The 72,089-nt window shown below is 41.0% G+C and overlaps 1 protein-coding gene across 2 annotated transcripts; it reads left to right on the top strand.

Moving 5' to 3' along the window:
• Nucleotides 1-36,264: 36,264 nt before the first annotated feature.
• Nucleotides 36,265-54,394, top strand: LOC121576873 (short stature homeobox protein-like). Of its 2 annotated transcripts, none has more exons than XM_041890421.2 (6): nt 36,265-36,674; nt 39,326-39,534; nt 48,006-48,063; nt 48,359-48,447; nt 53,088-53,300; nt 53,685-54,394. In XM_041890421.2, the coding sequence occupies exons 1-6, from the start codon at nt 36,425-36,427 to the stop codon at nt 53,772-53,774; spliced, it is 909 nt and encodes a 302-aa protein (XP_041746355.2). In that variant the 5' UTR covers nt 36,265-36,424; the 3' UTR covers nt 53,775-54,394. The 2 variants fall into 2 exon arrangements, with proteins under 2 accessions (XP_041746355.2, XP_041746354.2); XM_041890420.2 differs by having other exon boundaries at nt 48,338-48,447.
• The last annotated feature ends 17,695 nt before the right edge of the window (nt 54,395-72,089 follow it).

Here is a 72,089-nt window from a genome sequence, read left to right as displayed (position 1 = left end):
AGATATACTGTACATGCATGCAAACACACACCACACACACGCACGCACACACAGGGTTCAGTATCCACTCTATCACTGTGCACCTGTAGACTCAGATCCAGGTGTCCAATGTAGCTCTCACAGTCTCATGTCAGAACTAGATGTTCATCCATGTTTCTCAAAAGTCACATTTCGAAGTTTGACTGAGGGTGAGTGGTGACGCTTTCTCCTTCCATCCCTCTCTATATGAAAGGATAGAAATCTTCTCCTCCCTTCTCTCCCTCGTATAAAAGGGTAGCAGTGTTTGGCACAGTGAAGGCGATATAACCCTTTTGTTTTGTATGTTCTAATTTTGTGTTCCCTGTGTGTACCCTGTGTGTACAACCCATGTGGAATTCATGGTCTCCGGCAGAGTTTGGAAGTACCGATCTGCGGTCAAGAATGCTGAGTTCATATCAGCCTAAGCTGCCCATCAGCCCCATGTTTTTGGCACTGACGGATACATTGATCACCCCAGAGAACACTGCTACTCCAGCTGCTCTGTCTTCATCTGATTGTGTTCTCTCATAGTCCGAGAGCATCTGGTTGTCATGGTGGTGGCACAGGGCTACACGTTTTTCAAAGTGGATATTTTCTCTTTTCCCCCTCTCAACTGTCCATCTCCTCATTTGAATTCCATGCTGTCACTGTCACTTGTCAAATCAAGCATAACATTGTTGACATGTATCGCACACAAGGTGCCCTTAGAGAGTCTTCAATGAGCTTGACACCTTCATAAATTAACTTCCTGATGATGGTTTACCACTCATCGTTCTGGGTGACTTCAACCTCCAGACGTCTGCCTTCTATTAATTTCTTTCCACCTCTTTCTTTGCACCCCTTTCCTCCTTTCCTTTCTCAGACCCCTCTCACTCACAAGGCAGGCAATGCGCTTCACCTGATCTTTGCTGTTCGCCTACCTATCTCACTATAACCCCCCCCCCCACGGGTCTCTGATCACTACTTTGTTTCCTTTTCTGTCTCCCTCTCCTCCATCCCTACCCACTCAGCCCCTACCCAGATGGTCATGCGCTGTTGCAAGCTTCGCTCTCTCTCTCCCACTCTTCTATCCTATCATCTCTCCCTTCTGCTAAATCATTCTCTCTTCTGTCTCCTGATTCTGCCTCTCCTCCACATACACTGGATAGGTGCAGTGAAATGTGTTGTTCTACAGGGTCAGCCATAGTAGTACAGCACCCCTGGAGCAATTTATGGTTAAGTGCCTTGCTCAAGGGCACATCAACAGATTTTTCACTTTGTTGGCTCGGGTATTCAAACTAGTGACCTTTTGGTTACTGGCTCAATGCGCTAACCGCTAGGTTACCTGCAGCCCTACGACCCTACTCTCCTCCCATTCTGCATCCTACGACTCTCACTTGTCCCATTTCCTCCTGGCCGGCTCAGCCCTCCCCTCCTGCTCTGTGGCACATTGCGAGCTCACAGAACAGGACTGCGGGCAGCTGAGTAAAAATTGAGGAAAACTAAACTTCCAGAGGACCTATCTAAGGTTGCAAAGGGAGGGTATATTACTGGAAACCTTCGAACCAGTAAACTACCAGAATTCTGGTATCTTTCAAGGATTTTATGTAATCTATCACAAGACATTTAGTGGCCCTTTTGGGTACTTCAGATGATCACAGGTGTCTGTAATTAACTATGGCCCTCTGTGTGGCCTTATCATTACATTACAATACATTACATATTTAAATAGCTGTGAAATATCCTAAATACAATCCATCAATTTAGTGAATATCATTGGTGATGTCCGGCCACCCGACATCCTGCCCGCTTGACCCCATCCCCTCCTCCCTTCTCCAGACCATCTCTGGAGACCTTCTCCCATTCCTCACTTCCCTCATCAACTCATCCTTGACCACTGGCTCAAAATGAATTTTAAATGGCCAGAGTCGCTCCCCTCCTCAAGAAACCAACACTCAACCCCTCTGACGTAAAAAAATTAAAAACTGCAGACCGGTATCCCTTCTATCTTTTCTTTCCAAAACACTTGAGCATGCTGTCTCTGACCAACTCTCTCGTTATCTCTTTCAGAACAATCTTCTTGTCCCTAACCAGTCAGGCTTCAAAATGGGTCACTCAACCGAAACTTCTCTCCTCTGTGTCATGGAGGCTCTCCACACTGCCAAAGCTGACTCTCTATCCTCTGTTCTCATCATCCTAGATCTATCCGCTGCCTTTGACACCGTGAACCATCAGATCCTCCTCTCCACCCTCTCAGGGCTGGGTGTCTCAGGCTCTGCACACTCTTGGATTGCATCCTGCCTGGCAGGCCGCTACCAGGTGATGTAGAGAGGATCTGTGTCTGCACCACATGCTCTCACTACTGGTGTCCCCCCAGGGCTCGATTCTAGGCCTTCTCCTCTTCTCTCTTTACACCAAGTCACTCGGCTCTGTCACATCCTCACATGGTCTCTCCTATCATTGCTATGCGGGTGACTCTCAAAAAAAGTATCCTTCCCCCTTCTGACACTCAGGTGGCGACACACATCTCTGCGTGCCTGGCAGATATCTCATCTTAGATGTCGGCCAACCACCTCAAGCTCAACAAGACGGAGCTGCTCTACCTGCCTGCCCTCTCCAAGACCTCTCCATCACGGTTGACAACTCTACAGTGTCCCCTTTCCGAGTACAAAGAAACTTGGCATGACCTTGGACAATTCCCTGTCGTTCTCTAAAACATCCGTATAGTACGACCCTACCTCACACAGGAAGTGCTGCATGTCCTAATCCAGGCACTTGTCATCTTCCGTCAGGAGTACTGCAACTTGCTGTTGGCTGGGCTCCCCACTTGTGCCATCAAACCCCTGCAACTTATCCAGAACACCGCAGCCCGCCTGGTGTTCAACCTTCCCAAGTTCCTTTGCACAATCCACTGGCTTCCAGTCGAAGCTATCTACTACAAGACCATGGTACTTGCCTACAGAGCAGCAAGAGGAACTGCCCCTCCCTACGTTCAGGCTATGCTCAAACCCTACACCCCAACCCGAGTACTCTGTTCTGCCACCCCTGGTCTCTTAGCCCTACCACCCCTACGGGAGGGCAGCTCGCGCTCAGCCCAGTCAAAGCTCTTCTCTGTCCTGGCACCCCAATGGTGGAACCAGCTCCCCCCTGAAGCTGGGACAGCAGAGTCCCTGCAAGTCTGAAACCCTACCTCTTCAAAGAGTATCTTAAATAATCCCACAGCACCCCCCTTGTCAGGCACAACAGTCACACAGACAGTTCCCTGATAGGCCCTCTTAATCTGAAAGCTTCATACATCACAAAGCAGGGAACAGCCATTACTTCAAAGTGGCGTGTGAGGAGATGCAGCGGTGGTGTGTGTGTTTGTGGCGCTACTTCTCTGCTCTGCCATCCCTGTTCTGTTAGTATCTTTATACCACCTCTGACATGCAGCACGCCAAGAACCTTTGATCGCTGGATCCAGGTGGCTAGGGGGAAACCCGCTGGGGGGACTCCCCCCCTGGACTGACGTTAATGTGTGTAACCTCTGTTAAAAGCAGAGTTTGAGTTACGTGTTGAGAGTACATGACAGAGTGTTTAAGTAAGTTTGTGTTTATGTTTTTGTGTTGTTGAAGGGATGGTGTTGGGGGTGGAGAGAGGAGGAGAGATTAGACATGGCAGCTGATCTCCTCTCTGTGTGTGTCTGAGATTAAAACACTGGTTCATATCAGAGCAGCTGTCTGTTAATGGCCTGCCTGTCAAATATTATTGATCATTGATATAATATTGATATGTTAAATGTCTATGCATCAGGTTGGAGAGAGAGAGTAAGAAAGAGATAAAGAGGCTTGTGGAGTTATTATTCAATTTTGTTCTGAAGGCAACTCTGCCTCGAGGGCATAACCAATATGATTGGTTGTATGAAAAATCATTTAAAAAACAATGATTTTCAAAGTGTGTATGTAATTGCACTCTCCATGCAAATAAAGCCTTTTGATTTTAAAAATGTAACTGAGACGGACGGACGGATGGATGGACATACGGACGGACGGACGAATGGACAGACAGAGGTAAGTACACTGTCTGACAGACCAACAAACCAACATCCAACAAACCATCAGACAGACCGATAGATACAGGGTTTGTTCAGACCGTCAGAGAGCCAGGGTAGATATTAGTTATGTCGTTCACATGTGACCTGCATATTCCAGATGTTTTGCCAGATGCAGCCCTTCCAGTCATCTCAAAGAACAGATACAGAGGCTGAATACAAACTATGTAACGATCACAGTGAGGCAGATATGTAGTGCCTGGCAAGAAAATATGAAATTAAATCACCTTGTGGTAGGTTTCAAACAAATACAATTCTGTCCATGCCATGATTAGAAAGGGGAGAAAGCACAAGTTCTTGAAACAATAAAAGCTAAATTACCAAAATTCTAAATAGATTTGGGATGAAACTTAATACATAAAACCATGGTGTGTGGGGTAGACAAAGGGGCGATGCACTCTTTGCACACTATTTAGCTGAAGCACCATAGGTGGACTAGTCTAGTAAGATAATACAACAGGAATCTGAGGGACCTGCTTATCCCCATATGTTAATCAATAAAGTCTTTACCTCCAGTGCTTACTGAGGGAAACCCTAATGTCTACCTAGCTCCTCTGTCAAGGGGATAGAGACCGAAAGAGAGAGAGAGAGAGAGAGAGCGTGAGTGAGAGAGAGAGAGCTAGATGGGTAATGAGAGGCACAGGAACAAGGGGAGAGAGAGGTTGATTATAAGAGCTTGACGAAAGTTGGAAGAGAGGCATCGGGACAAAATTCAAATTTCATAATATGAACACAGTGGCGACCCGTCACGTTTTGAGCCCCACCTGTTTAGCTAAAAACAAAAACACACACTTTTTTTTCTTCTTTTTTTGTGTGCCTGTTTTGCATGTTATTTTGGCATTAATACATGTCACATAGCAGTTTGCAAACAATGTAAAACATGTTTTTATTTAGTTAATAAAGCCACATACAAACATGGTCTCTTTTTTGCTTTCTTGAGTAAGGCAGCTCCAAAATGCAGGTGTTTCAGCCTAGCTGTACTTTCTGTGGTGGAGGGGCATCCAGCGGAAGATACAGAGTTTAGGGGTTGGTAATCTTCTCTAGTTGTGCAATGATTGGCTCAGTGTTCTGTCACTCATGGGAACACTACGTCGCTGCAAAATCTACAGGGAGAGCTAGAAAGTTCAAGCCCCCTTGGCTGCTGCCATAGATTTACATTAGAAGTGCTCATCCAAGAAGGTTCAAGGTTATTGGCCACAGATAAAATGATGTCAAATCACGTTATATCTACTGTAGCTTTGGTTGGACTGATCATGTCAACATCATACTTTCAAAATCTTAGCTAGCAAGCTAGACAAGCAGTCATCATCATGAATCACGTCGACAATCTACTGGCAAATCCTTTTCAATCCTTGTCATATGAAGAGAAATTATAGATAAAACGTATCGGTGGTCATCGGCCATTGGACATAAACATTACACAACAAATTCAACAATGAGTGGTTTGGTAGGAATCAGTAGCTAACTGCAAGCGTTGCAAATCAATCACTATTTTGCTTCCCCTGCCTGCTATTCGGTGGGTGGGTGGTCTGTCTGGGTTTAAGGGTCTCTTTTCCAAGCTTAAAAGGATAAAAATTCACACGCAACACCATGGGCCAGAAAACGTTGAATACATTGGCCATGCTGTCAATCAAGCTTGACTCTTGCAGTGTTCAAAACAACTCAGAACTGGGAAATCACCACTGTATGTACAGAAACTTTTCAATTTACATTAGCAATGGAATGTCCCCAAATGTAAATGTCACAGTAGTCACTAGCTAGGCATGCAAACTATTCAACTAGCTATGTGGGCAACTTTTCATGCATCTCCCATGCATCTCCCATGCATCTCCAACTTTTCATGCAACAAAACCATATCACACTCTTGAATAATTCAACAATTCACAAGCATGTGCAGACATTTAAATGGTTTATTTTCTCGTCCATACACTCATTGCTCTATAATGCAAGGAAAACAGGTTGATTCAAGAGGGTGCTACTAAATTAAAGCCACATGTCATTATAAATCACATTAGATTAGACACATTCATTAGATTATTCTCTACAGTATTATAACCTTGATATGATTGTATTTCACAGTGTTGATGGAATAAGAACGTTAGTTTGTTGTGACTGTTGCTAGTTTAGACCGCACTGCTCTTGGTTGTATCTCTTCCATTTTCTAACCTGCAGCCACTAGCTAGCTTGTCAGTTGAAGTTTGAAATTAGCGCCATTCTGCCTGCGGAGCATTGACAGAGTTCTATTGAGCAGCAACTACTTTTTGACCATGGCCGTTATTTCATTCTCATTTTATGGGTGAACACCCTATATACACTCACTAACTTAGCTGACAGCCAAAGTGGAACAGTTGCTAGCTAGCTAGCTAGCTAATGTTAGCTAACAACATTTGCTTCATCAAGTAACTTCAGCAGAGAAAAAATTAACATTTACCCCGCTCACACGAATATAAAAGTACAGTCACATTATCATACAGTGTCATTCATATTATACAGAGCTAAACAAAATATCTGCATCTCCTCACATACTACATTTTTGTCATTTAGCAGACACTCTTATCCAGAGCGACTTACAGTTAGTGAGTGCATACAGTTTATTTTTATAAATTTTTTCATACCCCCCGTGGGAATCAAACCCACAACTCTGGCGTTGCAAACGCCATGCTCTACCAACTGAACCATATCTAGATTGCTTTTCGGCCTACCTTAGAACAAACCATGCTTCATTTCATGAATATCATGCAAATCATTACATGAAAAAAAGCAAATTGCTACAATTGCCTTCCTGCTCACTTTTGCAATGAAATAAATGATGGTGTTCTGAGATTCCCTTAAAGCTAGGGCGTCAATTTCAGAGTAACCGGCTTTTACTGCAATTTCTGATAAAAACTATATCAAACAAGTCTCTAATATAAGGAAAATGCCTATACATTTCAACTGTGACAAAAACATTGCTCTGCTATTACAATTTTTACTGTAGGAGTGTTGGGCTCAACGAGACAATTCTGTTTACACCGCCCTGCTTGGAGGGGGGCTACTGTCGGGCGAGTGTCGTGGACGACCTCAGGAGGTAACGGTCGAGACGTGACAAGTTCGCAAGTTTCCATTACAGTAATAAGTCTATTCTCTGGATTTATTTTGATACCTCTCGAAATGTCCTTCAACTTCCGTCAATGTCAAAAAGGGGCCTAAGAGAGAGAGACAGAGGGAGAGTGAGAGAGAGAGAGGGTGGGGTGGTGGGGGGGTAAAAGAGAGACAGAGGAACAAGAGGGAGAGGTTGATTATAATTACAGATTTTAGCAGCCTGTGCCTTAACATAACCTGCTCATTACCATGCGTGTGTGTGTGCGTATACACGCGTGCGGTGTGCGTGCATTCATTTGTGTTTGTGCGTGTGTGTGAGTGTGTGTGTGAATACACTCCCGCCCGTCTGCCCACCAAGATCCTGGCCTCCCTCATATGCACAGAGCCCAACACACAAGCTCTCCATTTCCAATTTAAGTACACCAAAACCTGTTATTTCAATTTACCTTAGTTACATCAAGCTGTCAATGATCTCAGCCCTGCACTCTGAGTTCTCTCTCACTGGGGCAGGCTCTTTGGTGATAGCCATTTGTTTTAGAATATGGCCTTTAGGTAAAAGCGAAGCAGAGAGAGAGAAGAGAGACGGATAAACGCAAATGACAAGCACCAGCGTGTTTGGAGGTCCAGGCTTGCTTGAGAGACTGCCAGCAGCATTTATGGAAATGGTCAGAGGCTGAAGACCCAAGTTTAGCCATGCTGAGTTTTCTCTTAAAACTGTGAATATTATAGCTAAATGAAAGACATACACATTCAAACCTACTTTTGACTTGTACTGTGTCCATTATCAAATGAGCAAGACAATTTGTATTTTTATAACTAAACAAGGTTTTCAGAGGTAAACTACTGCAAAATCCTCTGTTACTCGTCGTTAAGGAATACAAAATGAACAATGAAGCCTGCTAAATCATACTGTGAAAATAACAAAAAATGCTGAGGGTTGGAATGAAAGGCACAATCTATGTTGTGTTATATTTCCCAAAACCCATCCTTCAGTTTACCAAACAAAGAGGCAGGATCAGGCTGTTGAAATGATTGTGCCTTTAAGGAAAATACGCTGAGAGTACAAAACAGTTGGGAACACCTGCTCTTTTCATGACATGGACTGACTAGGTGAATCCAGGAGAAAGCTCCTTATTGATGTCACATGTTAAATCCACTTCAACCAGTGTAGATGAAGGGGAGGAGACAGGTTAAACATGATTTTTAATCCTTGAGACAATTGAGACATGGAGTTTGTATGTGTGCCATTCAGAAGGTGAATGGGCAAGACAAAATATTTAAGTGCCTTTGAGTGCATAGTAGGTGCCAGGCACACCGGTTTGAGTGTGTCAAGAACTGCAATGCTGCTGGGTTTTTCACGTTCAACAGTTTTCCTGTATTAAGAATGGTCCTCCACCCAAAGGACATCCAACTGTGGGAAGCATCGGTGTCAACATGGGCCAGCATCCCTGTGGAACGCTTTCGAAACCTTGTAGTCCATGCCCTGAAGAATTGAGGCTGTTCTGAGGGCAAAAGGGGTTGCAACTCAATATTAGGTGTTCCTAATGTTTTGTACGCTTAGTGTACATTGTAAGTATAATGTCTCCAGACATGTATATTGAAGCCTTCCAGAATGTCAGTGGTGGTTGCTAAGTCTATGATTATTCTTAGGGGTGTTGTGTTGTGGTGTGTCTTCCAGCCATCCCTCTCCGCTTATGTGTTATTATGATTATGAGATGAGAGACGTTGATAATGGACTGAGTCATCCGCAGTCGCTGTGTGTGTATGTGTGTGTGTGTGTGTGTGTGTGTGTGTGTGTGTGTGTGTCACTCACATTACCATAACTCCCCCAACCATTATTCCTTATGGTGATGGAGCCCCTCTATGAGTTGGATTGAAAACATAATTATAAATACAAAATTATCCTCTCTCTGCCTCCTATCAAGAGCACATTTTTACTGCAAACCACATGACCTGCAACCTCCAACCTAATTTTGTGGTTGTTTGTGTAATGACGAGTCACTTGAACAAACACCTTCACTCCAAATGTGAAGGTGTTTAGCAGCTAGCAGCAACAATACAGTCAAAGGTACAGTGATTAGAAATGTAACGTCAGGATCATTTACGCTTGTAATATTCAATATTAAACTAACATCATGTTGGAAGCCAATACTTCATTTTGAAAGGGATCTGTTGTTTTTGTGTCGTAAGGATGTTTACTACTGTCAACGTTACAAAAAACGACACTGGAATTGGAGTAACTGGAAAGTGCATCTGCATATAGATTCACTTGGAACTTTTAATAGTCCTTTCACTTTCCATTCTAAAAGGATTAAAATTCAATTTAATGAGGCTAAACGCTATAAACTGTTGTCAGCGTGAGAAAGCAAACACGTTAACTTTTCCTTCAGTTTTGTGTATACTGTATATCCAGGATTTCAGAAGGGTGGGATACATTGAGAATGAGAGTTTGTGACAGCCATTGCCTGTAGGCTCTGGATTTGTATTGTTTACCACAGCCTCAGTCCCATCCCTATACACTATACCCTATACCCCAGCCCCAGCACTATACCCCAGCCCCAGCACTATACCCAGCCCCAATAGAAGTCCCAACCTAAGCCCCAGTCCCAGCTAAAACTAGCTCACTTATTGCCTATCCCCAGCCAAGCCCTGTACAACCTAAGCTGTTTTCTGGGGACTGGGATCCTATTATTAGTGCTTGTTAAATAGAGTGATAATACCCATCTGTATTTCAGCGGTCTGTTCTCTACTTCCTCTTGGTAAGAACATTATCACTTGCTAAGTGTATCTGTCTGTAGACACATAAACCATCAAACAGACCTCAACATGACAGTGAGGAAAGATTTAAAAGAGCGTGAACCAAGGAGTGACACATGCGCAAGCACACCATTTTTTGCATCTCTGATCAGATATTTTATATTGCCCTAAATTCTGTTGAAATCAAATCCCATAATTTTTTATTTGAACAGGATTTAGGACTATATAAAATATCTGATCACAGAAGCAAAAAACTGTGTGCTTGTGGGTAGAGTAATTCACAGTGCGGGGACATCTGTGCACAGCGAGGGGACCGTCCACACAGGCGAACTACATGGACTCCCATGCCAGAGAAGAGGCCCCCAGAACCGACCGGCAGTATTATGTAAATTGAATTTTGTTAATTCAGTGGCCCTATTTGAGGGAAATCTGCCACAAACACCTGCCACAGTTTCAGAAGGCAAGGACACAGATCCGCTGTGACACGGTCTTTATTAGATAAACCAGGCAGGTCCCCCATAACAGCATTTGGTGGAAGGCTCCATCAATTCTCGTGCATTTAGATCACAGAGATTGAAGATGACACTGAGATGCTCCAGCACACTAGACTCTAGCCTCATGGGGTGAAGGCAGGGTGTGTGTGTGTGTGTGTGTGTGTGTGTGTGTGTGTGTGTGTGTGTGTGTGTGTGTGTGTGTGTGTGTGTGTGTGTGTGTGTGTGTGTGTGTGTGTGTGTGTGTGTGTGTGTGTGTGTGCGTGCGGGTGCGTGTACGTGTGCGTGTGCGTGTGAGTCTATGAGTGTGTGTGTGTATGAGCATAAGTGTGTGTATGTCTGACTGCTCTTGTGTGTGTTTTCTTTCTGTCTCCCTGCCAAAAAAGATGGCGACTGATGTATTTTTCAGCTCCAGTTCCACAATCAAAGAGGCTCTTGTGGCTTTTCTGATGCATCATGTACATTTCATAAAGATGGGAGGAGAGGAGAGTCAGAGTATCAGAGAGTCAGAGTCAGCAGTAGAAAGCTTATTTGTCTGTTTGTCTTTAAGTCTGACACCCTGTCTTTGCTCTTGTCTATCTCACTTCTCCTCCACTTACTCTCTCCTCTTTGGACATGGTGCTAGTCAAAGAGTGTGTGTGTGTGTGTGTGTGTGTGTGTGTGTGTGTGTGTGTGTGTGTGTGTGTGTGTGTGTGCGTGCGTGCCTTCGTGTGTGCGTGCCTTCATGCATGCATTTGTGTGTGTGCACGTGTGAGCGTGCGTGCCTGTGGCATGGTAGTCAGAGAGAGATATCGCTCCCATCTCTCAGCACAAAGCCAGAGTGAGACGAAGAGAAATCAAGCCAGGACTGGGTTTATGACAGACAATCATATAATTTCATGTTCTATTTTAAGAGCAAGGCCTATAACATGTGGAGAAAATGTTAGGGAACATTGGCAGTCATGTACTGTACATATCACTTGCGATGAGTATAACAGTAGAGGAGGAGTACAGAGAAGTAGTGAGGAAATTAAGTGTGTGTGCATGTATATGTGTGTCTGTGTGCGGGTGTGTGTGTGTGCTTGGGTGCAGGCTTGGACAGGGCTGCGGGCCCACACATACAGTATTTTCCTCAGCTGCAGTGTTGGCAGGTTCTGAGCCTACTGTGTACTTTTGTAATGATTCGATTGGCCCATACAGCATATGCTCCCCTCAGCATCATAAAGTTCAATTAAACATTTTGTAATTTCATTTGTGTGTGTGTGTACGCACGAGTGTGTGACGGGTGTGTGTAATCTGATTTCTGCTTGTTTATTGAGTTCAAAATCAGCAAAATATCATATGAAACAGACTTTTAATTTGTGATCTTTCTGTAATGTTTGTTTGGTCTGGCCAATTTGGGAGGGTCATCTGTTCCAGGGGATGACTCCAGGGGTAGAGCTGAAGTATGAGTTTCTAATACAAAACAATGATACTCGTTTCAAGCCATGGATCTTTGTGTTAGTCCTTCACCTCCTTTCTCTTCAGATTCATTTTCACTGAGATACTTTGCCAATTCTCTTAATATTGCATGCAATCTAAATCTTGTATCTTACGCATGACAGATGTGCCAAATATCAATATTAACCACTTATTGAAGTGTCATAGTTCAAGGTCTTAGCCTCAGATATAAGGGTTTACATACAGTGGGGGAAAAAGTATTTAGTCAGCCACCAATTGTGCAAGTTCTACCACTTAAAAAGATGAGAGAGGCCTGTAATTTACATCATAGGTACAAGTCAACTATGACAGACAAATTGAGAAAACAAAATCCAGAAAATCACATTGTAGAATTTTTTATGAATTTATTTGCAAATTATGGTGAAAAATAAGTATTTGGTCACCTACAAACAAGCAAGATTTCTGGCTCTCACAGACCTGTAACTTCTTCTTTAAGAGGTGCCAGACATGTCCCCCTGCTTAAACCAGTACATGTCCAGGCCCGTCTGAAGTTTGCTGGAGTGCATTTGGATGATCCAGAAGAGGATTGGGAGAATGTCATATGGTCAGATGAAACCAAAATATAACTTTTTGGTAAAAACTCAACTCGTCGTGTTTGGAGGACAAAGAATGCTGAGTTGCATCCAAAGAACACCATACCTACTGTGAAGCATGGGGGTGGAAACATCATGCTTTGGGGCTGTTTTTCTGCAAAGGGACCAGGACGACTGATCTGTGTAAAGGAAAGAATGAATGTATCGTCAGATTTTGAGTGAAAACCTCCTTCCATCAGCAAGGGCATTGAAGATGAAACGTGGCTGGGTCTTTCAGCATGACAATGATCCCAAACACACCGCCCGGGCAACGAAGGAGTGGCTTCGTAAGAAGCATTTCAAGGTCCTGGAGTGGCCTAGCCAGTCTCCAGATCTCAACCCCATAGACAATCTTTGGAGGGAGTTGAAAGTCCGTGTTGCCCAGCGACAGCCCCAAAACATCACTGCTCTAGAGGAGATCTGCATGGAGGAATGGGCCAAAATACCAGCAACCGCGTGTGAAAACCTTGTGAAGACTTAAAGAAAACGTTTGACCTGTGTCATTGCCAACAAAGGGTATATAACAAACTATTGAGAAACTTTTGTTATTGACCAAATACTTATTTTTCACCATAATTTGCAAATAAATTCATTAAAAATCCTACAATGTGATTTTCTGGATTTTTTTTTCTCATTTTGTCTGTCATAGTTGACGTGTACCTATGATGAAAATTACACGCCTCTCTCATCTTTTTAAGTGGGAGAACTTGCACAATTGGTGGCTACTAAATACTTTTTTCCCCCACTGTATTCTATTGAGTCTGTCTACAATATTCTAACTAAAAGGTATACCATATTTAAACTTAAGGTTTAAGATACATGTACTGAAACCCCTATTGAATGAAAACTCAATTTATTCATAGCACGCTAGGTAGCCACACCTGCAGAGCACGTTACGCGACTGAATAAGGTAAGTCTGAATACCAAATACTGAGAAGTGCATAGGAAAGGCATACATTTCCTAAGTCTGAATCGACCTCTATTACAGTAAGATATGGATGAGCGTGTGTGCGCGCATGTGCTTGTGTGGGTGTGTGCTCAGCACTCACAGAATATCTTTCTTGACACATGTTTCCAATCGGACTCAGTGAAACTTAAACATTCACATAAGGAGGTATTGTGCTGAAAACAGAAGTGTTGAAAGTATGTCAATCCCATGGATGCATTTTTACAGTTTATCCTGAATTTACTTTTTCTACACAACATCCGACTTAAGTAATTATAATGTGATATTCAGACCACTTTCCCCCTCTCTGCCTATCTCAGATGATGACAATCTCAGTAGCGGTGGATTTAGGCTTCTAGAACAAATCTAGAAGTCAGTTTGGGAACACTTTCTCTGAAGTTAATAAGTAAAATGCTTTATAAAATGCTTTATAATATGTTATGGCACTGACTATAACCGTCCATAATATCTCATAAGCTGTTATAAAACGCTATATGATTTATACTATAGGTCATGAACTATAATGACATAAGACTATAGTGCATAATTATATCATACTAGTTTAAAACACAGTGATTATAATATAAGTATTACACACATTAGGCCCTATAATACACTATAACAAAAACTCATAATGTATTATAAAGCTTTATGAAGCGCTATTCATGTATTTTTGTTTGCTTAAAGTGATTGACTTACTGATAAAACATTATAATAGGTATTTGTAGGATTTCCCAGAGAGACAAATGCACAACAACACATTTAGCTACCCTGGTAATGCTTTATTTGACAGTGTGATGTGATTATTTTAAAGCAAAGCTTTTTATCACAGTCAACTGCATTGAATATGCCTGTTTGGCCACAAGTCTGCCAGTGCCTACTGCTGCTAGCTAACTATCTCCCAGCTCTATCAAACTTCTCCCTGTATTTAGGCAGTTTAACCGTACTATTCTTGTTTAGAGAGGCAGAGTATTGTCACTAGCTAGCTAGCCATTCACACCCAAGTAGAACATCAGCACGACCAACCCCACAAATGGCTAGCTATTTATCTAGGTAGAGATAGCGACGCTAGCTAACTTCACCAGCTAGCTAGCTAACTACAGGCAGAATGAAAAAGCTTACTCTACAGCACGTAGCACATTAACATCCTCTTTCACTTACACTAAATGCAAATTGTAACATTATAAAGCATGTTATGAAGCATTAAATGTATGTACACTACAGGTCAAAAGTTTTAGAACACCTACTCATTCAAGGGTTTTGGGGAGTCATCAAGCCCTATAATGAAACTGGCTCTCATGAGGACCCCACAGGAATGGAAGACCCAAAGTTACCTCTGCTGCTGAGGATAAGTTAATTAGAGTTACCAGCCTCAGAAATTGCTGACAGAGTTCAAGTAACAGACACAGCTCAATATCAACTGTTCAGAGGAGACTGTGTGAATCAGACCTTCATGGTCGAATTGTTGCAAAGAAACCACTACTAAAGGACACCAATAAGAAGTAGAGACTTGCTTGGGCCAAGAAACACGAGCAATGGACATTAGACCGGTGGAAATGTGTCCTTTGGTCTGGAGTCCAAATTGGAGATTTTTGGTTCCAACCGCCGTGTCTTTGTGAGATACGGTGTGTGTGAACGGATGATCTCCGCATGTGTATTTCCCACCATAAAGCATGGAGGAGGAGGTGTTATGATGTGGGGTGACACTGTCTGTGGTTTATTTAGAATTCAAGGCACACTTAACCAGCATAGTTACCAGCATAGCTACCACAGCATTCTGCAGTGATACGCCATCCCATCTGGTTTGGGCTTAGTGGGTTTATCATTTGTTTTTCAACAGGACAATGACCCAACACACCTCCAGGCGGTGTAAGGGCTATTTTACCAAGAAGGAGAGTGATGGAGTGCGGCATCAGATGACTTGGCCTCCACAATCCCCCGATCTCAAACAAATTGAGATGGTTTGGGATGAGTCGGACCGCAGAGTGAAGGAAAAGCAGCCAACAAGTGCACAGCATATGTGGGAACTTTTTCAAGACTGTTGGAAAAACATTCCAGGTGAAGCTGGTTGAGAGAATGCCAAGAGTGTGCAAAGCTGTCATCAAGGCAAAGGGTGGCTATTTGAAGAATCTCAAATATAAAATATATTTTGATTTGTTTAACACATTTTTGGTTAATATATGATTCCATATGTGTTATTTCATACTTTTGATGTCTTCACTACTATTCTACAATATAGAAAATAGTAACAAATAAAGAAAAACCCTTGAATGTGTAGGTGTTCTAAAACTTTGGACCGGTAGTGTACTTCATAGAAAGTGTTACCGTAAGTTTGAATTCTTCCTCGAAAATGTACTCAGCCCTCCAAACAATTTCCTCTTCTTAAACAAACTGCTAAGGAACATAATAATTTAGCCTAAACTCAGACCAAACAAGGTAATTATTGTTCAGTTCCAGACCTATGCCTTCAACCCAACTCTCCACACCACCCTATAGACTCAGAATGTAAGCACATATTCTCCCTGTCCCAGTAATCCAGCTAATATGCTTTTGGTGTTGTGTGTGTTTGTGTGTGTGTGTGGTGACAGACAGTGGAAAGAGGGCTGGACCCACTTCACTGATGGCCCAGGTTTTGATAGTGGATGAATGCAGCACCAGATGTCTATCAATATTTAGCAATAAAACATCACAAACGTGTGCCGGTGTCGCAGCCGAGAACTTGTCAGAGTACTGGAAGTGATGAGAGGGAAAAACAGACTCTGGTTTTGCCTATCAAACAGAAAGTGCACTGTAAAACCAGAATAAGTTCTGGCTACTCAAACATTTTGAGGAAACCGATTACCTAAAAAAAATAAGTTAAGAAACTTAAATAGCTGAAGTGAGCACTACTACCTTCATATGAGTAATACAAATGCAGTTTTTTTTTGTAATGCATACTTAAAATCAGGGGCGCAACATTCACTGGGGACGGGGACATGTCCCCCCCACATTCTGAAATTGCATTTTTGTCCCCCCCAGATTTATCATTGGAATGTGATACAAAACGAGGCAACGGTGTGCTTTAGGACCATGCAGATGCCTCCGAGCGGTCAGGTAGGCTGTTTGGAGTGTTATCCGAATGGATAATTATTTTTATGTCCCCTCCACCCACTTCCAAAACCAAAATTGCGCCCCTGCTTAATGTTAACGCCCCCAGTAAGCCACGCCTCCAATAATTTCCCAGTGTGCCTCACTTTTTCATTTGAATTGTAGAGTTACCACCAATGACTGTATTTGTTAGTGACAGAGACATGGTTGTTGAAGTCGTACATTTTCAGTCCTGTGGCCTTCATCAAGTGAGTTCCTAGGCAAATATTATAATCATAATTGAACCATTACATATATCATAAGGCCTTATACGGTCGCCTGAAACTCATAGTTTACAGGCCACATCAGGCCTGCCATGAACTTTCCCAAACATTTTTCAAGTAATGTTTCAAACAGGATTTCTGGAAAACCTGGGAAATTTACCAGAATTGTGCAACCCCAACTGTAAATCATGTTATGCTGGCTTGCGTGGTCCTCTGTAGCTCAGCTGGTAGAGCACGGCGCTTGTAACGCCAAGGTAGTGGGTTCGATCCCCGGGACCACCCCATACACAAAAAAAAAAGTATGCATGCATGACTGTAAGTCGCTTTGGATAAAAGCGTCTGCTAAATGGCATATTATTATTATGTGTAATTCCTATTGGAATCTAGCCAGTGTTAGGCTATCCAACAGTTGAAATTTGTATTCACCCGCAACCTGCATTTATAATGACTGTCAGGGTTAAGAACAGTAGGAGGAAACTACCTAAGCCATTTAAACTGGAACAACCATTTCAGTAACAGGTGCAAAAATTAAATGATTGGATTAGGTTAATCAATCAATCACTCAATGTACATGCAAAAACACAGATATTAAAAACAATTCCAAAAATCAAGAACATGCTGGAAAAAAGTTAATTTGTTATCATATCTTTAAAAAATATAGTTGGTGTGACTTCACATTTAGTCTTGAGTCAGTTCCACATAAACATTTTAAGTAATAATTACTTTTCATTGACTTTGAGTACAATTTACTAGAAGTATTTGAGTTAAAAATGCCTTGGGGTTTACAGTGTGTTACAACCTGTCTGGAGTATAGTCCAGGTTTTTATGGGGACTCGGAGACTCTAGAAGTCCTATAATATGTTAGTGTAAATACACATTGTGATGACCTGCGCTCATATTATGATGATATAACTCCACACAAAGGCCGGGTTTAATCTCACTAGACTAAGGCTGGATTTAATCTCACTAGACTAAGGCTGGGTTTAATCTCAAGGCACATGTTGACATTTACAGGCTTTCTCTGATTGAGCCGACATTTGCAGCGTTTAACATGAATGCCATCTCCACAAACAATGCCTGAGGGAGGAACATTGACTTTAAAAGCCACATTATCGACAGCGCTCTAGAATGCCCTTCGGATTGAATGCAGGCCTAAAACATTGTTTGATTAGTCTTTTTATTTATCATATATAGATACTTTAACCTCTTGGCGATTGTAAGTAGATTGTAGGTACGTTGTATACGCCAACAGTTTCATTTTCAGATTGTAAGCACATTGTATACAGTGGGGGAAAAAAGTATTTAGTCAGCCACCAATTGTGCAAGTTCTCCCACTTAAAAAGATGAGAGAGGCCTGTAATTTTCATCATAGGTACACGTCAACTATGACAGACAAAATGAGAAAAAAAATCCAGAAAATCACATTGTAGGATTTTTAATGAATTTATTTGCAAATTATGGTGGAAAATAAGTATTTGGTCAATAACAAAAGTTTCTCAATACTTTGTTATATACCCTTTGTTGGCAATGACACAGGTCAAACGTTTTCTGTAAGTCTTCACAAGGTTTTCACACACTGTTGCTGGTATTTTGGCCCATTCCTCCATGCAGATCTCCTCTAGAGCAGTGATGTTTTGGGGCTGTCGCTGGGCAACACTGACTTTCAACTCCCTCCAAAGATTTTCTATGGGGTTGAGATCTGGAGACTGGCTAGGCCACTCCAGGACCTTGAAATGCTTCTTACGAAGCCACTCCTTCGTTGCCCGGGCGGTGTGTTTGGGATCATTGTCATGCTGAAAGACCCAGCCACGTTTCATCTTCAATGCCCTTGCTGATGGAAGGAGGTTTTCACTCAAAATCTCACGATACATTCATTCTTTCCTTTACACGGATCAGTCGTCCTGGTCCCTTTGCAGAAAAAACAGCCCCAAAGCATGATGTTTCCACCCTCATGCTTCACAGTAGGTATGGTGTTCTTTGGATGCAACTCAGCATTCTTTGTCCTCCAAACACGACGAGTTGAGTTTTTACCAAAAAAGTTATATTTTGGTTTCATCTGACCATATGACATTCTCCCAATCCTCTTCTGGATCATCCAAATGCACTCTAGCAAACTTCAGACGGGCCTGGACATGTACTGGCTTAAGCAGGGGGACACGTCTGGCACTGCAGGATTTGAGTCCCTGGCTGCGTAGTGTGTTACTGATGGTAGGCTTTGTTACTTTGGTCCCAGCTCTCTGCAGGTCATTCACTAGGTCCCCCCGTGTGGTTCTGGGATTTTTGCTCACCGTTCTTGTGATCATTTTGACCCCACGGGGTGAGATCTTGCGTGGAGCCCCAGATCGAGGGAGATTATCAGTGGTCTTGTATGTCTTCCATTTCCTAATAATTGCTCCCACAGTTGATTTCTTCAAACCAAGCTGCTTACCTATTGCAGATTCAGTCTTCCCAGCCTGGTGCAGGTCTACAATTTTGTTTCTGGTGTCCTTTGACAGCTCTTTGGTCTTGGCCATAGTGGAGTTTGGAGTGTGACTGTTTGAGGTTGTGGACAGGTGTCTTTTATACTGATAACAAGTTCAAACAGGTGCCATTAATACAGGTAACGAGTGGAGGACAGAGGAGCCTCTTCAAGAAGAAGTTACAGGTCTGTGAGAGCCAGAAATCTTGCTTGTTTGTAGGTGACCAAATACTTATTTTCCACCATAATTTGCAAATAAATTCATAAAAAATCCTACAATGTGATTTTCTGGAGAAAACAATTCTCAATTTGTCTGTCATAGTTGACGTGTACCTATGATGAAAATTACAGGCCTCTCTCATCTTTTTAAGTGGGAGAACTTGCACAATTGGTGGCTGACTAAATACTTTTTCCCCCCACTGTATATCGAGAGACCAGGTTCAGAATATTAGGGATCATTGAAAGAAAGCCATCTAAATATATGCATATTCGTCTCCGTTTCAGCACCAATTGGTAGATTTAGAAATACTCTGATCTTGTAGATAATTATGGTTTAGGAAAGTATTTATGAATCATAAAAAACAGGTTTGGAGAGCCTTTACGCACGAAAGAAAGAAATCTGTGCTTTGATTCATTCTGAAAATTCAACTTCAACCCATGGTAATGTTGGAAGATTAGTGTACATAGAATTATAATAGGGAGAATAGTGTACAATAGTAGGCTATAACCTTGTCTATTGCCTGCACTAACCATGGAACAGTGTGATGACATGGCCAAGTATTGTGCCATGCGTCGGGTTCAAACTGTTACAGCTTCGCTCCATAACTATTGAATTAGCCTACATGTCACGAATAGTGGGTGAATAGCATGCTTAAGTTCAAGGTCAGAATACGCGTAGAGAGAAAATTGCATAAGAAAGGAATTACATTCCATATACGTGCATTTAACTCGGGTCGGATTTCCCCCAATAGTGAATAATAAGGAGAGAATGGGAAAAGGGAAAAACAAGGCTCTTTTGTCTTTTCTTAATTATTCATGCCCAGGAGGAATGCTCTCTCTCCATTGTTTTTGTCAGCTGACACATACAGGTACTGTGGCACAGACTCTTGTGTGTGTGTGTGTGTGTGTGTGTGTGTGTGTGTGTGTGTGTGTGCGTGCGTGTGTGTTTTTGTGCGTGTGTGTGTGTGCGTGTGTGTTTTCATGTGTTTTTGTGTGTGCGCTTGCATGTGTGTGTGTTTGTGCAATTGTCAGTTTCCTCATGAACGAGTGTGTTTATGTCTCTACGTCTGTGTGTGTGTACATGGGTGACACAGACACCAATCCCTGCCGTGACAGAAGCAGTAGCATTTCTTGCCGCCACAAATCAAAGTGAAGAAGGGGAGAGCAACAATAAGCAACACTAAGCCCACTGGTTTGAGCTGATGGGGCTGTTTAGATACAGACAGACAACAGCAGCCTGGAAAGCGACCCTGCCCCGCCATGTAATCGTCTTCAAATGGAGTAATGAAGGAGACACGGGCGAAGCCAGGCACGGCTCTCCTGTTCGGCAAAGGTGCAGCACTTGTATGTGCGAATGTCTGGCAATTAAAAATAATTGGGAAGCAGGTTTTGCCTGCAATTCTTCCAAGAGTGCCAGTTATGATCTAATGAAGGTTCATTAGGCAATGCTGAATGCTGAAAGCTGAGAGCGCTGTATGACAACAGCAATTAGCCGGCATCATAGGCACACACACAGACACACAGAAAAAATCATGAAAAAATATACCGGCCAAGATTAGCTTTTCCACTTAACGACCAATTCATTAGCTAATTGATTTCTTATTAGTTACAGGCAGAAAAGCCTGTTTGGGGTTCTGGCGTGGGTAATTAAAAGCATTTACGCCATTAGTCAATCGCCTAATTCTGCAGGAAAACAACTTTGGAGTGGGCGCAAAGCTCTCCAAAGGCTGGAGGCCATTTTGCTTTCTGGTCTTTTCCTGCATGTGTTAAGTTAGCTCTTTAATATCATGAGGGGGATCCTCTACTTCTCCCCCTGGTCGGGGCTTAGAATCATTAAGGCATGTTCACATGTTATATTCTATATTTAAAGTGACAGTTAAATCCTCTGTTTTTCTCTCTCTTTCGGTGAGTATCTCACCTAGCTATATATTAAGTGTATCAAATTGAGGGGGAATGAAGTTAATGATTGCTTGTGGCCACCGATGCTGGTTCTGACTTCTGACGGTCTTCTCCTTCCTCTACCTCAACACCTGACTGGGGTAAAGCAGTGGAGAGAGACGGTGAGAGGTGGGTTTTTGGCTTAAAGCACAACAGAGAGCGAGAGAAAGAGTACAGGCTGTGGAAAGGGAAGACCATCATCTAATTCCCTTCATTTCTAATTCCCTAATTCCCTTAACACTACATCAACATATTGTAACTTTGTGTGAATCCTTGGACTCTGTCAAAATGTTGGATAGCTTTCAAATAATATATTATCAATTGAAAAGCAACCTTTTTTTTCCAGATCATTTGAAGTCTTGAGTTTGTGTTCAGTTCAGTTGATCAAAAGGGATGGATTTTATATTTGCACCGTAATCCAATATATTTTTTATTTTTTTGGCAAATAGGAGGACTTATTCACTTGTCAGGAAATCAGTCATTTTTTACAATAGATGTCCCTAATACCCATGGATTCACTTAGTTGTTACAGGTACATTGTTATTACAGTATAGTTACATATTTTACGGAGTACTTACAGCTGCTTACCCCCATAGAGAAAGGATAGACGTGTGTGAGAGATGAGAGGCAGTGATTTGGCCCATCAAAGCCAGCCTTCAGCCAACAGACACAGCCTGAGGGTGCTGCCTGATGGCTCTCTCCTCTCTCCCTCTCTCCCTCTCTCCCTCACACATACGCACATACACACACACACTTACACAGCATGTCATACCCCAGACCCTGTGTGTGTGTGTGTGTGTGTGTGTGTGTGTGTGTGTGTGTGTGTGTGTGTGTGTGTTAACGTGTTTAGATTCACATATACTCAAAACCACCCCCTGCATTGAGAGAGGGGTTGATTCTGTGTACCCCTGAGCTCCAGTACCAGTGAATACCAACAACTCCAACAATGGGGTGCCCAGGGGGACATAGGAACCCAACAAGACAGATGGGGGGGCTTAGTGACTCTGCTTAGGGAAGTCTACAGATGGCAACCCCCCCTTTCTTTCTACTCCTCTGCTCTCCCCGTCCCATCTCCCCTTCCCCCTTCCCCCTTATCCTCTATCTCCCTTTCTCCTGTCCCCCTCTCTGCCTCTCTCCCTCCCTCCTCCTTTCCTTTGCTCCCCCTGTACCTGATTGCTCTGCTCTCGTCCTTACTTTTCCACTCTCCACTCCCCCCCCCATTCTCTTTTACTGTTATTCTATCACCAATTCTTCCCTACTCTTCCAATCCTCCACGGCACCTCAATGTTCCCCTACATTTCTCCCTCTCTCTCCCTCTATGTACTACACTTCTCCCTCCTCCACAACTATTCTCTCCCCCTCCCCATCTCCTCCCTCCCCTCCCAAACTCTTGTCTCCCCTTCCTCTCCCCCCTCTCTTTCCCCTCTGTCCCTTTCCTCTGCTCTATCATTCTGTATCCTGTCGCTAATTAATTAATCCTAATGAGCCTGGCTCAACAGGGCATAAATCAAGATCTGTAAATTACTACAGCCTCTCTCTCTCTCTGTCTCTCTGTCCCTCCCTCCCTCCCATCACAGACAGAGGAGTAACGGAGAGTGTCCTTCTCTGTAGAACTCACTCTAATTGCATGATTGAGCAAGTGTAGCTGGGCTCTATAAAAGCATGTATGTGTGTCTGTGTCAAATGGCTCTCTGTGGCTGACACCAGAGGGACCCTTTATAGGCTGCTATAGCAACACACACACACACACACACACACACACACACTCTCTCTCTCTCTCTCTCTATCTCTCTTAAACAGACACTTACTGTAAATGGGCCTCATCGGTCTCTTAAGACGTTGTTAACATGTTGGTGGGAGCGTTCCTCTGTGAAGGGGAACTTGATCCATCTTCACATTAGCCAAATTAATTCATGCTACAAGCTGTGATTGACTAGCACGCTCCTATTACACTGTAAAACCATGAACCATGACACTTTGAAAACCTAAACGTCAGTGTTTAAAACTTAAACATTATGCATTTAGATTCGGTAATACGTGTTCTCACCTTAAACACAGGCATTTAGAATACAAGATTAAACATGATAGTCAGCTTTCTCCAGTCAGTTTCCAACCAGGAGAACAGCAATATCTCCTTAGTGTTCAGATTTTAAACATTAGGGTTTACTTTCCCATCGTCCTGTTTAGAGTACAATTAGTTATTAGAAATTGATGACTTTCCATGCCTTTTATTCATGAAATGTCTGTCACCTTACCTACATTTCAGCACAACTGAACAGGCCAGTTGATTGCAGAAATATTTTCAATCGCGTGGTGATGTTACTTGACTGTGTTGTTCATTTCCATTAACTCTCTCAGAGTGAAAAAGATGTGGGAGTGGCCTCATTATCATATTTCACAGCATGCTTTGTTGCAGGTTGATTTTTAGACTCTTTTTTTTATATATCTATGTTTCCTTATGCACATTGATTGATTTATTGATCTTATACAATACAAAGATAAATAACTAAAACATGTCTAAACTGTAAAGGGTTGGACTTACTGAGATGGTTGTTTCAGTTTAGATGTTTAGGTGGTCTTATTTCAAAACAAATCAAATCTTATTTGTCAAATACACAAATTCAGCAGATGTTAATGCGGGTGTAGCGAAATGCTTGTGTTTCTAGCTCCAATAGTGCAGTATATCTAACATTTCACAACAACACACACCACCTAAAAGTAAAATAATGGAATTAAGGAATATATAAATATTATAAATATTAGGATGAGCAATGTCAGAGTGGCATAGACTAAAATACAGTAGAATAGAATGCACTATATACATATGAGATGAGTAAAGCAAAAATATGTAAACATAATTAGAGTGACTAGTGTTCCATTATCAACCTCTGACCCTTTTTTTCAATTTTCGCCTAAAATGACATACCCAAATCTAACTGCCTGTAGCTCAGGACCTGAAGCAAGGATATGCATATTCTTGATACCATTTGAAAGGACACACACTGAAGTTTGTGGAAATGTGAAATTAATGTAGGAGAATATAACACAATAGATCTGGTAAAAGATAATACAAACAAAAAACATACTTTTTTTTTTCTTTTCTTTTTTCCATCGTCTTTGAAATGCAAGAGAAAGGCCACAATATAATATTGCAGTTCAGGCGCAACTTTGGCCACTAGATGGAAGCAGTGTGTGTGCAAAGTTTCAGATTGATCCAGTGAAACATTGCAATACTGGACTATTTTGTATCAAGTCTGCCCAAATGTGCCGAATTGGTCAATTGATACATTTTCAAGTACATAACTATAGAGAACATACAAAAATTATATGGTAATACAAAGTTTACACACTCCCAGGAATGTCATACATGATGGATCATTAGCTTATACACTAACTTTCACACATCTAGATGGCCGGGCGCGGTGGGTGTGGAGCCAGAGACAGCAGGGGTTCAAACTCTAGAATCCAGTTCCTACATTTCAATATAAAAAATTGATTTCATCAAACAAAACTAAGGTGTTGGACAATAAAGCATTGAACCATATATTTTATTGTTGCATATCGTGCTGTTTCGTTCCGTAGGGTATCGTATCACATTGTACTGTGATATGTGGTTGTATCGCCTAGCTACCTTAAGATGAATGCGCTAACTGTAAGTCACTCTGGATAAGAGCATCTGCTAACTGACTAAAATGTAAAATGCTAAATATATATATATATAACAACCCACCACTGGAGGAGGGATAGGGATTAATGGAGACAGAGAGTGATGTGAGGAGTTAAATAAATGGATAAATACAAAGCTAGAAAAGGACGTACAATAAATGAATGGATAAAGATAGTGAAAGAGAGCAAGAGACAGCAGAGAGGGCGATGTTTGATTTGGAAGAATTGTCAATAGATTACTGTATTTTTCCTGCAAATATGCAATGTATTTCAGGGTATAACGTCAATTTCATGCCTTCTTTTAATCTGAGGCCTCTTTGCCCTGTGGGAAGACAGCAGACAGAAACTACATGAGGAAAAATAACAATCCAAAGAGGAGACCAAGATATTCCCCCACGGCCTCCCACTGCTTTGTACACTAATGTTCAGCAGAATCTGGTATTTTTGCCACGTATAATTATTTTTGCCCTCAAACCAGATGGCAACAGATACTGTACTCTGTAGCCTATTCTCAACAGACCGCCTCTCTAGTAATGGTGGGAGGCCTAAATGAAGGCACCAAACAAAACAGCAAATACCAAATGGAAGTCTAAAAGCAACGGGCCTTTCATAAACAAACACTATTAATAATGACTATCATTAACGATCCCCTGGAATGATATTCAGAACATTACAACAGTCCGTTACCAGAGCCTAAATCCAAAATACTTTTATTAATATTTACATGTTTATCAGGATCAGGCCATATCATAATTATAATAAATATTCTGAAAGGGGCAACACTGTAGTTACATTAGAATTTAGAATCCCATGTAACAACATGTTATACAACGTAAGAGTGTGACCATGAATTCAGAAAAAGATGGGTTCCTTATACTCCTCTGTCCAGTTTGTAAACTGAGAGCAGAGCAGACCTGCGCAAATGAGAGGAGAACATAGCATAGCTGTAGTACAGTACAGTACAGTCGGTGTTGGCACTCGTCCTAACAGTCTGGAGAGGCAGAAACCAACAGATGCCATACTAAATGAGACTGTGTGTCTGTTTAGTGGGCATTCCTTTGAAGATGGCAGATCTCAAAACATTTTGGGGTAAATTGTTGAACTATCGATCTCGAGAATACCAGATTTCTTAACTTACTGATATTGCAGGTTAGCTATTCCCTGCCCTGTGCAAAAATGATGATTTGAGAATGAATTAAGTCCATTTGTTGAAGAATTGTAAATGGATAGCTCACTGACATTTAGGAAACACAATCTGCCATATATCATGATTTGGCTGGATTATGAGTCAGAGAAATGAAAACATACACAGATATTTACTTTTTCTATATTGGTATAGTTGACTAAATTCAAATAGTAAATGTTTTTGACAGTCTTTAGCTAAATCTGTTCCCCTAAAACATGCTGGTTTGCAAATATTTGCCAAGTAATTATTTTATTATGAAGATACCTTTCTTTTTTAAATTTAATTTATTGTCATCTTCTGCTAAACACCAGAAATACAAGTAAATCATTATGAGTGCAAGTAAGTCTGGCAGAGCAGGCAGGTTCAAACACTGTTGTTGCATTTGTCAAAGTTTAGGCCCAGCTTTGACTGACTCTCCCTTCCTTTCCACTTTACGCTCCCACTGCTCAGACCCTGCTAGAGCAAAAAATACTATCAACCAACTAGTCAGGCTACCAATCAGAGGTCTGACCACTCTCACAGACACAACGATTTATAATCTATACATACATTCACACGGGCACACACTTACATCATAGACATTCCTGCTCACCACAGTTCTCAGTCTTTCTCTGTCCCATGCATGAAGCACTGAATCGGATTCCGAGTCATTCAAGCCTGCTGATTAGCTAATAAAGTGCCAAAGCCTATCAGAGGCAGGGAAGGGGGAAGAGATTCTATCAACACATGTGTTGTGAAATCTGTTGTGAATGTATTGTAATGTTTTTAAAACAGCTGGTGTAACTGAGTCAGGTTTGTAGGCCTCCTTGCTCGCACATGCTTTTTCAGTTCTGCCCACAAATTGTCTATAGGATTGAGGTCAGGGCTTCGTGATGGCCACTCCAATACCTTGACTTTGTTGTCCTTAAGCCATTTTGACACAACTTTGGAAGTATGCTTGGGGTCATCAAACCTCTCTTAGACTTGTTTAAGCTGTATCTTTGTTTACAAACTACTGCCAGCTCATTCTGACCCCAAACGGTCACAGATGGCAAAGGTTACCCAAACCTTGGTACTCAATACAAATTCAAAACCACTGCATCAATTGGCCACGTTATACTGTGGGCTAAATACAGTGGCTTGCGAAAGTATTCACCCCCATTGGCATTTTTCCTATTTTGTTGCCTTACAACCTGGAATTAAAATTGATTTTTTTGGGGTTTGTATCATTTGATTTACATAACATGCCTACCACGTTGAAGATGCAAAATATTTTTTCTTGAGAAACAAAAAAGGAAAAAGACACAAAAAAAGAAAAATTGAGCATGCATGACTATTCACCACCCCCCCAAAGTCAATACTTTGTAGAGCCACCTTTTGCAGCAATTACAGCTGCAAGTCTCTTGGGGTATGTCTCTATAAGCTTGGCACATCTAGCCTCTGGGATTTATGCCCATTCTTCAAGGCAAAAATGCTCCCGCTCCTTTAAGTTGGATGGGTTCCGCTGGTGTACAGCAATCTTTAAGTCATACCACAGATTCTCAGTTGGATTGAGGTCTGAGCTTTGACTAGGCCATTCCAAAACATTTAAATGTTTCCCCTTAAACCACTTGAGTGTTGCTTAAGCAGTATGCTTAGGGTCATTGTCCTGCTGGAAGGTGAACCTCCATCCCAGTCTCAAATCTCTGGAAGACTGAAACAGGTTTCCCTCAAGAATTTCCCTGTATTTAGTGCCATCCATCATTCCTTCAATTCTGACCAGTTCCCCAGTCCCTGCCAATGAAAAACAACCCCACAGCATGATGCTGCCACCACCATGCTTCACTATGGGGATGGTGTTCTCTGGGTGATGAGAGGTGTTGGGTTTGCACCAGACATAGCGTTTCCTTAATGGCCAAAAAGCTCAGTTTTAGTCTCATCTGACCAGAGTACCTTCTTCCATATGTTTGGGGAGTCTCCCACATGCCTTTTGGTGAACACCAAACGTGTTTGCTTATTTCTTTCTTCAAGCAATGGCTTTTTTTCTGGCCACTCTTCCATAAAGCCCAGCTCTGTGGAGTGTACGGCTTAAAGTGGTCCTATGGACAGATACTTCAATCTCTGCTGTGGAGCTTTGCAGCTCCTTCAGGGTTATCTTTGGTCTCTTTGTTGCCTCTCTGATTAATTCCCTCCTTGCCTGGTCCGTGAGTTTTGGTGGGCGGCCCTCTCTTGGCAGGTTTGTTGTGGTGCCATATTCTTTCCATTTTTTCAACGTTTCGGATATTTTTTTATAACCCAACTCCCTGACCTGTTTGGAGAGCACCTTGGTCTTCATGGTGCTGCTTGCTTGGTGGTGCCCCTTGCTTAGTGGTGTTGCAGACTCTGGGGCCTTTCAGAACAGGTGTATATATACTGAGATCATGTGACACTTAGATTGCACACATGTGGACTTTATTTAAGTTATTATGTGACTTCTGAAGGTAATTGGTTGCACCAGATCTTATTTAGGGGCTTCATAGCAAAGGGGGTGAATACATATGCACACACCACTTTTCCGTTATTTATTTATTAGATTTTTTTTTAACAAGTTATTTTTTTAATTTCACTTCATCAATTTGGACTATTTTGTGTTTGTCCATTACATGAAATCCAAATAAAAATGTACAGGTTGTAATGCAACAAAATAGGAAAAACGCCAAGGAGGATGAATACTTTTGCAAGGCATTGTAATGCCCTGGTGGATTACACCATTATGAAAAGGTTGACAGTTTTTCCTACCTATAATCATCATAGAAAAGGAAACATTCATCTTATATCAATGGTTGAACATGTAGATTCTTCGCTTTTAGCCATCCATTGGTGGAAATGAGTCCTATTAGGCTGCTTTAATGTAGAGGAGCCCAGATTGATCAGAGATGCTCAAATGATTATTCAGCCTGCCTTTCCCAATGCCAACCAAATAGAGGGGGTAATACTGACTCTTATAAGGAGAAGACAACTTCTTTGTTTACGAAATACATTTCTACACTCCCCGCGGAGAATTCAAATTCAAATTAAAAGTGGTGATGAGGCTGTTATCAGCTAAATGTCTGCGGTGTATATTACGATAGAAATTTGTGTGAAACATGACAATTAGGCTACCTCAATTCATAGGCCTATATGTTGCCAAAGACACGTGGGCAAGTTGTAGGCTAGATGTCTGGCATCAATTTATGCAAAAATTACGAAATGATGAAAACAGATGGATGATTCTTACTGGAAATAGTTTTTATTTTATTGATCAAATTATTCCATTTTTTGTATACATTAACTCTCAACAATTATATGTTTTCAATTTCAGCCAGTTTGATTTATGTTGAGTAGGCTATCCCCTTCTCTCAGACAGTTTTGAAAAGCATATATTATAGTATACAGTGCCTTCAAAAAGTTTTGATACCCCTTGACTTATTCCATATTTTGTTGTGTTATAGCCTGAATTCAAAATGGATTAAAACAAATAAAGAAAAGTACCCATCTACACACAATACCCCATAATGACAAAGTGAAAACATGTTTTTAGACATTTTTGCAAATGTATTGAAAATGAAATACAGAAATATATAATTTAAATAAGTATGTTAGAAACACCTTTGGCAGCGATTACAGCTGTGAGTCTTTCTTGATAAGTCTCTAAGAGCTTTGCACACCTGGATTGTACAATATTTGCACATTATTATTTTTTACATTCTTCAAGCTCTGTCATATGGGTTGTTGATCATTGCTAGACAGCCATTTTCAAGTTTTGCCATAGATTTTCAACATGATTTATGTGAAAACTGTAACTAGGCCACTCAGCAATATTCAATGTCATCTTGGTGAGCAACTCCAATGTATATTTGGCGTTGTGTTTTAGGTTATTGTCCTGGTGAAGGGTGAATTATTCTCCCAGTGTCTGTTGGAAAGCAGACTGAACTAGGTTTTGCTGTGCTTAGCTCTTTCCCCTTTCGTTTTATCCTAAAGAAACTCACTAGTCCTTGGTGATGACAAGCATACCGATAACCTGATGCAGCCACCACTATGCTTGAAAATATGAAGAGTGGTACTCAGTAATGTGTTGTGTTGGATTTTCCCAAACATAACACTTTGTATTCAGGACATGAAGTTAATTTTTTTGCAGTTTTACTTTAGTGCCTTATTGCAAACAGGATGCATGTTTTCGAATATTTTTATTCTGTATAGGCTTCCTTCTTTTCACTTAATCATTTAGGTTAGTATTGTGGAGTAACTACAATGTTGTTGATCCATCCTCAGTTTTCTCCTAATCACAACCATTAAACTCTGTAACCGTTTTAAATTCACCATTGGCCTCAGTGAAATCCCTGAGAGGTGTCTTTCCTCTCCGTCAACTGAGTTAGGAAGGACGCCTGTGTCTTTGTGGTGACTGGGTGTATTGATACACCATCCAAAGTGTAATTAATAACTTAAAGGGATATTCAATGTCTGCTTTTTATAGTTTTACCCATCTACCCATAGGTGCCCTTCTTTACGAGGCATTGAAAAACCTTCCTGGTCTTTGTGGTTGAATCTTTGTTTGAAATTCACTGCTCGACTGAGGGACTTTACAGTCATTCAAAAATCATGTTAAACACTATAATTGCACACAGAGTTAGTCCATGCAACTTATTATGCGACTTGTTAAGCACATTTGTACTCCTGAACTTATTTATGCTTGCCATAACAAAGGGGTTGAATATTTATTGACTCAAGACATTTCAGCTTTTCATTTTTTATTAATTTGTAAACATTTCTAAAAACTTAATTCCACTTTGACATTATGAGGTATTGTGTGCAGGCCAGAACACAAAATCTCAATTTAATCAATTTTTAATTCAGGCTGTAACAGAACAAAATGTGGGAAAAGTCAAGGGGTGTGAATACTTTCTGAAGGCCCTGAATAGGCCTATTAATATAATTTGGCTCATGATAATAATAATAATAAGAAGAAGAAGAAGAAGAAGAAGAAGAAGAAGAAGAAGAAGAAGAAGAAGAAGAAGAAGAAGAAGAAGAAGAAGAAGAAGAAGAAGAAGAAGAAGAAGAAGAAGAAGAAGAAGAAGAAGAAGAAGAAGAAGAACAAGAAGAAGAAGAAGAAGAAGAAGAAGAAGAAATATAGCTGCAAGCAGCAATGAACGGGGTTCACAGGATGACAGAAAGGACACAAGATCAGTTGGATAACAAAGCAAGCGCTCTATCTTGTCTTCCTTTATGTGCAGTCAGTGTGTTACCATGTTTATCTCTCAACACCACCAAGGATGACGCAAGTTAAGTTTCGTATAGTGCTATAGGTTGGTAGCGTGGCCGACTCTGAATGCAGAAACTAATCATTCTCAAATTCATTAGAGGCTAATTAATTGAGTCTATATACCAAATCTGGAGTCAATCTAACTTATGGTTCATGAGAAGAAGATTTTTTTAGTATTTCTAGCATTAGCATATGTGCTACCATGCATCTATAAGTACAGTGCGGCCATATTTGAATGCAGCAACCATTTTTTCTCAAAACGATTAGACTGATGTAATGAGTCTAAATATAACATTTGGAGTGAATCTGGCCTATGGTTCATGAGGAGAAGATGATTGCAGTTGGTTTTGAGCATTTGTGTTACATATGCAAAGAATTAGTTGTTAATAGTTTCCTTGTTTCATGAGATATCAATACCAAATTCAGTGTTGTTTATCAAATCAAATCAAATGTTATTTGCCACATGCGCCAAATACAACAGGTGTAGACTTTACAGTGAAATGCTTACTTACAAGCCCTTAACCAACAATGTAGTTTTAAGAAAAATAAGTGTTGAGTAAGGAATTGATAAGTAATTAAAGAGCAGCAGTAAAATAAAATAACAGTAGGGAGGTTATATACAGGGGGTGCCGGTACAGAGTCAATGTGCGGGGGCACAGGTTAGTCGAGGTAATTGAGGTAATATGTACATGTGGGTAGAATTATATTGACTATGCATAGATAATAAACAGAGAGTAGCAGCAGCGTAAAAGAGGGTGTGGGGTGGGGGGTGGGGGAGGGGGACAATGCAAAAAGTCCGGGTAGCCATGATTAGCTCTTTCAGGAGTATTATGGCTTGGGGGTAGAAGCTGTTAAGAACCCTTTTGGACCTAGACTAGGCACTCCGGTACCGCTTGCGTACGATAGCAGAGAGAACAGTCTATGACTAGGGTGGCTGGACCAAGAAATCTCTCCCCGATTCCTCAGTTTGGCCAGGCGGCCAGCTCTAGGAAGAGTCTTGGTGGTTCCAAACTTCTTCCATTTAAGAATGATGGCTACTGCGTTCTTGGGGACCTTCAATGCTGCAGACATGTTATTGTATTCTTCCCCAGATCTGTGCTTCGACACAATCCTGTCTCGGAGCTCTACGGACAATTCCTTCGACCTCATGGCTTGGTTTTTGATCTGACATGCACTGTCAACTGTGGGACCTTATATAGACAGGTGTGTGCTTTTCCAAATCATGTCCAATCAATTGAATTTACCACAGGTGGACTCCAATCAAGTTGTAGAAACATCTCAAGGATGATCAATGGAAACAGGATGCACCTGAATTCAATTTCGAGTCTCATAGCAAAGGGTCTAAATACTTATGTAAATAAGGTAGTTCTGTTTTGTATATTTAAGGAATGTGCAAAAAATTCTAAAAAGCTGTTTTCTCGTTGTCATTATTCAGTATTGTGTGTAGATCGATGAGGAAAAAATGATTTTAATCCAGTTTTAAGTCTCTACGTCAAGCGGGGCTGTGAATATTAGGGTTTAAGTCTACCAGCTCTCACATACTCACGTCAGAATTAGATGTTCATCCATGTTTCTCAATCGTCAAATTTCGAAGTTGTTCCAAACGTCAAATTTCAAAGTGTTTAATGGTAAGTTTAGGCATTAACTCAGAATTTTGAAGGTTATGGTGAAGTTCAGGCATTAACTACAAATTCTTAAGGTATTAACTCTGAACGATCAAGGTAAAAATATAAACACAACTTTGTATTGGTGGATTTGAATTTGCAACCTTTGGAATCAGAGGCAGATGCTTACATCCATCTACGATCCCCGTCCACAACACCCTAGCAAAATCAAAACCTACTTGAAGGTAACAGCGCTCACTGTTGCCCCTAGTGGCCGGTTTCTATGTAATCTCCCAAGGTTCTCAGACATGGATGGACGTTGAATACTGACTTGTATCACGGTGACCTGGCTGGTTTAAGTGAGCTTTGAATATGAGGGTTTAAGTGAACTTCGCTGTGAACGCCTAGTAATAATAATAATACATGTTTGTATTCATTGACAATATAATGTAGGCCTAGTAAATATAATCAGTAAATAGAGATAAACATGTGGCCTAAAAGACTGTTGGTTGAAATCCCCATATGGGCAAAGTAACACTTGATATCAGGAAAGTCATATTTCTCAGCAACAGTACAATAGGCCACATAACTTTCAGCTGGCTACAGTATAGGTGAATGACTCTCCTGACTTGCCTTGGATGCTCTTTGCCGCACTAGTGAAATGAAATACCCTATTTGGGCTCCCGAGTGGCGCAGCGGTCTAAGGCACTGCATCTCAGTGCTTGAGGCGTCACTACAGACCCCCTGGTTCGATTCCAGGCTGTATCACAACCGGCTGTGATTGGGAGTCTCATAGGGCCGCGCACAATTGGCCCAGCGTCGTCTGGGTTTGGCTGGTGTAGGCCGTCATTGTAAATAAGAATGTGTTCTTAACTGACTTGCCTAGTTAAAAAAAGGTAAAATAAAAATAAATAAATAAATAAAGAAGTACTGAACAGACGGTGGGAGGGGTGTTGAACATGTTGGAGATATAAAGACAAGGGGGAATATGATTCTTGCCACTTTAAGGATGTTGCGCCGCTATACTATGGTTACCAGGTGACATGAATGCTTCTGCATATAGAACGCCACTCTTCGATTTGCGCTGGTCGATACCGTGGAGCCTGTTGTTGATTGGGCAACACATGTGGATACTCCATGTCAATTGAACTGCACTCACTAATTTTCAAACGTTTAGAAAAAAAGAAACACTTTGAAGTTTCACAATAAGATCCTGCTGATGAAGAGAAAACCCTGGTTTGAAATGCATGTCAGATGAAAGGACCCTCATATCCAAATATGTCACACGTTGTTGTTGTTGTTTTACATTATATTTACAACATTACATTACTTTTCGATTTTTTCATCCTAAATATTAATATTTCACTACACAAATAAATTATCTTATTTTCATTAAATAGGCCTACCATCACTATATTATAATAGGCTAATTCAAACAATTTTAATTTCATTCATGATTCATCCTATAGAGCACCTGGAGTGATGGTTTGGCAACGTAGCACCTCTAAAAAAGCCATGGTGCCCTCTCACCTGCTGTATCACCTTTATTAGTTGTTGGGCTTTTTTGAACCCTCGACACAAACTGAAATAAAGGATTATGACTTAGCCTAATGGTTTACTAATACTGAGATATAGCTTATGTTTGAAGATAGCAACCAATATTGCCATAATTTTAAGAATGGGTTGTGATGAGTGTTCGTCCCATTGCAGAAAAAGTTAGTGTTATGGTTATGTGAGACCAAGTAGGATGTATTTCGTTATTGACCACACAAAAGCATCCCTTTACAAGTCACGTTTTTTAAATATGGAGAATCGGAACACAGATTTGTGTTGTGAGGAGGATTTACGTCCATTGACAACAAAGGGTGCAGTTCATGGCACGGGGGAAGTCCCTCTGCCTGCGTGCGTCGGCCACTGAGATGTGAGACGGGTTTTGTGATAAATGGAGGGATATCAAAACACGCACTTAAAGAGCACAGCTTTACTGAGCGCTTTCACACTGCCGGGGCTCTCCGGGTAGAATACCCCAGGGACAGCTCTCTTCTCTCGGCCTTTTGTGTTTCTGAGCTGGACCCATACATGCGTTTTAGATCATGTTCAGCTATTATAGCCAACATGTATTTCCATCAAAATCCTGATATAAATAAGGGAACATTTTGCACCACATGCAATTTTATTGATTATCAATGTATTTTATTTTAAGATACATCCAGTTTAACATTTAGTACTCCCAGAGGTGTTTGAATAATATGATTTAATGAACAAAATGTGTAGGCCTACTTCAGATTGCACAAACAGACATGTAAAGTCACTGAGATTTGTTGAGTTGGATTGGAAGTAGATGCCCCTATAAATTTATGGGGTAATGTTTGCCGACTTTCTGGTAATAATTTTTTATGCATACATTTCCTTCCACTTATAATAAATGCATATAATCGTAAATATTTACTCACTCATAGTTTATGACGAAATTACCATTACCAAAGTCAAAAAATGAGGAATTTTTCTCTGCTCTCCAAAACGTCGCAAAACAGTATTGGTTGCCTATCATTAGATCACCATTAAGGAAATTATAGCCTTTTTATGCGATTTCTTTGCAATATTTCACAGTGAATTACAATCCCCCAAAAAATAGTGGACTGGAGGCTATTTCGAATGATTTTCACACGATTCACACCTGCAAAACAAAAATAATTATATGATATAGCCTATGCTTCATATAGCCTAGTTAAGATATAATTCTCCCTCGAGAAAGTATGAGTAATTGTACTCGAATCATGGACCACCGTTATAGGCATTAGCTCATACAGCATCACTAGCCTATTGCCAATGTTTTCCACTGAAATGTAAATCCCAATACTTAGAGCAAGTGTATTATATTATCATTGTGGGGTGTTGTTTATGTTTTTGTGCTTTTAATTCTTACTTGTCAACTCAAACAAATAGCAACACCAGGAGGAGCAAACCCAGCCACTCCGTAATGATATCTCATAATCACTTTAATGAAATTATCGCCGAGTAAATTAAAGATAGGCCTAAAGATCTCGCACGCTTTTCACCATAAGGCACCTAAGGCATTTTTAATGACTTGTAATTCAATTAACCGCCTCCGTCGAAGCATTGATTTCTGGAGAAGCTGCTGAAAGTTGAATTCAGACAAGTCGAGCAGCCCATAATTGCCCAAGACACAGAGATGGAGGCTGGGCTGAGGTGGCGGTGTATAAATAGTGTGCTCTCAAAAACACAGTCATAACAGCAGGAGTGATCTCACGACGGAGCGCCCGACGAGCAGACGGCTAAGGTTATATAGGTAATTTTAAAGTGGATTTCCGTGCTCAGGACCACTGAACGGCCATGGAAGAACTTACGGCGTTCGTCTCGAAATCTTTCGACCAGAAAACCAAGGAGAGCAGTAAGGAGAGTATCACGTATAGGGAAGTTTTGGAGAGTGGCTTGGCGCGGGCGAGGGAGCTAGGGAACTCGGAGACAAGTCTACAGGACATAACGGAAGGCAGCAACCACTGTCAAGTACATCTATTCAAGGAGCACGTAGAGCTAGAGAAAGAAAAACTCAAGGAGTTTCATGTTTCAAGGGCCACAGAAGGTACGTTTTTATCCACCCGCTCGAGTTGTAGTGTGAATGTCCGAGATCCGTCGCATTCTTACACGGACCAAGCCCTTGGTTTTTACAATAACCGACATCGATTGTAAAAGTAGTGTGGCCAAAACATTTACAAGCTCAAAACTGTAAGGAAAACATTTCGATTATTGCAGTTATTGTGGAGATTATCTCGTAAGCACGGGTCTTAATAATTTGTAGATTCTTCGAAACACTATAATAGCCTACTGTGAAAAGAAGTGGTCCAAACGAATGTAGCCTATATAATATCAATATACTCTCACTGCTGTCGATCATTGTAGCCTATTTAATAACAAATCATATCGATGATTAATCACGTATTGTGGCGATGAGATTCATAATGATAGGCCTCATTCAATGTTTCCACTGCACAATGAATAGGAGTGATACTTTCCCTTCTGCCAGTCAGGATGCAGTAACCTAATACTTTACATTTTGTTAATTGGACAATACATTTTTATTCTGACTGTTCACCTTTATGAAGTGTTTCTTGCTTGCATTTTCATGATATAACATATATAGTCTTACAAATAACTGCATACACAAAATTAGCCCGTGCACCTCGAAGTTGGATGTATGCTCTTGCACTGTAATAGGCCTATCAGTGTTAGGATGTAAGTTTTCCACAACCTTTTTGCATAGCACACAAGTGGTCCGTCTATAGGTCCGTCTATAATGAGGAAAAACAATTGTTACAGACAACACATAAGGTGATGATAGTAATAATGATATACCAAGACTTTAGCCCCGGTAATAATATGTTTATAACCTATCATCAATACCTATCTCAACGTAACTGTCTTTTACGCAGAACTATTAACTTGTGAAATCTTGTCAAATATTTAGATTGATAGACTTTTATACACTCGAAGTTAAGTTATTTATCAGGTTTATAAGGTTTAACAGCCGTGGAAATGGTTTGTTGTATGATAGATAGGCCTATGATATCATATAAAACATTTCCAGGAGAGTAAGGCTAATAGATCGTAGTTAGGTTACAAACACGAGGAATAACTTTTTTTCCAATCTAGAAGCAATAATATTTTTTTATCATTTTTTTGGTATAATTCACAATGTACTGTAAAACAATTGCCACTATAATTTTCCAAAAATAATAATCACATTAAATTGTTGGTGTTGTGTATAGCCGTGCTCAGTTTCAGATTGTGAATATGGTTGCGCTTTCGGCTGGGCATTCCTGCTAATGAAGGTGCCATGTGCAGACTATAAAATACCATTGAGGAAATTATAATTAGACCTAAAAGTTACATGCTTTTATGATCGAGGATATCATAATGTATGTGTGTGAATCATTTTCAATATAATCAATGGTAATTTGTTTGTAAATTTGCAGGCCTGTATTTTGACCAATAGAGATTGAGCTTCTGAATCATGTTCTCTTCTCTTTCTCTGGCTGGCTACCATATCATATACTATATATCCCAACAAATAAATATAGGCTACACAAGGAGCCTGTGTGTGTGTGTGTGTGTGTGTGTGTGTGTGTGTGTGTGTGTGTGTGTGTGTGTGTGTGTGTGTGTCTGTGTGGACGTGTTTAACTATCCTTGTGGGGACCAGAAGTCCCCACAAGAATAGTAAACAAACAAAAATGTGCCCAACTGGGGACATTTTGTTGGTCCCCACAAGGTCAAATGCTATTTCTAGGCGGTTTAGGGAAAAGGTTAGAATTAGTGTTAGGGTTAGAATTCAAATCAAATCAAATCAAATCAAATTTTATTGGTCACATGCGCCGAATACAACAGGTGCAGACATTACAGTGAAATGCTTACTTACAGCCCTTAACCAACAGTGCATTTATTTTAAACAAAAAAAGTAAGAATAAAACAACAACAAAAAAGTGTTGAGAAAAAAAGAGCAGAAGTAAAAATAAAGTGACAGTAGGGAGGCTATATATACAATAGAATAAAGTGACAGTAGGGAGGCTATATATACAGGGGGTACCGTTGCATAGTCAATGTGCGGGGGCACCGGCTAGTTGAGGTAGTTGAGGTAATATGTACATGTGGGTAGAGTTAAAGTGACTATGCATAAATACTTAACAGAGTAGCAGCAGCGTAAAAAGTATGGGGTGGGGGGGGCAGTGCAAATAGTCCGGGTAGCCATGATTAGCTGTTCAGGAGTCTTATGGCTTGGGGGTAGAAGCTGTTGAGAAGTCTTTTGGACCTAGACTTGGCACTCCGGTACCGCTTGCCGTGCGGTAGCAGAGAGAACAGTCTATGACTAGGGTGACTGGAGTCTTTGACAATTTTGAGGGCCTTCCTTAGGTTTAGGGTTAAGGTTAGGGTTAGTTTTAAGGTTAGGATTAGAAGCTAGGGTTAGGTTTAGAGTTAGGGTTAAGGTTAGGTTTTTGGGTTAGGGTTAGGGTAAGATTAAGAGTATGGTTTAGGGTTATGGTAAGGGGTTAAGGAAAATAGGATTTTGAATGGGGCTGAATTGTGTGTCCCCACAAGGTTAGCTGCACAAGACAATGTGTGTGTGTGTGTATGTGTGTGTGTGTTTGTGAAGGCAAGCTGTAGTTGCAGATGCAGGTGTAAGAGTTTGTTGTGTTTAATCTAGAAGTGTACAGTATTTTAAAACGTTGTGTGTTCACGCAGGGATATATGAGTGTAAAGAGAAGAAGGAGGACGTGAAGTCTGAGGACGAAGACGCGCAGAGCAAACTGAAGCAGCGGCGGAGCAGGACAAACTTTACCCTGGAACAGCTCAACGAGCTGGAGCGCCTGTTCGACGAGACGCACTACCCCGATGCCTTCATGCGGGAAGAGCTGAGCCAGAGGCTGGGACTGTCAGAGGCGAGAGTGCAGGTAACACCCGGTCTCCATCAACTGAAAGTGAAAACCATACTATAAATCTGCAGGGAGAAAGGTATAAGCTTTTGGACAAAACCCTAGATAGGTATGTCCTTAAGTTGCATCAACTTTTTGTACAAAGCGCAAGGCATAAAGGATTGTTCTAGGCCTCGTTTCACAGAGCCTTCGTAGCGTTAAGATCATCGTTAGAACCTTCTTACTATGTATCTTTAGTAGCCGAGGTGTTTCCCAGAGCATTCGTTAGTAACGTGGTTAAAAACTTTTGCACATCTACGAGTGATGCAGACCACTCACAGAGCAGCCAAAGCGCATAGTTAGATTCTTTTTTTGCCCTTCCGCGTCACTTCACAGAAGATCTCCGCTAAACACAGAATCAAGATGTTTAGGCTATCTGTCTGACTGTGAATGCTGCTAACTTCAGAACAAAATGGACAACAAATAGCCTACAAAGTTGCCAAAGTATTTGCAATTGTTACAGTTGGATAAAATTATGCTTCAAATGAAAATCGAGATGACTGCATTAAAAGATAGGCTACATGGGCCTATATAGGCTAGGCCTATTTTTTTATTTATTTTATTTTTTTTATTCAGGGGAAAACCCATTGAGACCAGAGTCTCAACACAACAATCAAATATAATATGAAACAAAACAGCAATCAATACAATGTGAAATAAAAAATACAGCACTACACAAAATGTAAGAAAAAGCTACTAATTTACGTCCTCAATCAACACATTCAATTGCCCGAGCGGCACCAGAACATCCAATTGTAATGAGTTTTGTAAATTGTTCCAGCAGTGAGTTGCAGTAAAAGCAGATGTATCTAATTCGATGGAGACCCGAGGAACCTCAAGAGTTAACCAACAATGTGAACGGGTTTGGTAACTTTTATGATCGAGGATCATAAATGTAACTCATGTTTTTATACTTCAACAACGAAGTTAGTTAAGTCAGAAGCTTGTGTAGTAGAGCTTTGTAAACAAAACAAAAATAATTAGTGAAGTGGTCTACGGGACTTTAATGAGGACCACCCAACCTTTTGATACAAGATGCAGTGATGAGTATTAAAACTGTCACTTGTGATAAAGCGAAGGGCGCTACGGTAGACGGCATCCAAAGGTTTAAGAGTGGCCTAGTGGCGGCTGCATTATGGTAAATGGTGTTTCCACAGTCAAGAACTGGCAGGAAAGTTGAGTGTACAATATGCTTCCTGCTGTTTAGGGAACATGAAATCAATTTAATGTTCAGTCAATTGTGTTCCATTTTTGCGACTAGGCTACAGTTTGTAATTCTTCCGTCATTGTATTTCATGATGTGTGACAACATGTGCGCAATGTTGTGCAATCGGTGCCCCTGCACATTAACTATGTACCGGTACCCCCTGTATTTAACCTGCCTTCTGTTATTTTGCTTTACTGCTGCTCTTTAATTATTTATTTTTCTTAAAAACTGCATCGTTGGTTAAGGGCTTGTAAGTAAGCATTTCACTGTAATGTCTACACCTGTTGTATTCGACGCATGTGGCAAATACAATTTTATTTTATTTTATTTGATCTTGTGATTTAGTGCATTATTATTGGGTAAGCACAATAAGCCGCCTCAATAGCCTATTTACAGCCATTGGTGGTCATATCTCTCTCGGAGCTGATCCGTCGTAAATAATTATAATGTTAAGGTAAACTGATGAGAGAACAGCAAGGCTTTTCTTTCGATCCTATCAGTATCTACACATGGTCTAACGATGCACTTAGCGAACGTTCAATGTGCTTGTTTGGGGAACACTTAACAAGCTCGTAAATAAGGATGCATCTGGTACGATCATCATAATGCTTAAATTACATGGCAACTGGGAAACGAGACCCTGAACATGTTAGGGAAAAAATTTGTAAGAGGTTGCCAGATTGAGACGTCCAGATACAGTGGCATGTGGACATAGGGGGCGAGGCATGAAGATTAGGCCTACTGTTTTTATTTGATATTTTACCTTTATTTAACTAGGCAAGTCAGTTAAGATTCTTATTTAAAATGACGGCCTACACCGGCCAAACTCGGACGACGCTGGGCCAATTGTGCGCCCAATCACGGCCGGTTGTGATACAGCCTGGAATCGAACCAGGGGGTCTGTAGTGACGCCTCAAGCATTGAGATGCATTGCCTTAGACCGCTGCGCCACTCGGGAGCCCGGAGTAATTTTGTAATTCGTGCTTCAGAATAAGGGTGGATTTACATTAGTAAAATATGTCTAGTGAGCGCTATCTCTCTTCAACATTACATTTGACTTTTCTGTTTACACTAGCCTTGGTTGTGGTGTGGAAGAGCCAAATGTCTTTACACTGTACCACTCAGAGGGGGGAATGTGGTGTAGATGTCCCACACTTTTTCCGGAGGTTGTGTGGGAGACATCTCTTAAAGATATATTTGAATCTAGAGCCTTATATTTACACTACACAAGTATCTCTATTGGACCTAGTTTTTGTTGTCAAAAGAAGTGTAGTGTAAAGCAGCCGGCACTAAGATGCATAAGTTGGATGTAATGTAGGGCCTAGATCAGGAATGATGTATGGTCACAAATGAAACACGTTGCAGAAGGCTATACGGCCAACACTTTTAGGTTTGCAATGCAATAGCCTACTACAAACCATATTCATAAGCATACAATTTAAAAACTATGTGGCTATAAAATGTTTAGATACATTTAGGTTTACTTAAACAATTTATGTTGTCATATTGGTAAAGGGGAAATATTTGAAAGCGGTTACTTCATATTTATTTCATTATGAAATAAATCAAATTGTTAACCTGTCAGGTTTGGGGTAGAATCATAATGAAATAGCGTCTTACTATTAGATTAAAAAATATATATCTTAAAATGATTTTTTATTTCCTTACATTTCGTGAGATAAACACGTTAAGGAGAGTCGTTTCAGGTGTACTTTAAAGACAATACATATTCAGGGTAAATTTAAAACAATAGCCTTATAAATAAGATAGCGCTGTGGTTTACGTTTTTATATCATTTATTCACCCACTTCCAATTGTCACTGGTTATCCTTAATTTCATAAGCTATAGGTCTAATATTATTTTGGTCAGCCCTGCCTGTTCTCTTGAGGCCCAGTTATACGGAGATGTAGCCTACACACTCCAGATAAGTTGTTTTTATGATGCAATGAGACAAACATATAATGCAATATAAGATACAGCAAAATGTGTGGATTTAACTGTCTCGACATTGTGGAAAGCCACACGAGTTTATTAATTTGATCGATATTACACAGATTGACCTCACGACCTCGGTGAAATTAGTTTGACAATGTTTCTAAATTAAATGTAAGGCAAATACTTCTCATGGATGGTATCAAGTGCAATAATAGTGCAATAATAATAATAATAATAATAATAATAATAATAATAATAATAATAATAATAATAATAATAATAATAATGTACTGGTTACTGTTAAAATGGTATTTATTTATTTTGCCATAAAATACTATCCATTGTCAAGCAAATGCATGTCATGATAACATTGGCCTATTTTTTGTAACATTAGGCTAACCAAAATACTGTTGCTTTAAAGCAAATATAATTATGCCTACAGCCGTTGCCTCATCACAGTTGCTCAATTTAAAGCTGTCTCCTCTCTCCTGGCAGATTATTGTAGAAGAAAAGTTGCTTCGGAAAAGTCTTACCACATTATTAAAATGTATGAAGAGATTGTACGAGTGCTTAAGGGACACCCTTGTAGGCTATCTGTCAGTCACCTCATTTCCTCCCACGTAGTCTTTGTAATTTGGCTTGATATACTGTTCCCTTAAAAATTGATTAGAAATAGGCTAATTCAATTCTGCTGCAACTCAGTCTGTGGGACACCTCATGTTCCGAGATCTAGTCGGAGGAATAAGTAATATTATAAGTCTACACCCTGTGACAGCTTGCAAGCGCCACATTACACAAAAAAAGAAGTCATTTTAAACAGGGCCTAAATCAAATTGTGGTAAAACAGGATAGGACAACATTTAGCCCTACCTGCTAAAACGCAATGGGATAAATATTTACTCAACATTTACAACAATAACACACACTATCAACACATAGGCCTATTTAATGGACTGAAATGGGCGGTTAGGGCCAAAATCACACACCGTTCAAAACTACGTCGCAGCCTCTCCTTTTCGTGGCTAAGGGACCGGTTTTCGATTTGAAAGGCCAAATCTATCGGAAGTCAATTGTACGGCAGGTATGTGGTAGATATAAGGGTATTATCCTGCACTTAGGCGTCGAAACAGAAGCCTTACGCCGCGCGCAGCTGTCAGGAATCTAATGGAAAGTTATGAGAGCTTGGTGAGAAGCGTGGAGTAATTCGATTAGCCCTCCGACTAATATATTTAGGTGTCTGGTGCCGAGCTAAATTAAATGTCATTATTCACTGTCTCTAATAAAAATTCAAAGGAAATGAAATTAGGGTGTTTGTGAAGCGCATCATTGAGTGGTCCTTAATGGAGAAATAACTGTCGCAACCAGTGTAGTTCACTTTGATTAGCATTCTGGCACGTAGGCTAATTGGAATTGATCCTGAGCTGTACAGTTGTTGATTTATTTGTAGTTTTTGTGTCAATACAGACCTTTGAGAGACAACAACAGCAGTGATTAAAAAGTAGACTAATTAAATAAACCTCGTGATATAGCCAAGCCAAACACAATCAAATAATATAATCAGCAGGATAAGGATAATGATATAGCCATAGCCTATAATAATAATAATAACAATCGGAAACAGGCTAATAATAGGTCATAATAGCCTATTCCTAAATTACTTTCTTCTAAACACAACATGAAACAAACATTTGTTTGCAGTATTCATTGGAGGGAAAGATTGAGGCAAATAATCTGTAGGCAGGCAATGTCAATAATGCATACTTTATCGACAAACGTATTATTGCAGTCCAATCCACACGCCTTTAATGATGTTCAGTTGGTGTAAAATGGCTGCGGCACCACGAGTAATTAGACATCGCCCTTTGTGGTCATCTAGTCGCGAATCCGGCTACTGTAAATGATAATCATTACTGGGGTCGGAGGGGAGAGAAGATAATGGATTAATGGAGGGAAATTAGGTTGATGATAGTTAGAAATAGGCTATGCTGCTTCTGCAACCTGGGGAGCAAAAGGGCCTAGTTAGATTACATAGAGTAACAGTGACCTTTTTGGCACCGTTTGTTTAGCACTAGGCCTTCCTAAATTTTAGTATCGACAGTTAGTGTTTGGCTATACATTTTCTGCCGATATTTTGTACACAGCAAATTCGCCAATGTTAAATCAATGCTGACAGTGTCTACTGTATATGGGTCCACACTTTTCAGTGTAAAATTAACACACTGCTTAGTGTAAAGCCTTATTTTCATATTTCCCAGAGTGCCTTGCCTTTGGAGTGAATTGTAGAGTTATCACCCATTACTGTATTTGTTAGTGACAGAGGCAGAGTCCTGTGGCCTAAGCAACTCTGTTATCATTAAAATAAAATTAGCCGTGTATATTATTTTTGGCCTACTTATACTTATATTAGCTATAATAGTGTAGGCAATGATTCAGTCATAAGCCATGATTAAAACAATAATAGGCTACTTTTATGAGCAGTAAAATCATCAAATCAATATTCTACAATACCCTCACACAGCAAATTGGCCAGTGTTGATTTTTCAGTGTAACATTTCTAGTGTTGATTCATGAGTTCAATTCACTCTGTTGTAAAATAACCCCCAGTGTTGGTGTTAATAACCAGAGTTATTGTTTTACACTTTGGAGAATAAAACAGTCCCATCAAAACCACGCCCATCATTATCATATTTCCCAGCATTCTCTAATTCAGGTAGATTTTTTAAATTATTTTAATATCTGTGTTTTTGCATATACACAACCGGACAAAAGTTTTAGAACACCTACTCATTCAAGGGTTTTTCTTTATTTGTACTATTTTCTAGATTGTAGAATAATAGTGAAGACATCAAAACTATGAAATAACACATATGGAATCATGTAGTAACCACAAAAGTGTTAAACAAATCAAAAATATATAATATTTGAGATACTTCAAATAGCCACCCTTTGCCTTGATGACAGCTTTGCACACTCTTGGCATTCTCTCAACCAGCTTCATGAGGTTGTCACCTGGAATGCATTTCAATTAACAGGTGTGCCTTCTTAAAAGTTAATTTGTGGAATGTATGTCCTTCTTAATGTGTTTGAGCCAATCACTTGTGTTGTGACAAGGAAGGGGGGTTATACAGAAGATAGCCCTATTTGGTAAAAGACCAAGTCCATATTATGGCAAGAACAGCTCAAATAAGCAAAGAGAAACGACAGTCCATCATTACTTTAAGACATGAAGGTCAGTCAATATGGAACATTTCAAGAACTTTGAAAGTTTCTTCAAGTGCAGTCGCAAAAACCATCAAGCGCTATGATGAAACAGGCTCTCATGAGGACCGCCACAGGAATGGAAGACCCAGAGTTACCTCTGCTACAGAGGATAAGTTCATTAGAGTTACCAGCCTCAGAAATTGAGCCCAAATAAATGCTTCACAGAGTTCAAGTAACAGACACATCTCAACATCAACTATTCAGAGGGGACTGTGTGAATCAGGCCTTCATGGTTGAATTGCTGCAAATAAACCACTACTAAAGGACACCAATAAGAAGAAGAGATTTGCTTGGGCCAAGAAACACGAGTAATGGACATTAGACCAGTGGAAATGTGTCCTTTGGTCTGGAGTCCAAATTGGAGATTTGTGGTTCCAACCGCCGTGTCTTTGTGAGATGCGGTGTGGGTGAACGGATGATTTCCACATGTGTATTTCCCCCCGTAAAGCATGGAGGAGGCGGTGTTATGGTGTGGGGGTGCTTTGCTGGTGACACTGTCTGTGATTTATTTAGAAATCAGCCTGGCTACCACAGCATTCTGCAGCGATACGCAATCCCATCTGGTTTGGGCTTAGTGGGACTATCATTTGTTTTTCAACAGGACAATGACCCAACACAACTCCAGGCTGTGTAAGGGCTATTTTACCAAGAAGGAGAATGATGGAGTGCTGCATCAGATGACCTGGCCTCCACATTCCCCCGACCTCAACCAAATTGAGATGGTTTGGGATGAGTCGGACCGCAGAGTGAAGGAAAAGCAGCTAACAAGTGCTCAGCATATGTGGGAACTCCTTCAAGACTGTTGGAAAAGCATTCCAGGTGAAGCTGGTTGAGAGAATGCAAAGAGTGTGCAAAGCTGTCATCAAGGCAAAGGGTGGCTATTTGAAGAATCTCAAATATAGAATATATTTTGATTTGTTTAACACTTTGTTGGTTACTACATGATTCCATATGTGTTATTTTATAGTTTTGATGTCTTCACTATTATTCTACAATGTAGAAAATATTACAAGTTAAGAAAAACCCTTGAATGAGTAGGTGTTCTAAAACTTTTGACCGGTAGTGTACATTGATTGATTCATCTTATGCTACACAAAGATAAATAACATAAATGTTTCTAAACTAATCCAATCAGTTAGTTAGATTTAATGCACCTGTTACTGAAATGGTTGTTCCAGTTTAAATGGTATAGGTAGTCTTCTTATCAACTTTCCTACCCTTGACAGTCATTCTGAATGCAGGGTGCGGGTGAATAAAAAATCCAACTGTTGGATAGTCTAACTCGGGCTGGATTCCAATAGGTTTTACACATCACTTTGCAAGCTGGCATAATGTGACTTGCAGGCCTGATGTGGCCTGTAAACCAGGAGTTTCCTAACACCATTGTGTTAAGGTAAAATTAGGCCATCAAAGTAAGGCCTTATGATATATGTATTTTCATAGAGTTACATTTTAACATTTACATTTACATTTTAGTCATTTAGCAGACGCTCTTATTTAAAAATAGCATTTGCCTAGGCACTCACTTGGTGAAAGCCAAAGGCCTTTAAAATGAAATAATTTGACAACCATGTGTCTGTTACTAACAAATAAAGTCATGGAAAGTAAGTATAAAATTCACTCGAAAAGAAAAGGCACCCTGGGAAATATGCAAATTAGGCTTTACACCATACAATATTAAAACAACACCCCCAAAACGACTTACTGTAACACTACAGGTGTTAATTTCTTACACTGAGAAAGTGTAACAGCGTCAGCACTAAGCAAAGTGTGTCCAGTTTACTCTAAATCAAGTGTTGTTTTACACTGCATAGCTCTCTACAGTAGAGCTTTACAAACACCACAATCAAGTTCATTTGAACATTTTAAAAGTAGAATGGGGAACACTGCAAGAGTTAAATCTTTAATACTTTCAAAAGTCTTATTTTAACACCAGCACAGTGGGACTCAAATGTTCACTGAAAATAAGGTACATTTAACACTTTCTGAGTTAAATGTACACCATTGATTTTGCTGTGTAGTCACTATTTACATTTTGGTTTCCAGGTTTGGTTTCAAAACAGAAGAGCAAAATGTCGAAAACAAGAAAACCAGATGCATAAAGGTAAATTCTATTTCACTATCCATCTATTTGTTTAATGATTTGTGATGATTATTAAGCTTGTACTTTTACACTTGCAAATGTTTATTCCACATAATTCAGTGTCATGTAAAAGCTTTCTATATTGCTCGCATTTCCTACAAGAATTATGTGCACATGTACTGTATTATGTTAAATTATTATATTATCACGTGCAAAATGAAAAATGTCAATCTTGTAAACTTTGACCAACCATTTCAGCCTTATAATCAAACATAACTGTCTCACTGTCTGACAGACACTCCTTCCTACTTTCCAGGTGTCATTATGGGCACTGCCAGTCATCTGGATGCCTGCAGAGTAGCGCCATACGTCAACATGGGAGCTCTACGGATGCCTTTTCAACAGGTACGTTGTTTTCTATTTTTCATGACATGAATCCCACGTGAATTATTTACTTAGAAAATGCACGCATGAGTGATTGTGCACAAGCAAACGTCAATATTCAACATCCATTAACTGACAAAAAGCTATAGTTTCTAAATGTGTTAGCATGGTTGAAAGGTTTGATGCAGTCATACAAATGCATGCTACTTTCCCTCCCCTTTAATCCATTAGAATGTGTAGTTGATATTGAGCCTCAAAATATAAACAACCATACTTCCCAATCATCTCTGAATCTGAGAGAGATATTAATGAGAGGTGCATATGCGCTCATTATGCTAAAAATAGACACCTATCGTCTGAGGTTGCGGTGTACAAAGGCTAGGGTGGCAATTGAGAACTCTATGGAGCTGGGGGGGTGTAAGAGTATGCACAACTCAACTCAACCCCAGAACACCTTTCACCTTTGGGGTGTGTTGAGAGTGGTGTGTGTGTGTGCATGTGTGTTGGAGAGTCATTTGATCTGGCGGTGTCTGTTTTTGTGTCCTGGCCGCTGCGTTGTCCGCCTCACCCCTGTGAAAAGCTTGGCTCTAATTAAGCCAACACTGCAGCAATGGGAGCACATGAAAGAGATGATGAAAGCAGAGACTGGAGAGGGCGCTGATGGATATTGGCCGTGAGCTGCGTTTGCAGGGAGGGAGGCACTACCTCTACCAGGCCTGAGACAGACAGGCCTCTCATTGGCCATTACATAGTTTCAGCAATCCTGGGTTCATACACATCATTGGTTACCACCCATGACTGTATTTGTTAGTGACAGAGACATGGTTGTATAATTATTTCCTTTTAAAGGCCTGTGGCTTTTACCAAATGAGTATCTAGGTGAATGTTATCATTAAAATGAAACTTTATGACAATACATTACATATATCATAAGGCCTTACTTTGATGGCCTAGTTTTACCCTAACCCCAGTGGTGTTAGGAAACACCTGGTTTACAGGCCACATCAGGCATGCAAGTCACATTATGCTTGCAAAGTTGGAAACCTATTGGAATCCAGCCAGAGTTAGTGATGTTACGTTTGATACCAGAGCTCCGAGGCATGCTTCGAAATCGCTAAGCAGCTAACTTCAACGCAGTGTGCCAATGCGTGTATCACTTTATCAGAAGTACATCATCAATGACGTCCGAAGCTTCGTTTGATCACGTGCTTTTTCAAACTGTGTGTAGCAAAATGTGAGATCCCACTGATTTTGATGTGGTTCCGGTGCTTTCTTTGTTTCCAAGCTGCTTTCATACACGACCTCTACCGGACACCGTACTTACAAATATAGTTCAGATTTTGTACATGTAGTTTCACCTGACAGATAGCTTAGCAGGTGGAGTAGGGAACTATGGAACATTCAGGTACGTGAGGGTATGAGGTCAAATCCTGTTGAATGCACACTATTTTAAAAATGTTTTATGTGAAACCACACTTTCTGCACTGTTGTGCAAATAATGTGTTGTATTTAGTATAATAAGATGCAAACCTGGTATTCCAAGTGATTATAGGCTACTAAAGTCAACGACTTACCTCTGCGCCACAAAGTTTTGATGAAAACAGTAGAGAAAAAACACATCTATCTGATAATCACGCGCTGCTATTTTCTGCTGAACAGCAGATGTCACTAATGTGCTTTGCGAACGGATAATGAAGCTCAGAGTAACAAACAATTTTTCGGCACAATTTGGTGAAAGCTCCGAAGCTTTCAGAAAGCCTCGGATTCCCATTACTAGCCAGAGTTAGCATATCCAACTTTTGGAATTATTTATTCACCCGCAACCTGCATTCAGAATGACTGTCGGGGTTAGTTTAAACAATTTAAACCGGAACAAACATTTCAGTAACGTGTGCAATAAATCTAACTAACTGATTGGATTAGTTTAGAAAAATGTATGTCATTTAGCTTTGTGTAGAATAGTATTAATCAATCAATGTACATGCAAAAACACAGATAATAAAAACAATCCTAAAATAACAACCTGCAATAGAGCTTGCTGGGAAATATGATAATGATGGGTGTGGTTTTACAGAGTAAATAATAGTGGGTGCTTATATTTGTCCTATTTCACACAAGTGTGTATTAATACACACGAGAATTGGAAATGTGTTTTTTGCATATCCCAACTCTCCCTGAGCCACCTTCGGAGAGTGGGGTCACGGCCAGGGTCTGCCATTAACAACGGCGACCCTGGAGCAATTAGGGTTAAGTGTATTGCTCAAGGGCACATCAACTTATCACCTTGTCAGCTCTGGGATTCAAACTAGCGACCTTTTGCTTACTGGCCCAATGCGCTAACCGCTCGGCAACCTGCTACCCTATAAAACCATAACTGGTTATTAACACCAACACTGAGGGTTCTTTTACACCACTGAGTGTGAATTTCACTCTTACAGGGTGAATTTAACTCCTGAATCAACACTAGAAAAATGTTACACTGAGTGGTCCTTAAAAATGCTGGAGTTGGTTGCCTCTAGGGCAATTCAGGCGAATGTTAGAGGGCCTTTTTACTGAAGAATGTGTTTGTTTCATAAGATTGTGTTTTGCTTTTCGTGTTTTGTGTTTGCTTTTCATTTATTGTGTAATTGATGTGTATATAGATATGTATATTGTAATTGTTGTTTATTGATGTGTTCATGCAGGGCTCATCTGCGAAAAAGACCGTGGTCTCAGCATGACTCCCTACTTAAATAAAGGTTAAATAAATAAATAAATAAATAAATGTTGACCACCTGTTGTGCTGGGGACTGAATACAGATTCCATATATTCATTTGAGACAGTTTCACACAACAGGACAATAATCCTGCAGCAACCGGAAATGTGAATTGTTATGTGGATTATAGTAAATTGTAATTTTTATAGGGGTTGATCAAATTTTCGTTAGACAAGAACAAGTCTGAAATTTTAAAGTGGAAATGTCTAACTTTAAAAGCCTTTTTAAACCTTGAATACACAAGGGCCTCCCGAGTGGCACCGCGGTCTAAGGTGTCACTACTGACCCGGGTTCGATCCCAGGCTGTGTCACAGCCGGCCGTGACCAGGAGACCCATGAGGCGGCGCACAATTGACAGCGTTGTCCGGGTTAGGGGAGGTTTGGCTGGCCGGGATTTCCTTGTCCCATCGCGCTCTAGTGACTCCTTGTGGCGGGCCGGGCGCCTGCAAGCTGACTTCGGTTGCCAGCTGGACAGTGATTCCTCCGACACATTGGTGCGGCTGGCTAAGCGAGCAGTGTGTCAAGAAGCAGTGTGGCTTGGCAGGGTCGTGTTTCGGAGGACACATGGCTCTTAAGTTGCCTCTCCCGAGTCCGTAGGAGAGTTGCAGCGATGGGACTGTAACTACCAATTGGATATCAGGAAAAAGGGGTAAAAGTCCCCAAAAAATCACGTGAATACACTACAAGTTTGCATTTCTTCCTGTGCAGGAAAATTCCTTCAACAACAGGATGGTCATCTGAAGCGCCCGTAGCAGCCCTGTTCCATTTCACTGATCTGTCAAGCAAACTTTACAACAACACGCTAAGAGATCCCTTCTGAAAGAGGGGCTCCCTTCTGTGTTTGATTGACAGTCTGTATTGATACATTTGTAACAAGGCCCTTTGTTTGAATGTTAGCCATGCCTTATGAAAAGTTAGTATCCATGCATCTGGAATCGGGCCTATTTTTTAAGTGTTTGGGAACAGTGACAGTTGGTGACCAAGGGAAAGAGAATATGGAGGAAGGCCTACTGGGTATTTATTCACTGCCTCGTGTCTGTGGGTCCTGTCACTGAAATGCAGTGAGAGTACAAATACTGGTCATAGTATGCAATGAAATACCGTCCAAGAAAGCATATTTTGGGGTTTATATTAATTCTCTCTTGCATTTTCCAAAATGAAAAATTGGTCGAAACAGCTGGCTCACTCTTAAAACGTTTACGATGCATTGCTTAAATTAAGTTTTATTTGGGTTGGATGAGAAAGCAAAAGGCTATCCACTTCTCTCCGTGCTTCCTGTGGCATTTGAAACACATGAGAAATGGCAATAGGCAATGTAGCTCTCCCTCTGAAGTACAGGGATGTGTAATTTTCAACTACTTCTCATAAAATAATTGCCAAGAATGTGAAAACTGATATTCTATGACTCGCTTTCCCTTTGCTCAGGAATATGCATGGATAACTATTTATAACTCTAAATACGTTAATCTTATTGGGGTGCAAAATTGTTTATTTATGCAATTGAATCCATAATCAGGATAATAAGACTTTTCCAAGGTTATGAGGGAGTTCTCAGTGTGAATTAGAGAAATCTGTTCAGGGTCTTAGAGAAACTTTGATTCCAGGCTGTGAAATTGGACATGGTGTCTGTGAAGTTATGTATGATTCATTAACTTTAAGAATAGCTGACATGAAAAAAGGACTCAGAGAGCAGTTCCTAACTATTTTCTTACAAAACACAGTAAGCAACAGCTTTGAGGGGGTAGAACTTGAAGGGGAATTTAATAGTGTCAAACTGTGAAACCTACACCCTCAGCTCTCCTCACACACACGCACACACACATACACACACACGCACACACACACACAGCCTGAAGGGCTGGGAGGGACTCACTAACCCAGGGTTTGTTTTTGGTTGTCCTGCAGGTCCAGGCCCAGCTCCAGTTGGAGGGCGTGGCTCACTCCCACCATCACCTGCACCATCACCTGGCAGCGCACGCACCCTACCTGATGTTCCCGCCCCCACCCTTCGGACTTCCAATCGCCTCGCTCGCGGACTCAGCCTCTGCTGCGGCGGCCGTGGCAGCGGCTGCCAAGAGCAACAGCAAGAACTCTAGCATCGCCGATCTCCGACTCAAGGCAAGAAAACACGCTGAAGCGCTGGGTCTCTGACCTCACCGGGCTTCCCCTCCACTTGCCCCACGCCCTCATAATCACCCGCTTCTCACACAAGACTGAGCCCAGTGATCGGGTCTGACACTTACAGCTTAAACAAAACAAATCCAAAATAAAAAACACTGAGAGGGAGAATGTGAGGGAGACAGAGAGAGAGAGAAAAAGAAAGACACAGAGGTAAAGGGAGAGGGGTAGAGGATGAGTGGAGGAAGAGGAGGAGGAGGAGGAGGAGGAAGATGGAGGAGGGGAGCGAGAAAATTGTCACAAAACCAGCTACCAAAACAACCACTTGTAGAGAGAACGGTAATTCAATACCAATGAAATCTCCTTTTACTTTTCGCCCAACAGGCAGGACTTCTGCGGGGCCAGTGGCTCAGTCCACTCCAGGCACACATCACAAGTCCAGGACCATACAAACACATGTGGATGTCTGTCTGAGCCGAGGGACAGGGCCAGGGCCAGGACAGGCTAAACCAGGCCAGACCAGAACGGGAGACTTTAGAACAAAGCAAACTGGCAAAGCAAGCAAGCAGTGCTAAATACTAGAGCCTCACTGAATCCGATGCCGTCACGTTGACTTTACAGACTGTTGCATGTGTGAGAAAAGACACTGACACCACAAGGCATCGGACCCGCTCTAAACTTTACACACAAAACAGACAAACTAAAAACTAAAAAAGAGAAAAGAAATGGCCATAATCGTTGTGTGACCACTGTGTTGTTTCCTGCCGCTGCCCAGTGCATGAGTTCTATTGGAGGACTGCAGGCCTATCATGGAGCCTGGCCTTTATGTTGTATCTGAGCTAACGCCCCAACTCTGTTGTATCACTGCCATTCAAACCGCTCTCTATACCCTCATCCACAAGGTCAATGGTCATTTGGGTTTGATTTCCTTTACGCTGTTGACTGACAGGAAGAAGCGATTAGAATCCCTTATTTTTCTGCTTTCGGAGGATGAAGAGTGTAAATATGAGTCCGAAATACGTTTTTTAGCTTTTCTCCTCACATTGTTCTCTCTCTCTAGCTTTCTTTCTTTCTTTCTTTCTTTCTTTCTTTCTTTCTTTCTTTCTTTCTTTCTTTCTTTCTTTCTTTCTTTCTTTCTTTCTTTCTTTCTTTCTTTCTTTCTTTCTTTCTTTCTTTCTTTCTTTCTTTCTTTCTTTCTTTCTTTCTTTCTTTCTTTCTTTCTTTCTTTCTTTCTTTCTGTTTATCGTGCTGTTTCCTAGGAATAGAAGTGAAGATATTCTTTGCACTTCAGGTCTTGTATGTGGGCGTTTACAAATGGCACTACTAGAAGATACTGCTTTACTAAATGAGGCGGGAATAGGAACCAATTTGGGTTTTATCATGTCATCAAAAAGAGACGTTCACGAAACGTTTCGAAGGATAATGGGTATAACTGCAATTTTTTTGTACTTTTTAAAATATGAAGGAAGTATCAGTTAAACTGAAATGCAATTTTGTGCAGTTTAAGTGCAATACTGTAAATATGAAAAAGTTTAAAAATAATAAAAATAATTGTTCATTGTTCATTTTAAACAAATGATTTTCAGTCATTTTTTTGCAGCCACTATTAAATCGGTGTGTCTAATTTCTTTGCCAAACAGTTCTGTTTTTCCTAAAGCATTGTGTTATGTTGCAAACTCATCCTCAATCATGTGCCATAACTCCAGAGATTAAATGGTTTTCAAACGTAGTTTTGTACACATCAGAAAACTATAATAACCTGTTGAGGTAGACATGAGCACATGTGTTTCATGCTGCAGAAATTAACAATTGAAAAACTAGAATTTGAAATAAGTTATCATAATTGATATGGGATAAAGCATTATGCCAAATTCCACCAAAGATTCTAACAAATTTTACGATATTCGTCATAGGAACAGCAAAGCCATGGCAGTGTTGTAGAGACAGTTTGCTTTAGGCCTGTACATATTAAACTTGCATTTATTTGCATGTTCAAGCTGCAATTTCATGGTAAGATAACAGAAGTAAGATAATATCTACAACCTATATAAATAATGCCTACCAGCTAGGATAAAATGTTGAACACTTGTAAATTCAAAGGGTATTGTTTTGTGTCATTGAGAAACAGATCTCATAGTCAATAATGCCTCTGAGTCTGTAAATCCTATTAAGGTCTACCTCGAACAATGTTTTATCAACATTTCCTCTGTTCACAAACCACCATAAACTGTTGTTTAGCAATTTTAAATTAAACACATGGGTGCTTTTATTTATTATTTGGGAAGTTTATAAAAGTATTAAATAGTTGAAATACAAGTGTACATTTTTACATGGCTTTGCATTTATTTTTATATGTTTTTTAAATGTTACATTTGCAAAGGGAGATGTGTGGCTGTTGTGCATTTTTTTTTGCATAAAATGTAGCGTATTCGAGTTTACAAACATTTCAGGGATTGGATTTGATTAAGCTCCATGGAATTTGTTGTACCCACCACAAGTATTATAATTTTATATGCAAGCATGCCAAAACATGATTCACCATACAGTTTTTCTTTTGATTCACAAAATATGAATGTACATCTTGTAAACTATCAATACATTTATACATCTTTGTACTGCATTTTTAAGATACTTAAACAACTCCATTCCAGATTAATCAAAACAATATATATATTGCTCTGTGAGAGATTTTGGGCCATAGAATGGTTACATTTAGCATTTTACTTTTTAGTCATTTATTAGATTCTTATATATTGAGGGACTTATTATCATACAACAAGAGGCTAAACAACATATTATCATCATCAAAACATTCCGGAAGTGAATACCGTAGTACACAGGAATAGTGAATTGTATGCCAGATTCCCTTACTTGAAGCATTAGACAGATACTTTATGAGCTGATGTAGATTAATGCTGTATGCGCATCGTGACAGGTTACAGTTGATGCTCAGCTGTTGTCTCAGGTTGAACCTACCGATCAATATCAATACCATTCCAGCTCTGACATTTACGCAGTTTCCATGTCAGCCATCAGAGCTCATCAGATCCCAATCTTACCCCACGCCAGCGGAGGAAATTGAGCCGCTATGAAATCCAGATGTACGCCAGCATCATCGCCCCGAATCTGGAACCGAACATGTATAAAGCCCTCTGTTCAAATGTCAGAGATAGTACTGAGATGGAACCTGAAAATGTAACTTTTTCAAATAAAAGCAAGATGCCTGCAATTGGAGTAAGAGCGAGGCTGTTGTGCCCAGTACTACCTAGAAGGTCGCTGCACGTTTAATTTGTACCTCTGTGCTCATACATAAAGATTGAGTGATATAGTCGCAGACTGATCGGCCTGTATTTACCCACTGACCTCTCTGGCTGGGGCCTGCTGAGCCAGGCCTGGAAATAACAGCATCCTTTTATGTGTACTAATAATTAGCTAGGCACACAGCCATCCATCAACCAGCAATGAGCCATGGCTGCTTTGTCAACATGTGAAGGCACATAAAGCTGTTTATGTTGGCCACAAGTCACAAATAAAATAATAATGTAGTAATAGGGGAAGGGGCTGAGTGTGTGTGTGTGTGTGTGTGTGTGTGTGTGTGTGTCTGTCTGTTTGTGTGTGTGTGTGTGTGTGTGTGTGTGTGTGTGTGTCGGGGGAGGGAGTATCTAAAGTGAAACCCATGTCGAGGTTGTGCCAAGTGTTTCGTTGAAACAATTTTATTAGCGGGTATTACAAGTGGATGGTCCACTGATGTGCTTCCCTTCCCTTGTATTGTGCTGTTAGCATTAAGCTTTTGATATGTACATGTAATGAGTTATTGAAATAGAAACAAATTAATCTTCAACTAATTGAAAACCATGATTAATTTCTTAAATTATTGTGACCTACTTCAAGTATATGTGAATCATTTATTGATTGTGTGCTCTGAAACCAGTGGGATGGCCCAACAATAATATGCTCAACATTCACGGGAGTGCCCACATTAAATGTTTTAACACTTATTTGGGTATCCTGATTTGTAATTGAAGTTATCCGAACTCTGCCTGAAACAGCTTATAGCAAATATTCCCCTCCTAGAAAATGTTCACAAGCTTTCTCACTGTGCCAGGGCTCAGGTTCTGCAAGAGAGGGAACTCTGAAAGCGCGAGGCCTGGAGCTTTTAGCCACAGAGCTACGCTCTATGCTAGCTACCCTGTGAGAGGTCAAGTGCTCAGGGGTCACGTGCAATAGTTTTGATCACATTTAATTCTCATAATCCTCTTGTGAATGTCACACACAACTATGGTCAGACGGACTGTTCATGCTCTTTGTGGCTTGGCAGTGCAGTTGCAGTGGCATGAATTGAGACAGCTTAGTCTAGATCGGCTCAACATGTAAGACAGCAAAACATAGTTCCTGATATGATACCAGTGGTGTAGTAGAGTGTAAACTCATGTAAACGCTGTTTACACACCCTTTTTGCCCACCTTTTGCTGAAAATTGCATTGAAATTATAGGGACCGTTACTTTACTTTTTTGAGTTAATATTTTTTAATTGCTGTTCATTTGGCTCTAAGAACTCAGAGAACCAACCACACAGTGAAACCTCAGCTGAAAACAATTGAGGTAAAGTGCTGAAGTCACTATGGCCTCCCATGGATCAAAGGCCGTCTCTCAGCCAACTTTGTTTTGGTTCGGCTTCAGTTAGCTTTTTTTGCTAATACTTATAAATGTATCTGGTGCCAATGGCAGTGCAAAACTATATTAGAACTAACATCTTATGACTAGGTCAAAAAAAATTTATTTGCAGTGAGGAGAAAACTGTCAAGAATTTCAGGGTTTTTTGTAGCTTAAAAAAAGTATATATTTCAATGCAAATATTCGGCTTCTCTCATGTTATTCATCGCACAAACCATGTAATAATATTGTTATTCATTACACAAATAATGTAATGATAACATGAAAAGTTTGCTTTCCCATTACAATGAAATGTCAATTGAATTATGGGACCTTATAATACTATCACAATATCATTATATCTTCTAGCAGCTCTTATCTCCAAACAAAGAAACGTAACATTATTAGAAATGGACTGAAATATATATGTTTAGGCAAACATGAAAAGAGATTCTTAGCAAAAAAGAAGTACAATTGTTTGGTGAAAAGTTACAGTATATGTCACCTTGAACAGCTCTTCCCTGCAAAGTGCTCAATGTACTTATAACCAGAAATAACAAAAGTGATTAAAAAAACAATAGCAAATGGTAGCTCGGAATGCATACAAAGCTGACTGTAGATAATTCTACTTCAAGTGTAAGCTTTCTAGTTCTAATGTAAGCATTCCTGATCTAGTATGAGCGTTCTAGTTCTAGCTAGGTCTATAGCTCTACTAGTCTAGAGAGAGTATATTAGATCTCACTGGGGATGTTGTCGTAGCTCAGTCCTGTGAACTTATTTTACCGGCTGGGATCAGTATCTGGCATAGTTCACAGATCAGTTCTCTCTGCTCCCTACATCTATCTCCCTCTGTTGGAAATCAGCAGTCAGGAGGTGTTTAGCTGGGATATCCTAGCAGTGGCCAATGTACGGAATCCATATTAGGAACATTGTCATTCCTGGATTCTGTTTCAATGGAATAGTGTCCGCTCTGCTGCTGATCACAAACAAAGCATCTCCATGACTCTTATTTTTGTTAAGTAGTACTTATTCGTCCTTAAAGAATATCATGCAAACAGTGATACACAACAGTCCATCAGAGCTCTATTCTTCTGTTTTATTTTATTTATCAAACAAGCCAAAATGGCACTTTCATGAATCTCTTATACTTGAATCACTCTGTATTAATAACAATTGATTTGAATGGACAGCAAGGAATAATTAGGACTTAATCATTATTGATTTAGACACCCACGATACTGGATTCTCCGAAGTGTCTGTAAATTATATCACAATTAACTGCAGTTAAATATAAGTCGAATATACAGTGGGGGAAAAAAAGTATTTAGTCAGCCACCAATTGTGCAAGTTCTCCCACTTAAAAATATGAGAGAGGCCTGTAATTTTCATCATCGGTACACGTCAACTATGACAGACAAATTGAGAATTATTTTTCCAGAAAATCACATTGTAAGATTTTTAATGAATTTATTTGCAAATTATGGTGGAAAATAAGTATTTGGTCAATAACAAAAGTTTTTCAATACTTTGTTATATACCCTATGTTGGCAATGACACAGGTCAAACGTTTTCTGTAAGTCTTCACAAGGTTTTCACACACTGTTGCTGGTATTTTGGCCCATTCCTCCATGCAGATCTCCTCTAGAGCAGTGATGTTTTGGGGCTGTCGCTGGGCAACACAGACTTTCAACTCCCTCTAAAGATTTTCTATGGGGTTGAGATCTGGAGACTGGCTAGGCCACTCCAGGACCTTGAAATGCTTCTTACGAAGCCACTCCTTCATTGCCCGGGCGGTGTGTTTGGGATCATTGTCATGCTGAAAGACCCAGCCACGTTTCATCTTCAATGCCCTTGCTGATGGAAGGAGGTTTTCACTCAAAATCTCACAATACATGGCCCCATTCATTCTTTCCTTTACACGGATCAGTCGTCCTGGTCCTTTGCAGAAAAACAGCCCCAAAGCATGATGTTTCCACCCCCCATGCTTCACAGTAGGTATGGTGTTCTTTGGATGCAACTCAGCATTCTTTGTCCTCCAAACACGATGAGTTGAGTTTTTACCAAAAAGTTCTATTTTGGTTTCATCTGACCATATGACATTCTCCCAATCCTCTTCTGGATCATCCAAATGCACTCTAGCAAACTTCAGATGGGCCTGGACATGTACTGGCTTAAGCAGGGGGACACGTCTGGCACTGCAGGATTTGAGTCCCTGGCGGCGTAGTGTGTTACTGATGGTAGGCTTTGTTACTTTGGTCCCAGCTCTCTGTAGGTCATTCACTAGGTCCCCCCGTGTGGTTCTGGGACTTTTGCTCACCGTTCTTGTGATCATTTTGACCCCACGGGGTGAGATATTGTGTGGAGCCTCAGATCGAGGGAGATTATCAGTGGTCTTGTTTGTCTTCCATTTCCTAATAATTGCTCCCACAGTTGATTTCTTCAAACCAAGCTGCTTACCTATTGCAGATTCAGTCTTCCCAGCCTGGTGCAGGTCTACAATTTTGTTTCTGGTGTCCTTTGATGGCTCTTTGGTCTTGGCCATAGTGGAGTTTGGAGTGTGACAGTTTGAGGTGTCTTTTATACTGATAACAAGTTAAAACAGGTGCCATTAATACAGGTAACGAGTGGAGGACAGAGGAGCCTCTTAAAGAAGAAGTTACAGGTCTGTGAGAGCCAGAAATCTTGCTTGTTTGTAGGTGACCAAATACTTATTTTCCACCATAATTTGCAAATAAATTCATAAAAAATCCTACAATGTGATTTTCTGAAAAAAAAATCTCAATTTGTCTGTCATAGTTGACGTGTACCTATGATGAAAATTACAGGCCTCTCTCATCTTTTTAAGTGGGAGAACTTGCACAATTGGTGGCTGACTAAATACTTTTTTCCCCCACTGTACGTTATATTTTTCAGATTCACAGTGTAGGCTGTATCTCAGTTGCTTGTCGTTCCTCACACAGCTCTCAGACAGCAGGTCATGTAGATATCATTTTATTGACACAGATGATGGTGGGTTCCATGGTTGCAGTAACAGTACAGTTCTATGGTCAAAGTAACAAGACAGAATACGACAAGTTTAACAACTGAAATAATTTAATTGTATAAATAAGGCCTAGATTCAATCCGTAGCGCTGAAGATCCACGTTATAGTGTGATTAAAGCTTAAAGGCAACTCACTGGGTACACACTGGTTGAATCGACGTTGTTTCAATGTTATTTGTCAACGAATTGTGATGTGGAATCAACGTGTACAATACATTGGTTTGAAAAAAGCAATCAACCAGTACTGTTTTCATCAAATTTCAACCAGCGCTGTAAACATTGAAATTAGGGTAAAACTTCAACTTAAATATATTGACTTAACCTGACTAACAGGTTGTTACATCACTCACTCATCAGAACTATGTATACGTTGAAATTGTGAAAGTCCACATCTAAAAATAAATAAATAATTCATCCTATATTCAATTGGGTGGTTGAAATTATGTAGTTTTTTTTATTTGATTAGACATATTTTATTTGACCTTGTTTCAATGTTGATAGTAAAATGGTATGTTTGAATCAATGTCATTGTTTCAACGTCATGCTATCAACCTAAATAAATAAATTAAGCCACAGTCCAACAATTTCTGCTTGAACAGTGACTCCTACTGGTATATGAGGGGAAATGCACTTCAATGAGAACAAGTCTACTATCCAGATGCCTACTTCTCTGTATGCTGCTTAGCTTTGGAATATATCTGTGGTCGTTTCAGCTGAGTTATCATGTGAATATATTTGGACATTGATCAGCTTCCATACACATTTGTGTAGACTACCTAAATCACATTGAATAGTTGAAAGTAACTCCTCTAACTTTTCTTACACAAGATGTATGTGAACGGAAATTCTGAGTGATGGGTTTATGCAGGCTACATTGACATCTGATTTGTTTAACAAGGACACCATAATTTCAACGTGTAGCTATGTATATACTATCATTCATCCATGGTTTATTGGATCTATGGAAGTTTAGAAGTAGTTACCATTAGCCCTATAAATATGATGCCAAATTCATGATATTAATAATACACGTTTACCTTGCATTATCCTCTAACCTCTAACCTACATAAACCCAACCTCACTCCACATTTACTTTAGGAATCATTGGACTGGGGCTTCACGTTCTATTTCAATATACTGTACCTCTTTATTTAGGTTGATGGCATGACGTTGAAACAATGATGTTGATTCAAACATACCATTTTACTATAAACATTGAAACGAGGTCAAATAAAATATGTCTAATCACATATGAAACAGGATGAAAAATATTTTTAATGTTTCTCTGTGAAATTCAACACAATTTCAAAGTATACATAGTTCTGATGATTATGTTAACATTTGATTGATGTAACAACCTGTTAGTCAGGTTAAGTCAATGTATTAAAGTTGAAGTTTTACTCTAATTTCAATGTTTACAACGCTGGTTACAATTAGATGAAAACAGTATTGGTTGATAACTTTTCAAATCCAATGCATTTTGCACGTTTACATTTACATCATTTAGCAGACACTCTTATCCAGAGCGACTTACAAATTGTTGCATTCAACTTATGATAGCCAGTGGGACAACCACTTTTTTTTATGGGGGGTGGGGGAAGAAGGATTACTTTTATACTATTCCAGGTATTCCTTAAAGAGGTAGGGTTTCAAGTGTCTCTGGAAGGTGGTCAGTGACTCCGCTGTCCTGGCGTTGTGGGGGAGCTTGTTCCACCATTGGGGTGCCAGAGCAGTGAATAGCTTTGCCTGGGCTGAGCGGGAACTGTACTTCCGTAGAGGTAGGGGAGCTAGCAGGCCAGAGGTGGATGAACGTAGTGCCCTCGTTTGGGTGTAGGGTCTGATCAGAGCCTGAAGGTAAGGAGGCATGCCAGACATGCAGAGATGTGATTCGCCACCTGGTTATCAGAAGGGGGGAAGGAGAAAATTAATTTGTGTCGTCTGCGTAGCAATGATAGGAGAGACGATGTGAGGATATCACAGACCCAAGTGACTTGGTGTATAGAGAGAATAGGAGAGGGCCTAGAACTGAGCCCTGGGGGACACCAGTGGTGAGAGCACGTGATGCGGAGACAGATTCTCGCCACGCCACCTGGTAGGAGCGACCTGTCAGGTTGGACGCAATCCAAGAGTGAGCAGCGCCGGAGATGCCCAACTCGGAGAGGGTTGAGAGGAGGATCTGATGGTTCACAGTATCAAAGGCAGCGGATAGGTCTAGAAGGATAAGAGCAGAGGAGAGAGAGTTAGCTTTAGCAGTGCGGAGAGCCTCCGTGACACAGAGAAGAGCAGTCCTGACTGGTTTGGATCAAGAAGGTCATTCTGAGAGAGATAGCAGGAGAGTTGGCTAGAGACGGCACGCTCAAGAGTTTTGGAGAGAAAAGAAAGAAGGGATACTGGTCTTTGTTGATATCGGAGGGATCGAGTGTAGGTTTTTTGAGGAGGGTTGCAACTCTCGCTCTCTTGAAGACGGAAGGGACATGGCCAGCGGTCAAGGATGAGTTGATGAGCGAGGTGAGGTAAGGGAGAAGGTCTCCGGAAATGGTCTGGAGAGGAGGGGATAGGGTCAAGCGGGCAGGTTGTTGGGCGGCCGGCCGTCACAAGTCGCAAGATTTCATGTGGAGAGAGAGGGGAGAAAGAAGTCAAAGCATAGGGTAGGGCAGTGTGACCAGCGGTGTCATTTGACTTAATAAATGAGGATCGGATGTCGTCAACCTTCTTTTCAAAATGGTTGACGAAGTCATCCACAGAGAGGGAGGAGGGAGGGGGAGGAGGAGGATTCAGCAGGGAGGAGAAGGTGGCAAAGAGCTTCCTAGGGTTAGAGGCAGAGGCTTGAAATTTAGAGTGGTAGAAAGTGGCGGAGAGTGTAGAGGAGGGAGTGAAAAGATGACAGGTCTGCAGGGAGTCTTTCCTCCATTTCCGCTTGGCTGCCCACAGCCCTGTTCTGTGAGCTCACAATGAGTCGTCAAGCCACGGAGCAGGAGGGGAGGACCGAGCCGGCTGCGAGGATAGGGGACATAGAGAGTCAAAAGATGCAGAAAGGGAGGAGACAGAATCAGGAGATCGGAGGGAGAAAGATTTAGCAGAGGGAAGAGATGATAGGATGGAAGAGGAGAGAGTAGCGGAAGAGAGAGAGCGAAGGTTGCGACGGCACATTACCATCTGAGTAGGGGCAGAGTGAGTAGTGTTGGAGGAGAGCGAGAGAGAAAAGGATACAAAGTAGTGGTCGGAGACTTGGAGGGGAGTTGTAGTGAGAGTAGTAGAAGAACAGCATCTAGTAAAGATGAGGTCAAGCGTATTGCCTGCCTTGTGAGTAGGGGGGGATGGTGAGAGGGTGAGGTCAAAAGAAGAAAGGAGTGGAAAGAAGGAGGCAGAGAGAAATTAGTCAAAGGCAGACGTAGGGAGGTTGATTCAACCAGTGTGTGCCCAGTGGGAATGTTCCCGTGTACATATATTGGCTCAATCGGAAATTACCTTTACATTTCAATTGCGCTATAAAGCGAATCTTTAATGCTACGGATTGAATCTAGCCTCAAGTCGAACTAATTGAGTTATTTATTGCCAGTTTTTCATTGACGAATTTCAAACAAAATCTAATGAGAAAACAGGCTTATTTCAAATACTTTAGCTGCTTAATTTAGCTTTCCTGGCGCAATGGAAGGAAATAGTTCTAAAACTGCAAGCGCCACCCATGTGACACTCCAGGCAGGCTCAATCAAATGCTCAAAGTATTTGAAAAAATACAACATACTACTTTGGGCCAGGTCTGTGTGTAGTCCTGTGAAACAATGCTCTATACTTGTGTAAGTCTATATTAGCAATTTAGCATCACGCTCAGTCACCCAGACTGGTTTATGCTAATCCATGGTGGAGCAAAGTTCACAGGTTTGATTTCTCCTTTTCAACACCTCACTCTAGGATTTCTTAGAACCGCTCCGTTTGAAATGTTTATTAAGCAACACATCTGTTTGACAGAAAATCAGCACTGAGATTTTATACCAGCCAGAGAAGCAAACAATGATGAAAGCACATTTTTATAGTCAGCATGCATCTTGAATTAGTCAAGCCATGAGAATGGCTGTTACTGTTGAAGTATTATGTTAATTTGGGAGCGTTTAAAGCCACGGTCTGGGAATGCGAAAAACAACAAAGCGGCTGCACACCACTTATTTTCGTATACAGTATACAGAGGAATGGGGCTGGGTTAATGTAACCTATTTTGAATATATACATGGTTTGTTGACATTTTTGTTCAGAAGAAGGGATTAAAACAAGTTTATATTTTGGGTTCTGATGGGGTAAGGCAGTTGTACTAAGCTCATGAGGCATTTATAAGTTATATTCTTCAAGAATCAATGGTTATTTATCATATAATTAAACATTCCAAAGATGGATATACCTATCAGACTGCTGTATCATATTACATGCACGTTTGTTTTTGTAGGGCACAGAAACATAAGGAGCACCATATTACAGTTTATTGACTGCTTTTGAACCCTTTTTAAACACTGATTATATGGTACCTTTGTGCAGTGTGTAAAGCAATGCCTACAGATGGCTGCACTGTACACATTCAAGTGCCCAAAGAGTCCACAAGACAACAGAGAACTTATCTTATCCAGCTAGAACTCCTCTTCACTCTTGGCTCAATTCTTTCCTCCTCTCTTCTCCTTCACCTCTTTTCTTCTTTCCCATTTCAACCTCTCCTCTCTCTTCACCTCTCCATCTCGTCTCTCTTCTCTCTTCATCATCTCTCTCCCCATCAATCCCAAAATGCAGCTCATCTCTGTGAACAGATAATAGCATCAAACCGCGTTGCTGCGTGTGCGTACATCAAACAATGAACCTCTCCCGTGCCTTTGGTCTCCACAGACGTTCGCCGCAGGGGGTAGCAGGATTGGCTGTGAGGGAGGGATTCAGAAGAAGGAGCCTCACAGATCCTGGGCAATCAGACAGAGGGTGAATGTTAATGAAAAAGCAAACAGCCCACAGAAGAAACTTGCGCTAGGATCCATGTTAGAGCAATCGCTGCTGAACTGTTGCTCAGCTCCGCTTCGCTCTGCTCCCCGCAAACAAGGAGCACTTGGGGGAGAATAATTATCTGCCATATCCAGACTAAGGGTCAAAGGCATTTAGATGCAAATGGCACAACTTCCTGTTTTGGGGAGTCCTGTTAATTTATGGCAAAATGCTAATGTATTAGAGAGAAAGTATTTTCCCTTCTTCGACCAAAAATGTAATACAGAGGAAATGAAAAGATTTCATCAATGAGAGTTGATGTGTTAGAGTACTATGAATGCACATGTATTTCCTAAACTCAAAGTTTAGTAAAAAGGGTCAGTAAATTAAAATTAATAGAGTCAACCTGTGACATGTAAGAGCACGTATATATTTTACACATCCATAGCCCCCATAGTGCTAACATTAATTATCTTGATAATATGTGTGCAATGCTTGATAATGTATGTGATGTTAAAAGAGAGGTGTATTTTCTGGGTGACCTGAATATAGACTGGTTTCAATCAAGCTGTCCGCTGAAGAGGAAGCTGCTCTATGTAACCAGTGCCTGTAATCTGGTTCAGGTTATTAATTAATTTACCAGGGTGTATACAAACATTACAGGAACTAAAGCTGTATCCTTACCAATTGGATGTACTGACCATAATATTGTGGCCATATCTAGAAAACCCATAGTTCCAAAGGCTGGGTCTAAAATAATGTATATATATATATCATACAAAACGTTTTGTACTGATTCCTATGTTGAAGATAAGAAAATAGATATATGTTGGTGTGTAATGAGGAGCATCCAGATGCTGCACTTGATGCATTTATGAAAAGTATAAATGCATGCACCTATTAAGAAACATATTATTACTGTTAAGGCCCCATGGATTGATGACGAATTGAAAAGATGTACACTTGAAAGGGAGAAGGCAAAACATTTAGGTTTTTTTGGACGGATAATTAACCCCTTATTTTTGTTGGCACAAAACGACCTCCATACTTCCATTTGTTTTTATGGGTTACATTCAGATGAGTCCTTTAACACTTGTGGGGGTCATAGAGCAAAATGGAAAACACCATCGTAAGAGTCTTCCCTTTCCATAGAGTTTTTGGCTCAAACGGTTCGGACGCTACAGACATTTTCGTGAGAAGACAGATTTCAGGATATCTCATGGTCTGACAAACACTGCTGTCACTTGGTCACCTTCCACTGCAGATGTGGAAGACGGACATAGGCGGACGTGGTGGATAGAGATGCAGCCCATGCATAAAACCTGATATCTCTAGCTTAAACTGATGGATTATGTATATTATTGTTAAAGTAGGCAAAGGTAGGCATGAAATGCCAACAACAAACTGTGAACCATTATATTCATACATACATTACATAATAATGAAGGGAAAGCATTGTTGTCCATCAATAATGAGAAACCACCTGTTATTGACAACTTAGATGGAAAGCTACTGAGGATAGTAGCGGGCTATATTGTCAATCATATTGGTCATATCTTTAATCTGAGTCTGGAGAAACATGCTTGTCCTCAGACCTGGAGGGAAGACAAAGTAATTCCGCCCACCAAAGAATGGTAAATCACCCTTTACTGGTTGTAACAACCGCCAATCAGCTTACTGCCGACTCTTAGCAAACTTTTGAAAAAATAATTGTTTGACCAGATACAATGCTATTTCTCTGTTAACAAATTAACAACATACTTTCAGGATGCTTATAGAGAAGGGCACTCAACATGTACTGCACTGACACAAATGTGGCTCGTTTCAGGAAAATAGGCGTATGTCGCGCGTCACTACTTCACAGGAGCGCTATTTGAATGTAAACTTTTAATTTTATCAAAAGGCAGAAATGCCTTCTGGAACATGTGAACTTTCATGTGCCTTAATAGCAAACTTGTATGCCATCTGTAAATACAAATACAATTATTAAATTACGAGCCTAAGTGGTTTAGACATGGAAAAAGACAGCAACCTTCCCGCTAGCCATGATTGGCTGAGATAATGAGTGGGCTGGACATGCCGAAAGATGAGTTCGGATTGGTCTGCCATGTAGCACGCTTCTGTCTGTAATATGAGCTGGTCAGTATGTGTAGGTAATCCTTTCTAACACAGCTTTTTTGAAAGATATCACATAGTAGAACTGCATAAGTGTTGCTCTCCACTTTCTAGAGGACAGAGTTTTGAAATGAGTGGAATTAGAGTATGATAGCTAAGTTGATTGCAAATATGCAGACAGAGTTGAAAAGAGAACACAGAAGGCTCCAGATTACATCTTCAAACTAAGGGCAACCATGGCATCAGTGACATAGAGGGAGAAGTGTCCATCCATTTATACAGGTAAGAGAGTCTAGCTAGCTACATTTTCAGATATTACACGTTTCTAATTTCGTCAGAAAGACGTTTTCATTTCAAGTTAAAGTGTACTGTTAGATAGCTAGCTAACATTAGCTGGCTGGCTAGCTAGTTAATACTACGTGTATGATCTGTGTAGTAATATTATTCATATCTCAGAGCCATTTGCATTGCTAGTTATAGCCTAATGTTAACTAGCTAACATTGAACTGGGTTGGTTAGCTACCTGCAGATTCATGCAGGGTAGTAACGTTATGAGTTGGGATTATCATTCATTGTTTAGCTAGCTAGCTACATGTCTAAACAAAAGACTCCACTATGCAAGTAACTATTTCAACAGAAGGTTTATGATTTAACTGCGCCAAATGTTAATAGACATAGCTGGTAAATTCTAATGAGTTTACGTACGCTTAACACCCGTTGAATATGGCCGGTGTCAGTAAACGTTGGCAAAAAAAGCGTAATGAAATTGTTGCCAGCAGCACAGTTGCAGTCACCAACGCTCTGGATAACATAAGAACAGCCTAACCAGCTCTGCTAGGGTGAGCAAAAAGGTCAGAGTGAGCTGTCTGGAAGTAGCTAGCAAGCTAGCCAAATTTAGCCAGTTAGCTTGGGTGCTTGACTGCTGTTGTTAGATCAGAACGCTTGGATCAACCTTACTTTTTGGCCAGAGAGTCCAGTGTGCGCTCCGAGAGTGAAACACTCTGAATTTACGAACGACCAATCTGACAACGCTCTGAGTTTACGAACGCCCAGAGCACACTCTGGCACTCCAGATTAAATATACGAACACACCCGTAGTATAAACCAGCCTTTAGTCTTGAAATCTTTGGTTGTTTAGTACACGACCGTACTCACTGTTTAGCACATTGCCTCACATGTGAATCCTTAAAGAGAAGGGTGGGGCTAAAGCTTAAAAGGGTGTGAACGATGCTGAATGGTTGTAGACAAAGAAGAGCTCTCCAGTAGGTACAAAAACATTCAAGGGCCATTTTCTCAAAAGTGAGGTTACAAGTTTATGTCAGGTTTTGGCCATGACTGTTCGGGTTTTGGTCACTAGATGTCCCCATTGCACCTTTTTTGTACCTTTTGTTTTTCTTGCTCTAATTATTGTTTGCACCTGTAGGTCATTCCCTTGTTAGTATTTAAACCCTGTGTGTTCCTCAGTTCCTTGCTCAGTGTTTGTAAGTTAGCACCCAGCCCCAGCCCAAGCCTTGTTTTATATAGATATTTCTCTGGTGGGATTTTCCAGAGGTTCTCTGGTTTAGTTCTTGTGTTTTGTTTGAGTAGTCTTTTGAGGTTTGTTTTTCCCTGCTGTTTTTTACCACTTTGTGGAGTTTCTTTTGTTTTTTGGAGGTTTTCCTCTTTGTGCCTCTTGGCTTTATTTTTGGACATTGTGGATTTAGTTTCTTTGCCTGAAGATTTTGTTCTTTAATTAAACCACCATCTCCAGTACAGCTGTGTCTGCCTCATCTTCTGGGTTCTGACAATTATTAGTGACTGTTTCTCGCACCGGGTCGTGACAGAAACACTGAGCCATTATTATGAACCCAGAGGCAGCCAGTACCCAGGATCTTTTTTCCATGCTGTCCCACCATGAGGGGACTGTCCAACGCCACGAAGCTGCTCTGGTTCAGCAAGAGGCCTTAATGGCTAGACATTCTCAACTTCTGTCAGAGATGCTGACTTCCATAACGCAGATTTCGGATCGACTTTCCCCGGCAACCGCTTCTGCTCCAGTTCATCCGATTCAAGGGCCCCTGGCAGTTAATCCCCTGGCTGAACCTCGTCTGCCGCCTCCCCAACGGTTCTCAGGGGATCCGAGTGTTTGTAAGGGGTTTTTCACCCAATGTTCTCTCTCCTTTGAGCTGCAACCATCGTCGTTTCCCACCGACCGGTCCAAGATAGCATATATCATCACCCTGCTGTCGGAAAAGGCCCTAGCCTGGGCTACTGCTGTGTGGGATGCCCAAAGTCCCTGCTGTGCCAGCTACTCTACCTTTGCTGAAGAATTCAAGCGAGTGTTTCAAGGTCCTACCAACGGCCCTGACTCAGCCAAACAGCTCCTGACTCTCCGCCAAGGTCGGCGCAGCATGACGGACTATGCCATCCAGTTCCGCACTGTGGCAGCAGCAAGTGGCTGGAACGACGAGGCGCTCACAGTGTGTTTTTTGAAGGGTCTTTCTGACACCATCCAAGATGAACTGGCCACTCGGGAACCACCGGACAACCTCGAGTCCCTTATCAAGTTGGCTTCACGCATAGACCAGCGTCTGAGAGAGAGAGAACAAAACCATAGACCGCTCACCCTAGTTCCTATCGGTTCCAGCTCCGAGTCTCCACCTTTATCCTCGCTGGCTCCACCAGAACCCATGCAGGTTGGACGCATCTCCCAGGCTGAGAGAGACCGCCGGATGAGGGAGCGATGCTGTCTATATTGCGGCAAACCGGGCCATTTCCGCTCCACGTGTCCCGGGCTCCAGGGAAACGCACTCTCCCGTGCAGGCCTGGGAGGACTGTAACGGGAAACATAACCTCCTCCCATCCATCCAACTCCCGCCTGCTCATTCCTGTTACCCTTTCCTGGGACGACCACGAGTTTTCTCTTCAAGCCTTGGTAGACTCTGGAGCCGCAGGTAACTTCATGGATGGGATCTGGGCGAAGGAGAATGGCGTTCCTTCTGAACCTCTAAGTGACCCCATAAGGGTTACTACGTTGGATAGAAGTCCTTTGGGATCTGGACTTGTCACTCGTGCCACTACCCCCTTACGACTTTCAGTTTCCCAACACCAGGAAGTGATGAACTTTCATCTGATCTCCTGTTCCGAGTTTCCTCTCGTCCTTGGTTATCCCTGGCTTCACAGCCATAACCCTCACATCGACTGGTCTGTGGGCACTATCAAGCAGTGGGGGTCCTACGTGCCAAGCCACTTGTATCTTCCCGAGTTCCCAGAGTTCTCCTTCCGAGTCTCTAGAATCCATCGACTTGTCCCGAGTTCCCGAGTGTTACCATGACCTCAAACTGGTATTTAGCAAACAGAGGGCCACCAAACTACCACCCCATAGACCTTACGATTGCACCATCGACCTGTTGCCGGGGACCTGCCCTCCCAGGGGTCGGATCTTTCCCTTTCTCCTCCCGAACGAGCTGCTATGGATACCTACATCAAGGACGCTCTGACAGCAGGCCTCATGCGTCCATCTACCTTGCCGGCGGGAGCAGGGTTTTTCTTTGTGGCCAAGAAAGACGGTGGATTACGACCTTGCATCGACTACCGGGGACTCAATGCCATAACCGTCCGTAACCGCTACCCGCTACCTCTTATGGCCACAGCCTTTGAGCTGCTCCAGGAAGCAGTTGTCTTCACTAAGCTTGACCTGCGGAACGCATACCATCTTGTGCGGATCAAACCCGGGGACGAGTGGAAGACCGCTTTCAACACGCCTACTGGTCACTACGAATACTCGGTGATGCCCTTCGGCCTGACCAACGCTCCGGCTGTGTTCCAAGCGCTCATAAACGATGTGCTTAGGGATATGCTTAACATCTTTGTGTTTGTTTACTTGGATGACATCCTCATCTTTTCGAGCTCCCTTCAAGAACACACTAAGCATGTCAGACAAGTGCTCAAACGCCTCCTAGACAGCCATTTGTACGTTAAGCCGGAGAAGTGTGAATTCCATTCCTCTCGAGTACAATTCCTGGGATTTATAGTGGAACCCGGACG

Source organism: Coregonus clupeaformis, chromosome 23 (assembly GCF_020615455.1).
Source record: "Coregonus clupeaformis isolate EN_2021a chromosome 23, ASM2061545v1, whole genome shotgun sequence".
Lineage (NCBI taxonomy): Eukaryota > Metazoa > Chordata > Actinopteri > Salmoniformes > Salmonidae > Coregonus > Coregonus clupeaformis.
The sequence above is the reverse complement of the archived record's forward strand: the minus strand, read 5'-3'. Positions and strand labels throughout refer to the sequence as shown.

Excerpts from the sequence above, each read along its gene's own strand:
- LOC121576873 (XM_041890420.2), top strand. The coding sequence starts at position 36,425 with ATGGAAGAACTTACGGCGTTCGTCTCGAAATCTTTCGACCAGAAAACC. Across the intron at positions 36,675-39,325 it reads TGTTTCAAGGGCCACAGAAG|GGATATATGAGTGTAAAGAG; the intron begins GTACGTTTTTAT and ends GTGTTCACGCAG. Across the intron at positions 48,448-53,087 it reads TACGGATGCCTTTTCAACAG|GTCCAGGCCCAGCTCCAGTT; the intron begins GTACGTTGTTTT and ends GTTGTCCTGCAG.